This window comes from Bombina bombina, chromosome 7 (genome assembly GCF_027579735.1).
Source record: "Bombina bombina isolate aBomBom1 chromosome 7, aBomBom1.pri, whole genome shotgun sequence".
Taxonomy (NCBI): Eukaryota; Metazoa; Chordata; class Amphibia; order Anura; family Bombinatoridae; genus Bombina; species Bombina bombina.
In genome coordinates, this window is record NC_069505.1 from 481,776,461 (window position 1) to 481,848,549 (window position 72,089).

General features: G+C 41.9%; 1 long non-coding RNA gene across 1 annotated transcript; it reads left to right on the top strand.

Moving 5' to 3' along the window:
- The first annotated feature begins 39,733 nt into the window (after positions 1-39,733).
- Positions 39,734-43,330, top strand: LOC128666794 (uncharacterized). Its single transcript, XR_008403273.1, has 2 exons — positions 39,734-40,733; positions 41,522-43,330. It is a non-coding gene; the product is annotated as an uncharacterized LOC128666794 (long non-coding RNA).
- Positions 43,331-72,089: the final 28,759 nt, after the last annotated feature.

Consider the following 72,089-nt stretch of genomic DNA (forward strand, 5'->3'; position numbering starts at 1 on the left):
GCTGATTGAATCAGCCAATCAGATTCAAGTTCAATCCGATTGGCTGATTGGATCAGCCAATCAGATTGAGCTTGCATTCTATTGGCTGATCGGAACAGCCAATAGAATGCGAGCTCAATCTGATTGGCTGATTGGATCAGCCAATCCGATTGAACTTGAATCTGATTGGCTGATTCAATCAGCCAATCAGATTTTTCCTACCTTAATTCTGATTGGCTGATAGAATCCTATCAGCCAATCGGAATTCGAGGGACGCCATCTTGGAACCTTCATTCGTCGGGTAGTCGTCGGATAAGGAGGATGTTCCACGCCGGAGGTCTTGAAGATGGAGCCGCTCCTCGTCGGATGGATGAAGATAGAAGATGCCGCTTGGATGAAGATGTCTGCCGGTCCGGATGTCCTCTTCTGCCCGGATAGGATGAAGACTTCTGCCGCTCCGGATGACTTCTTTTGGTCCATCGGTGCCCGGTTGGGTGAAGACGACTCAAGGTAGGGAGATCTTCAGGGGGGTAGTGTTAGGTTTATTTAAGGGGGGTTTGGGTTAGAGTAGGGGTATGTGGGTGGTGGGTTGTAATGTTGGGGGGTGATATTGTGGGGGGTTTTTACAGGCAAAAGAGCTGATTTCTTTGGGGCATGCCCCGCAAAAAGCCCTTTTAAGGGCTGGTAAGGTAATAGAGCTGTTAACTTTTTTAATTTAGAGAATGATTACCCCAAATAACATGCAACGGTCATAATGTAAAACACCACCGTAAACATATAAATCCCCAGTGTCTGATAATGAAAATTGCAGCACATAGCCTCATTATAAACCTTGCCTAAAATGTCAACAGAATAAAATTAAAAAATGAACAGGTTTCAGTAACATCCCTTGCAAATAGGTCTACTGCTTACCCCTTTCCCTAAAAGGGAATACATTTTCAGCCATTTTCTGACATACCAAGTCTCTTCAGAATAAAAAGGCTGCACATACCTCAAATGCTGCAGACAGCATGAAACGGTCTCCACACTGAAGATGTCTCCTGTATTACCTTCAGATCTGTGGTAACCAACATGGATCTTAGTTACAGCTGCTAAGATCATCAACCTCAGGGCAGAATTCTTCTTCCAAACCCTCCTGAGGAAAACAGTACTCACCGGTACCATTAAAAATAAAAAACTTCTTGATTGAAGAAACTAACACTAACACCTCACTTTACCTCTTCCTAGTATAACACAGGCAAAGAGAATGACTGGGGGCGAAGGGGAAGGGAGGAGCTATATATACAGCTCTGCTGTGGTGCTCTTTGCCACTTCCTGTTAGCAGTAGGATAATATCCCACAAGTAAGGATGAAATCCGTGGACTCGTCGTATCTTGTAGAAGAAAATAATACATTTAATAACACATAAAAGTGGACACAAATATGTAGCATGTATCTGCACTATCTAAAACAATATATGTTGATCAGGCGTAAGTGAAATGAGATAAGTGCAGTATAAAAGCATAGCCATAAAACACTGCTAGACAGTAAATACAATAAAAACTATTCAGATATAATTGCACTGATCCGATGACGACAGATACTTGGTAAAAAAAAAAGGATTTTACGCTGATGCTACTGGAAACGAACACCCAGGTAGCTGAAATATAGAAATATTCCAATTAATACGACAGAAAAAGAACCAAACGTAAGGTGTACACTTTTACTTACACCGAAAAGGTTCTCAGTAGTAGATGTGGATCAACCCCTCTCATCGGCAATTCCTCCGTGCTGACTTTGCTACAGGTTGGACAACTTCCAGGTATTTGCAACAATGTGTGCTGGCGTGTCAGTCAACTAGCAGATCCTCAGATAACGGAATCCGTACAGGGGAAAACTTAGAACAACGCGTTTCAGCCCATCCAGGGCCTTTGTCAAGCTCCGATGGTGTACGAAAAGGTTTAAATACAACCTGTAATTTCATTGGTTCTTTGCGCAAAACAAGGTACTATGCATAATTAGAAACAGATATAGCAATGTTTATGACTTAGAACTTGATACGTGATACGAATTAAAAAAACATATTTTTGTAAGTGCAACAATCATTAAAAACACACACATATATATATATAAATAAAAACAGTAGTCTAATTAGGTAACAATCTTAATAGAAAAAAATCGATTGGATTTAAAAATTAAAAAATATAGAAAAAAATTATATAAAAATTTTATTCATATAAAAAATTGGTATAATTTTAACATTCCCCAAAAAAAAAATTATTGTTAAAGATAATTTGTTATATGTTGTGCTTATGCAATTTTTTTAACTCATCGTCCTTTACGTGAGTTCCTCTAACTGCACTAACCATTCGTATTCACTTTCATTTCCGATGCACGCAAATAAAAAGCCAAAAAAAAAACCTAGATATCGATCACATGGAAATGTTAGTGCACCACTCGTAATGTAGTGCAATGTATCTCTTGGTGAGGTAAATTCTAAATAACACCCTCTTCTCATACAACACCAGTGTTCATTTTCACTCCTTCACATGGTTATTTTTAAGTTGTTCAGAACAATTTTATATTTAACTGAAATATTTAGTATCTAAAATTAATTTCCTGATAAGCCATAAGCTTCCAAAAATGCAGACATTATGCTTGAGGTCTAATGATAGTTATGCTAACTCAGTGAGTAATCAGAGTCTTGATTTGATTGCTTTTAGAATGTTTGTTTAAAAATGAAATTTATGAATTTAATCTAATTAATCCTGTGTGTGTGTTTGTGTGTATATGTGTGCCTTTGTGGGTCTGTGAATGTGTGTGTGTGTGTGTAGGTATGTAGGTGTGTATTTGTGTGTGCATGTGTGTGTGTGTGTATGTGTGCCTTTGTGGGTCTGTGAATGTTTGTATATGTGTGTATGTATGTGTGTATTTGTGTGTGCATGTGTGTGTGCATGTGTGTGTGTGTGTGAGTAATCAGCATCTTCATTTGATTGCTTTTGGAATATTTGTGTAATAATGCCATTTAAGAATTGAATCTAATTAATCATCTGTGTATGTGTGTGTGTGTGTGTGTGTGAGTAATCAGCATCTTGATTTGATTGCTTTTGGAATATTTGTGTAATAATGAAATTTAAGAATTTAATCTAATTAATCCTCTGTGTGTGCGTGTATGTGGGCCTTTGTGAGTCTGTGTGTGTGTGTATGTTTATGTATGTATATGTGTGTGTGTGTAGGTGTGTGAGTGTGTATATGTGTGTGTATGTTTGTGTATGTATAGGTGTGTACGTGTGTGTGTCTGTGTGCAAGTATGTTTGTGTGTGTATATTTGTGTATGTATATGTGTGTGTATGTATGTATGTGTGTGTATGTATATGTGTGTGTATGTATGTGTGTGTGTATGTATGTATGTGTGTGTGTGTATGTGTGTGTATGTTTGTGTGTGTGTTCGTGTGTGCATTTGTGTGTGTGTGTTTGTGTATATGTGTGTAGGTGTGTATATGTGTGTGCATGTGTATGTATATGTGTATGTATGTATGTATGTATGTGTGTGTAGGTGTGTAAGTGTGTATATGTGTGTGCATGTGTATGTATGTGTGTGTATGTATGTGTGTGAGTAGGTGTGTGAGTGTGTATGTATGTGTGTGTGTATGTGTGTGTATGTATGTGTGTGTGTGTTTGTGTGTGCATGTTTGTGTATGTATGTGTGTATGTGTGTAGGTGTGTATATGTGTGTGTGTGTGTGTGTGTGTGTGTAGGTGTGTATATGTGTGTGCATGTGTATGTATGTGTGTGTGTAGGTGTGTATATGTGTGTGCATGTGTGTGTGTGTATGTATGTATGTATGTGTGTGTGTTTGTGTGTGCATGTTTGTGTATGTATGTGTGTGTGTGTGTAGGTGTGTATATGTGTGTGCATATGTATGTATGTGTGTGTGTGTGTGTGTGTGTATATGTGTTTATGTGTGTGCATGTGTATGTATGTGTGTGTGTGTGTGTGTGTGTATGTTTGTGTATGCATGTGTGTGTGTGTGTGTGTGTGTGTAGGTGTGTATATGTGTGTGCATGTGTATGTATGTGTGTGTGTGTGTGTGTGTGAAGGTGTATATATGTGAGTGCATGTGTTTGTATGTATGTATGTGTGTCGGTAGGTGCGTGAGTGTGTATATGTGTGTGTGTGTGCATGTTTGTGAATGTATGTGTGTGTGTGTGTGTGTAGGTGTGTGCATGTGTATGTATGTGTGTGTATGTGTGTATGTATGTATGTGTGTCAGTAGGTGTGTGAGTGTGTATATGTGTGTGTAGGAGTATGTTGATGTGTCTATGTGTCGGTGTTTAGGTGTATGCTAATGCAGTGAAACCATATTTGGAGAGAAAACCAGCTGATAAAACACTGACAGTCATGGACTGGTTTCCACAGAGTCCAGACCTGAATATTATAGAGGCAGTACTAAGGGATCACCTGTACAGAGAAAGAAATAAAAGACAACCTAAATCTAAAGAAGAACTAATTTTGTGTACATATTTCTTGTATTTTCTGTTTGTATCTTAATAAAGAGACTGAAAAATAAATATGTACGGTTATTAAAACTTTGCTAAACAACAAATCTAATGATGGCCTAAGATTTTGTAGTACTCTCTCTCTCTCTCTCTCTGTATATATATATATATATATATATATATATATATATACAGGGGCGTATTTAGGTTTTGTGCTGCCCTAGGCACTCAAAATTCTGCTGCCCCACCCCATCCCAGGTTTAAGGCCTTTTTTTTAGACATAATATTTTTGGGGCAGGATGTAAAAAATAAAAAAAATGTATTTTTAAAAAGATGTTCATTAGGGCTTGCATTCACTCTGGTCAAACACACACACACACTCATATATATATATATATATATATATATATATATATAAAGACTAGGCTGACCATATTGCCGCTTTAAAAGGGACACATATGAAAAATACATATGTCAGGGCTGTTTTCAGGACTGTTTAAAGAAATGGTTTTGTATAAGAACCCTCACATATGTATTTTTCATATGTGTTCCTTCTTAAAGCGGCACTATGGTCAGCCTAATAAAGACATTATTTTGTAAGTCAGATGATTAAAGTGTTTATATCAGAAAAAATATCCTTCACTGTATGATAGTTTGTCAGTAGGTAATTGTTTAACCTTAAACATCCTCTTGATGAGGATTATTTAAGCAAAATATCTGCTTGGATAAATATGTAATGAATATACAAACTGGCCTTTAAAAGTACTTAAAAAATACAACAGTAGTTATGATAGGTTTAGGAATTGTATCCTAGGGGATAAAGTCACATGATACAATCATAATAAAGTATATACTTGTTGTCAGCCGCTCTGGAATCAATCCGGGATGTAACCCAACTGCTAGCGTGAATTGAAAGCACACGCTAGCACACTGAGAAATATCCAGGACGTGACCCACTCAGGAAGCAGATTAGAAGATAACAAAAATGAATATTGTTCCAGAATGCAGGAAAGCCACAAAGGATAAAACGTCCCTTTAAGTAGTACAAAGAACAAAAAGGAAATGCTCTTACTTTGAAGCTTCTGAAAAAGGTCCTCTTTAGCAGGCTTGTAAAACAAAGGAAAAGTTCTCTTTTGCAGCTTGTAAAAGTATAATGTCCCATTAAGCAGGTTTATAACAAACAGAAAGGCAAAGTTCTCTTTTGCAGCTTGTAAAAGTAAATGTCCCTTTTAAGCAGGTGTATAACAAACAGAAAGGCAAAGTTCTCTTTTGCAGCTTGTAAAAGTATAATGTCCCTTTAAGCAGGTTTATAACAAACAGAAAGGCAAAGTTCTCTTTTGCAGCTTGTAAAAGTAAATGTCCCTTTTAAGCAGGTGTATAACAAACAGAAAGGCAAAGTTCTCTTTTGCAGCTTGTAAAAGTAAATGTCCCTTTTAAGCAGGTGTATAACAAACAGAAAGGCAAAGTTCTCTTTTGCAGCTTGTAAAAGTAAAATGTCCCTTTAAGCAGGTCTTGTTTAACAAAGAATAGGTTTAAAGGTAAAGGCCAAAGCAAGGTCAGGCAGGCAGAAGTCGGCATCCAAATATCAGCAAAAGGTATAGGCAAAAGACAGGGTCAGGCAAGCAGAAGTCGGCATCCAAGTGTCAGCAAAAGGGTAATAGCTACAGGCAAGGTCAGGCAGGCAGAAGTCAATGTCCAAATATCAGCAAGTAGGGATTAGGCAAGAGGCTTGGTCAGGCAGGCAGAAGTCGGTACACAGAAGAATAAAACTGATATGGTACTCACAATCCAGGGAAACAAACAAACGGGCCCAGATTCAGATCTCCCGCCGAGATTTAAAGGGCAGGAGCGTAACCGTCATCAGAGGGGTGTGAGAGAAAGCGTCATGTTGCTAAGCAACATGACGTCAGAGACACAGAGGAGTTCCGGGAGCCGCGGCGACACGGCGATGAACGGAAGCGCTCATGACAGCACCCCCTCCTCAAGGGCCCCTCCGGGGGACAGGACCAGGTCTATCAGGATGAGTCTTGTGGAAGGTCTTGACCAATATTGGAGCATTTACTTGATGAGCAGGTTCCCAAGAACGTTCCGTGACTGGATAACCCTTCCAATGAATGAGATAATACAATTTCTTGCCCCGCAATTTGGAATCTAGAATATGGCTGATCTCAAACTCAGGATGTCCATGCACCAATAACGGTGGAGGTTTAGAAAAAGGCTTAGAATACCTGTTAATCATCACAGGTTTTAAAAGAGAAACATGGAATACCGGATGGACTTTGAGAGACTTGGGTAAAGCTACCCGATAAGCAGTGGAACATACCTGACCCATTATTCGGAAAGGACCCACATATCGTGGTCCCAATTTGTTAGAAGGTTGTTTCAGGCGAAGAAATCGAGAGGAAATCCAAACTTTATCACCAGGGCGATATTTGGGAGCCTTTTTCCGTCGAAGATCCGAAAAGAACTTGTAACGTCTAGAAGTTACAGAAAGAATACGATGTATCTTCTGCCAATGTCGAGTTAATCTTCGGGCTGTAAGATCAGAAGCAGGATTCACTGTGGAGGAAGTATGCAAAGGGAACGTCCTAGGCTGATATCCGTAAGCTGCATGAAAAGGAGAAGTCTGAAGGGAGGAATTGTACCGGGCATTATGGGCCAATTCAGCCAAAGGAAGGTAAGAAGTCCAGTTAGAATGATAATGATCCACATAATGTCTAAGATATGTTTCAAGACACTGGTTTACTCTTTCAGTCTGACCATTCGATTGTGGGTGGTGAGAAGTAGAGAGAGATATAGTAGTACCAAAATGTTTACAAAGTGACCTCCAAAATCGAGAAACGAATTGTACCCCTCTATCTGAAACAATATCAAGAGGAAATCCATGGATTCTTACAATATGTAGAATAAAAAGTTCAGAGAGTCTTTTGGCAGATGGTAATCCTGGCAAGGGTACAAAATGAGCCGTCTTAGTGAACCTGTCGACCACCACCCAGATAGTATTGTTCCCAGTGGACAAGGGAAGATCGGTAATAAAGTCCATGGATACATGAGTCCAAGGCTGGTGAGGTATAGGCAATGGTTGGAGTAATCCTGAAGGAAGTTGGCGTGGAGTTTTGTTCATGGCACATTGTGTGCATACTGAGACGTAATCCTTCACATCTTGAGAGAGTGTAGGCCACCAGACATGTTGTTTGAGGTTTCGAGTGGTAATACTGATGCCAGGATGTCCAGAAAGGGGACTATCATGAGCCCAAAATAAAATCTTGGAACGAAGGCGTTCAGGAACAAAGAGTAAACCATTGGGAGGTTTACAGGACAAAGGAAGACGCTCTTGAGCGGACTGTAATTCTTGTAACCAAGAAGTTGTTAACTGGGCAATGACTTCATGAGGTTGGAGAATGGTACCAGACTCAGGAACTGGGGTATCTTGAAATTGTCTGGAAAGTGCGTCTGCTTTAATATTTTTTGAACCAGGTATGTAAGACAAATTATAGTGAAACCGAGAGAAGAATAAGGACCAGCGTGCTTGCCTGGAATTTAGTCGTTTGGCTGTTTGGAGATACAGAAGATTCCTATGATCAGTAAGTATAGTAAATGGCAAAGAAGTACCTTCCAGCCAATGTCTCCATTCATCCAATGCCATCTTGATGGCAAGCAACTCTTTATTCCCTACGTCATAGTTAAATTCGGAAGGAGTGAATTTTTTAGAGAAAAAAGCAACAGGATGAATCCTTCCAGTCTCTGGTATTCGTTGAGACAGAACCGCTCCAGCAGCAACAGAGGAAGCATCCACCTCCAGAATAAATTGAAACTCAGGATTTGGATGACGAAGGATAGGAGCTGAGGAAAAAGCTTCTTTGAGAGATTCAAAAGCTTCTATAGCCTCAGACGGCCATACTTTACAGTTTTGTCCTTTTCTTGTGAGAGAAGTAAGAGGAGAAGTAATAGTAGCAAAATTCTTGATGAACTTTCTGTAATAATTGGCGAAGCCTAGGAAACGTTGTAAAGCCTTCAAAGAATCAGGTCTAGGCCAATCCAAAATGGCAGAAAGTTTAGTAGGGTCCATTTCGAATCCAGATGCCGATATTACATAACCCAGAAAGGGTATGATTTTTTGATGGAAAGAACATTTCTCCAGTTTAGCAAACAGATGGAATTCTCTTAGACGTTGAAGTACTTTCTTGACGTGGTGCACATGATCTTGGTGGTTCTGAGAAAAAATTAAGATGTCGTCCAGGTATATGATAACAAAAATATTCAAAAAATCACGAAAGATCTCATTTACAAAATGCTGGAAAACCGCCGGAGCATTGCATAGCCCAAAGGGCATGACCAAATATTCATAATGCCCAAATCGAGTGTTAAAGGCAGTCTTCCACTCATCTCCTTTGCGTATACGGATCAAGTTGTATGCACCACGTAGGTCGAGTTTGGTGAAAATGGTGGCTCCCTGAAGATAAGTAAAAAGTTCAGGAATAAGGGGCAGAGGATAACTGTTCTTGATGGTAATCTGATTCAATCCACGATAATCAATACAGGGTCTTAATCCGCCATCCTTTTTTCCCACAAAAAAGAAACCAGCCCCTACAGGGGAAGAGGAGGGTCGAATAAATCCTCTAGCCAGATTGTCTTTTATATATTCTTCCAGAGCCATGTTTTCTGGTTTAGAAAGTGGATATGTTTTGCCTCGAGGATAGGCAGCCCCAGGAAGGAGGTCAATGGGACAATCAAAAGGGCGATGAGGAGGAAGACGTTCCGCTTCTTTTTTGGAGAAGACATCCACAAAGTCATGGTAATGCATAGGTAAGGATTCCGGAGTTTCAACTGTGAGAGCAATAGTGAGTGGTAACTTAGTAATCTCTTGAAGACATTTAGTCTGGCATGTAGATCCCCAGGAAGTGAGTTCACCGAAAGTCCAAGAAAAAATGGGATTGTGAATCTGGAGCCAGGGTAATCCCAAGATAATGGGAAATTGCGGAGTGGGAATGACATCGAAACAAATTGTCTCAGAATGAAGTATTCCTACGGTGAGGATTAAGGGTTGAGTAGAAAACTGAATGTATCCAGAACCCAAAGGATCTCCACTGACCGTAGAGACTGAAATGGAATACTCCTTCTTTAGTAAGGGTATAGAATGAGTAGAAACAAATGTAGAGTCAATGAACACACCTCCAGCACCAGAATCAATTAGGGCTTGGGTATAGATCTTCTTTTGTCCAATTAGAAGAGTTACTGGAACAAAGAGTTTCTTGTATAGGGAATGACCACTATTTTGGCTTAACTCAGTTCCCTGGACTAGAGTTAAGCCCTGGCTTTTACTGGCCTAGTAGGACAATCCCTTAATAAATGTCCTTTAAGGCCACAGTACAGACATAAGCCAAGAGTCCGTCTTCTTAAGCGTTCAGTCTCAGTTAATTTTATACTTCCTACTTCCATGGGTTCAGCCTGATCAGTAGTAGGAGAGGCTGGAGTGACTGGACTAGAAAAACGAGGAGCTAAACGAAAAGGAGTTCGAGTGGCAGTCCTCTGTGTTCTATCCTTTTCTTGTTGGCGTTCACGAAACCTGGCGTCGAGACAGATACAGAGATTTATTAAGGCTTCTAAGGACTCTGGAAGTTCACGATACACCAATTCATCCTTGAGACGCTCAGAAAGTCCTTTACGGAAAGCGGCTCTGAGTGCTCCCTGATTCCAAGTGGTTTCAGAGGCAAGGGTGCGGAACTCAATTGCATATTGAGAGACTGGTTGATTTCCTTGACGTAAATCCAGGAGAGTTGCTTCAGCAGCGGATGACCTTCCAGGTTTATCGAATACGTTTGAGAATGTAGATAGAAATGTATCAACATCCAACAGTATAGGATCATTCTTTTCTAGCAAAGGTGACACCCAAGCCAAGGCTTTTCCTTTCATTAAGGAAATAAGAAACGTGATTCTAGAAGAGGCAGTAGCAAAGAGAGTAGGGCTATTTCGGAAATGAAGACGGCATTGATTCAAAAAGCCTCTACATTCTTCAGGATTCCCATCATATTTATCCGGAAGAGGAATCCTGGGACTTAGTTGTACCTGAGACTGATTGTTAGGAATCGGAGGAGGTAATGCCTCAATCGGATTTGGATTGGGATTAGGATTGGGAGGTGCGGTAGCAACCAAATTTTGTAATAGAGCAGTAATTTGATCAAGTTTAGTGTCCAGAGACTGCAAGTGAGTGGCATGAGAACCCAAGAGCTGTCCCTGGTGAGCCACGGCCATAGATAATTCAGTGGGGTCCATTTTTATGGCCCGTTTGTAATGTCAGCCGCTCTGGAATCAATCCGGGATGTAACCCAACTGCTAGCGTGAATTGAAAGCACACGCTAGCACACTGAGAAATATCCAGGACGTGACCCACTCAGGAAGCAGATTAGAAGATAACAAAAATGAATATTGTTCCAGAATGCAGGAAAGCCACAAAGGATAAAACGTCCCTTTAAGTAGTACAAAGAACAAAAAGGAAATGCTCTTACTTTGAAGCTTCTGAAAAAGGTCCTCTTTAGCAGGCTTGTAAAACAAAGGAAAAGTTCTCTTTTGCAGCTTGTAAAAGTATAATGTCCCATTAAGCAGGTTTATAACAAACAGAAAGGCAAAGTTCTCTTTTGCAGCTTGTAAAAGTAAATGTCCCTTTTAAGCAGGTGTATAACAAACAGAAAGGCAAAGTTCTCTTTTGCAGCTTGTAAAAGTATAATGTCCCTTTAAGCAGGTTTATAACAAACAGAAAGGCAAAGTTCTCTTTTGCAGCTTGTAAAAGTAAATGTCCCTTTTAAGCAGGTGTATAACAAACAGAAAGGCAAAGTTCTCTTTTGCAGCTTGTAAAAGTAAATGTCCCTTTTAAGCAGGTGTATAACAAACAGAAAGGCAAAGTTCTCTTTTGCAGCTTGTAAAAGTAAAATGTCCCTTTAAGCAGGTCTTGTTTAACAAAGAATAGGTTTAAAGGTAAAGGCCAAAGCAAGGTCAGGCAGGCAGAAGTCGGCATCCAAATATCAGCAAAAGGTATAGGCAAAAGACAGGGTCAGGCAAGCAGAAGTCGGCATCCAAGTGTCAGCAAAAGGGTAATAGCTACAGGCAAGGTCAGGCAGGCAGAAGTCAATGTCCAAATATCAGCAAGTAGGGATTAGGCAAGAGGCTTGGTCAGGCAGGCAGAAGTCGGTACACAGAAGAATAAAACTGATATGGTACTCACAATCCAGGGAAACAAACAAACGGGCCCAGATTCAGATCTCCCGCCGAGATTTAAAGGGCAGGAGCGTAACCGTCATCAGAGGGGTGTGAGAGAAAGCGTCATGTTGCTAAGCAACATGACGTCAGAGACACAGAGGAGTTCCGGGAGCCGCGGCGACACGGCGATGAACGGAAGCGCTCATGACACTTGTATTGTTTCTGAATGTATTAAATGCATACAATATATTTTCAGTTGTGTTTTAAGTCACATAGTTGTATAGATTCAGCAATAAATACTTATTCTTTGCATGTATGACAGATAGACAAACCGTAAATGCCTAATGAAGATGTATTGAAGGGAGAAAGGCATATGCTGTTCACAGTGGTCACGTTGTAGTGCACACTGCACTGTGTAGTCTGTGTGAGTCTTAATCACGCGGTGGAGCCAGGAAGAATACAGCATTCCCTCTCAGTCCAGGCCAGGCTGCGCAAGTGAGCTCCGCCTCCACTGTCGCCACGTCATGCGCATCCACATACAATCCCATAGGATAGCAATAGCCGGGCCAGCCATTTAAGTCATTAGTAATTGGTTGATTTAGCCATCCGGCCCTGAGTTCGGTAGAGTGGCCCTAGGGACTCAAAATTCTGCTGCCCCTTAAAAATCTGCTGCCCTAGGCACCGGCCTTGTTGGCCTATGCCTTAATACACCCCTGTATATATATATATATATATATATATATATATATATATATATACAGTATATATAAACATATACATCTTAAGAAATAAATATGCATGTATGTCCTATGTTAAATCCCTTTGCCTGACTTTTTTCTCTAACACTTGAGATTATTTAGGGGCCCTGCCAGCTTTGGATCTAATTAGGGTTATGCTCGCTGACATTAGGTGGTTTCATGCGTGTTTGTTAAGTTAGTGTGGTCTAATTTGATCTCTAGATTACACTGGCCTCTTATGGTCTGCCATAAAGCTGCTTTTGGTATATGAAAAAAAAGATGAACAGAGAGGTCATCTTTCTTCGTGAAAGATGAGGTTTTGTGGTTAGGCACGATAACATCTCGGCTGGAAATAAATCGCTATAGACCTGATGGAGTTCACCTCACAGACGTGGAGTTGGATCTGTTTCTATCTTATATTATATGTGCTTTATGTTTCGTAGTTTAGTTATTGGGTTGACGGCAAGGGGCCGATTTAACAAGGGCCGAATGGCGCCTGTTTCCACACGAGGCTCGCCAGGAGTTAAGAAGCAGTGGCCACAAATCTGCAGGGGGCGGCATTGCACAAGCTGTTTACCAGCGTATGCTGTTGGCAATCAACGATGTCGGACGGACATGATCGCTGCAGCATATCATGTCTGTCCGACAGATGGTAAATCGGCCACTCTTGTCCACTCTTGTTTGTGTGTCTCTTGTGGTGGCAGTCTTGGCCCAGGCTGCAGGGGAGGAGTGACACTCATTGCGGGGGGGGGGGGAGCGATATTCTCAGGTGTGCGCCTGAGGGTGTTTCCCCTGGGCTTGCGGCAGACCAAACAGTTCAAGTTATTTTTTCTGTCTGATATGGCGTCGTACCTGGGCTCTGCACAATGCCAGCTTGCCTGGGCCTGCAACTTGCTTCGTTAGGTTGAGGTAACGACTCAGTTGCCGCCATCTTAATGTAAATAATTGAAAGAGTAAATTGCCTTGATGTTTATATATTATTATTAACTTAAGTCCAATGCCTTTAATAAATTACCTACACTGTCTTACCTCCATTTTGTGTCTGTGTGGTTATTCAATTAGGCTAGCTATGTCTATTTGTTATGGTTATAGGTTTTATTCACACCACAATGTTAGGTCATGTAATCCCGTAATGGAGAATGTCTTAAATCTAGGCTTGCTTGGGTGTCCTGGGGACAGAAGCTTTGAAATGCAGAAACAGTATATACCCATGCCACATGTTTATTATAGAGTGTAACAGAAATATTAGGTCATTGTTGACCTCATTATCTCAATATCATTTGTCAGATTGTTGGTGATATCTCCATCTTTGCACTACCAGTGGATGAGAAAAATGTGTCCATTACTAATTACTAGTCTAATCTCCATGTTGGGATTTTTTTTTCTCTTTGGACTTCCATTTAAGAAGGTTGCTGGAAGTAATTATGCTCTTTTTGTCTTGATTTCAGTCTGCTGGAGAATTCTGCTAAGGTCAGAATAGTTTTCATATTTTACCATATCACTGTCCATTTATCTGTTAACGTGAGAATTGTGCAAAGAAAAAATATTTTTTAAGACAAATTATTTATCACCAAAAAACAAACAAAAACACTTTTGTTTTGTCCAATATTCATTAAGGGGGCCATTCCGAATTTTTTTAGTAATTAAAATCCATTTACCCTATATAAGGCAAATACGCAATAAAGACAGAGATCAAGAATTGGGTTATAAAGGCCCCAGCTCAACTTTATTTATAACATTTCAAATATATAACCATAAATAAATAAATAGTTAAATAACCTAAAACAGACAAAACCCAAAATCCCTCAGTGGTGCTTGCCCATCAATCTTAAATTAACTAACCAGGCTACAGATCGATGATGCGTGATGTCCCACGAGAGCTACGTCAACAGAGGCATTCGGAGCAGTGGAAGAAAACCTAACCGTCAAGGAAAAAGACAGATTCAACGGTAGGTTAATAGCTTTTGAGAAAGTCTGTTTGGTATTGTATCGCAGCAATGGGATTTGCGGCCAGTTAGGTGCAATTATAGGAGTTAAGGAAGTCCGACTTTGAGAAGCCGTTAGAGGAGGTGCCGACTGAAACAGCTGCAGCTTAGTAAGCTGAATCTCTCGGCGAAACTCGGAGTCACTTGAGTAGCGGAGTTGATAAAAAGGAAATTCTATGTCCGCAAAGTTTCCAACTTCAAATCTTCTTCCGAAGGATTTAGCCAGGTAGTCAATACAGTCTTACTAACAAAATACAAAGCATCGAGGTAAGGGGGAGGTGGCCTTATTAAGGTGAAATGCAGGGTAAAAAAAACCCCACAGGTTTAAAGGGGCAGGAATGTTTAAATAGCTGGAGAATATGACACCCCCCCAACCACTGTTCCCTCTAAGGCCAGTTTTGTGTGTGGCCCAGCAATGAAACAGTTAATAATGGAACCACACCTTGAGGTCTACATTGCACAGTGTTTGCTAATTGCTCTAATTAACTGTTTCACTGCTGGGCCGCACACAAAACTGGCTTTAGAGGGAACACTGCCCCCAACCAAAGAGCGCTGACAAAAGAAACATATAACAAAACGGGGAGGGGTGGAAGGAAGCTACTTCTCACACGTTGTCTCTGGTTAACAAGAGGCCCACTTCCTGCTGAACATGCCTAAAGTACCCCTCCTGAATCTCCACCCTCCTACACAAAAACTCCATCCTGCTAGATGCCATAATGAGGGTCAAAAGCCCTCCCCATGTAGTCCACATGTCCCAGGCTACCTTTCCTAATGAAAACAGCAGCAGAGCAGCAGCTGGACAGCAGCCTAATCTTTAAAAAGGTAAAGTAGTAGTAAGTACTACTGCTACAAGCAGCACACAAAAAAAAATTGACTGGCCAAGCACAAAAGTGTAGCTTAGATATTTACTGGCTGATACCATTATTAATCAAATGACAACCACATTACTCAATTTTTGTTTGTGCTTTTGGTTAGTTTTAGAAAATGAATAAATACTGACGAAATTCGTCAGTATTCATTTGTTTCCTTTAAATTACCTTATGGGTTAAAAATACTTACCTCTAGAGCACTGAAGAGCCACGCTTACCCCAACCGAAGCTTTAAATTAAAACGAATACCGAATAGCATGGCAAACGAATATTCAGAAAACAAACATTTCACAATATTCGTTCCAAAAGACGAACTAAATTTTTCCCCCGTGTACACCTCTATTATTTACTAATCCCATTTGTATTTTTTTTTTTCTGCTCAGGGACATACTTGTAAGCTAGATATTCATTAACACAATGTTTCAACAAGGTTAGAAAATGTGATGAAGGGGCAGAAACCTTTTTGCGCAGCATTAATGCAAACTAATTACTGTGATTCCCAAAACTGCAAAGGTTTTTCTTTCTGACTGAATCCTTCCATCATCTAGAGGGTCACCAGACTGCAAATACAGCACAACATAACGCTGCAATACAGTTATAAATGAGGCACAGACTCAGAGACAAATAACAACCATCTGTGAGATATCATACAAACCCTAGTTAGTCCTATTTTTTGAATCCATTACTCTGTATGAGCTCCGTCTCTGTTGAAGGGATAACAAACCATTTCATATTTACAAACAGAAAGAAAATTAATGACACCAGACCTCAGGAACCGCAGCTCACAAATTTGGAACTATATTGAATTATTATAAAAGTCCGGTTGCCATAGAAACTTATTGCAGGTTTATACAATGTATTAAGCTCAATTTCTGATATAGATGAAATTAGGTTATTTGGTACAGCTCACCTAATAGGAATTGAACTATTCATAGAAGTGCTATTAGACTCAAACAAAACAGCAGAATAATAAGCGATCCCAGTGCTGACTGTAAATCAGTTTCTATTTATTACAACATAAATAAATAATTTTATTACTCAGAAAGCAGAAAAAAAGATGAAGACCTGAGGTTGAGACATTTGGTGTACATGCTTGGCTAAAGAGCCAATGAAGACAAGCTACCATCTGTGGGACTATAACTGACTGCCTCTAAGTCCAAATCCCCCTAAACGTGATGATACTGTTGTGCCACAGAGACTTGGTTGGCCTTAGGTAGCCATCATCACCCCCATGGGCAATGGGCAGAGCCGCCCGCCTCGTGTCAGGAACACAGACAGAAGGTCTCGACCTCTCTGTGAGTCCCTTCACTGGCACCGCTTTCACAGCAGAATTAAATTTAAAATTCTCACCCTGACCCACAAAGCCCTTGCCAACGCTGTCCCCCCTACCTGTCCTCACTCATCAACAAACATACTCCAGCCCGCCCCCTAAGATCCAACAATGACCTGCTCCTTGCATCTTCTACCATAACCTACTCTCATGCTAGACTACAGAACTTCTCTCGTGCGGCACCAACCCTCTGGAACGCACTTCCTCGAACTGTCAGACTTTCCCCTAACCTCTCCTCCTTTAAACACTCCCTAAAGACCTTTTTGTTCAGGGAAGCCTATCACCCAACTCAATAACAAATGAATTCCACTTGCCTAATAGTTGCCCTCATTTAACTCTGCACTAACATCATTATCACCTTTGCAGTCTCCACCTCCTGTTTTTCATCCTCCTACCCATCTAGATTGTAAGTTCCCACAGGAATAGGGCCCTTAATTCCCTCTGTATTTGTTTGTTAAATTTTGTCCGGTGTCTTATATTGTATTGTATTGTATTGTATTGTATCACTGTTGTACTTTTATCTTTGTACCCATGGAATCTGTTGGTGCTTTATAAATAAAGAATAAAAATAATAATAAAAAGGTGCCTGAGTCTTTACCAAAGTGTACCGCATGTTCGCTGGAAACCTAGTGCTGAATCATTCATAGACTACCTGATTCTGGTTTTTGCATATAGCAGAGCAGCTACCTTATTGCAAACCTATTGAAAGTCATCCCTCGAGCCAAGCTTTTGAAGAAAAAAAAATTGAAGACCTCAGGCCGTATTATCAAGCTCCGAATGGAGCTTGATGCCCCTGTTTCCGCGTGAGCCTTCATAACAGTAGTTATGAATCAGCAGTCTAAAGACTGCTGCTCCATAACTTGTCCGTCTGCTCTGAGGCTGTGTACATCATTCTGCCCGATCCTATACAAACGGGCTGATTGACACCCCCTGCTAGCGGCCATGGATCTACAGGGGGCGGAATTGCACGAGCAGTATCGATGTGCAGCGGACATAATACACCAGGGCCGGACTGGGACCAAAAATAGGCCCAGGGCATTTTAAGGCAAAGTGGCCCTCCCATACACACACACACTCATATGCAGACACACACCACAGATTTACTCCGATGTACGCATACTACATGTACACACACCATACATACACGCACACCACAGATACACCATATACACACATTCATATGCATGCACACCACACACACACTCATATGTACGCACACTACACATACACTGCATTAACACCCTCATATGCACGCACACTACACATACACTACATTCACACCCTCATATGCACGCACACTACACATACACCATATACACACATTCATATGCATGCACACCACACACACTCATATGTACGCACACTACACATACACTACATTAACACCCTCATATGCACGCACACTACACATACACTACATTCACACCCTCATATGCACGCACACTACACATACACTGCATTAACACCCTCATAAGCACGCAGACTACACATACACTGCATTAACACCCTCATATGCACGCACACTACACATACACTACATTCACACCCTCATATGCACGCACACTACACATACACTACATTCACACCCTCATATGCACGTACACTACACATACAACATATACACACCCTCATATGCACGCACACTACACATACACTACATTCACACCCTCATATGCATGCACACCACACACACACTCATATGCAAGCAAACCACACACACTCATATGTACGCACACTACACATACATCATATACACACATTCATATGCATGCACACCACACACACTCATATGCACGCACACTACACATACACTACATTCACACCCTCATATGCACGCACACTACACATACACCATATACACACATTCATATGCATGCACACCGCACACACACTCATATGCAAGCAAACCACACACACTCATATGTACGCACACTACACATACACATATGCATGCACACTACACATACACTGCATTAACACCCTCATATGCACGCACACTACATTATTCACACCCTCATATGCACGCACACTACACATACACTACATTATTCCCACCCTCATATGCACGCACACAACACATACACTACATTATTCACACTCTCATATGCACGCACACTACATCATTCACACACTCATATGCACGTACACTACACATACACTACATTATTCACACCCTCATATGCACGCACACTACACAATACACATATATACTACATTCACACCCTTATATGCACGCACACTACATTATTCACACACTCATATGCACGCACACTACACAATACACATACACTACATTCACACCCTTATATGCACGCACACTACATTATTCACACACTCATATGCACGCACACTACATTATTCACACCCTCATATGCACGCACACTACATTATTCACACCCTCATATGCATGCACACTACATTATTCACACTCTCATATGCACGCACACTACATCATTCACACACTCATATGCACGTACACTACACATACACTACATTATTCACACACTCATATGCACGCACACTACACAATACACATACACTACATTCACACCCTTATATGCACGCACACTACATTATTCACACACTCATATGCACGCACACTACATTATTCACACCCTCATATGCACGCACACTACATAAGAGATAAACATTGTATTACGTCTTATGTATCCTAGATTTATTAACCAATGAACACACAACACAGGTTTTGGGCTAAAGACCGGTCACGGTCACGTTTATTATATAACAATAAACTTCTTAAATTTGTATATTTAAATATGCCATCTTAACACTGGTGGCGGCAAATAAACAGCTAGTCTAATCCCTACTGACAGACGGCCAGGGTCCACATGGTGTTTGCAGCGTGGCACGGATTGCATGTGCCCAATTGGCGGAGAGAGAAAGCTGTAAGCTTGTAGAGTTGTTTGGCCTACGATTCGTAGGGGGGAGTAACCCCTAGGTCGGCACCTAGTGGGAGTCACCTCCCCTATCCTAGGGCATCACTCTTTTTTCTCCCCGACCGCTCTCTGGGCCCTGACCGACCGCCACAAGAGTCAACCGCCTCTTGCCGCCACCTAACTGACAAACTCCTGAACAATCATAACAATTTTAACAAGTCCAGATTCCCAAAATTGTTTTTTTTATTAACAGAAATAAGGGCTTTGCGAATATCCCTGAGGAAAATATCGAGTCCCACATCAGTGAGATGAACACCATCAGGGCAATAAACAGTTTTGTTGTCAGCTGTTAAAGTATCGTGCCTAATGACAAAACCCCCTAACTCCGTGACCGCTCTCCCCATCTCCCTGTTCAACTTCTTCCGCACATTATACGCGGCCCTCTGGGTAACAATATACCTCCAATGCAGCCGTGCAACCATGTTAGACCATCCAATCCTCACATCTTTGACAGCACTGTAAGATGAGACCGGCACAGGGCAATGCCTTCCTAGGCTTTGGTGCAAATTGGTCAAGCTGGCGACCTCCAGCTCCACAATATCAAACAAACAAAACTGTCCACAGCACCAATGTAATAAAAGGAATCTTCTTTATTGAATGTTTAAAAGCATACAAGACAGGTATGCGACGTTTCGAGACCGCAGTCTCTTAATCATGCATACACAGTAATGCACCTGTCTCTTAATTTAAAGGCAGTGTCAACCAATCACATTCAGGATCCAAAGTAACACACCTTGTGCTTGGATTAACCTTTTCATCTCTTATTTATACATATATATATAATTGTGATTTAAGTATGTAGATTCTGCCATCCAGAGACACAAAAAAATATAAAAACAATATATTTCTTAATCAGACCCGCCTTAACCCACTCATCTGGCCAAGGAGCCGCGCTCCATTCGCCGTTTGGATATGCTCTATACCCAAATCCCCCCGCTGCGTCCGTGAAAAGGTGCAGCATTTCGAGACAGGTGCTTTCTGCCATATGCAGACGCCATTGAAGTTCCTCAAGAAGTCTTCCCATACCTTGAGATTCTCTTTCATCTCAGTGGACACCCTGGTCCTAGATCTATGCCCCCTAGGACCCTGCAGCTGTCTCTCCAGCCGTCTATTAAATATTCTACCCATCGGGATAGCCCTTCCTGCAAAATTAAGTAGCCCAGCAAGGACTGCAGTTCCTTGATGGAAATAGATTCAGTGCTAGCCATGCATGAAACCACCTGCAACAGATGGTCGACCTTGTCCTTAGGAAGCCTGCACTCTGCCGCCCGAGTATCTATCTCAATCCCCAGAAACCTCAAGCAAGTACAGGGGCCTTCTGTCTATTCACTTGCCAACGGAACCCCAAATCTCCCCATCATATCCTGCATGATAGCCATCAAGCGTGAGCATTCATCCGAATCAGCTGCTCCTACCAGCAGAAAGTCATCCTGGTAATGGGCTATGGCCCCACCCCCTGGACGCCTTTTGTACTACCCAGTGCAAGAACGAGCTGAAGCTTTCGAAAAGCGCGCATGATAGTGAACACCCCATGGGAAGACATTTATCCACATAGAATACCCCATCCATCTTCATGCCCATGAGCCTGAATGCGGACAGGTGCAGTGGCAGAAGTCGAACGGCAGACTCTATGTCTAGCTTCGCCATCAGCGCCCCCTTCCCCTTGCCCCTGACGATCGCCAACGCGTCGTCAAAAGACTGATAATGTACTGAGCTCATTACTGGGTCAATGGCATCATTTACTGATACCCCTCTAGGAAAGGACAGGTGGTGTATAAGCCTATACTTGCCAGTATCCTTCTTAGGCACTACGCCCAATGGTGACACCACCAAATCGGGCAATGGAAGGTCCCAAAAGGGGCCCACCACCCTACCCAATTCCACCTCCTTTCCCAACTTGTCCCTTACTACCCCCGGGTATTCGTAGGCCGACTTAAGGTTACGGTGGACAGTGGACCCAACCACCTGTCCACCTACTGGAATTCTAAATCCCTCCTTCAACCCCACCCCGATCAGGCAAGCCACCTTCTGATCGGGGTAATTCGCCAGCCACGGTCCCATGGCTGACGGATTAAGAGGCGTTGGAGCCCTTGTTGCCAAGGCCCCCTTTTGAGGCTGGCTTCTCCGTGCCAGGCTCCCTCCGCTGACTGCATTCAACCCCAGGGTGTGGGCCGCTGCAGAATTTGCAGATGTGACGAAAGGAGCAGCTTGCCCCCTGTCACATTGCTTGTCCTGGAATTTCCAGCAATCCCTATCCCGTTTTTTCTGCCGTGGGGGAGGGCGGCTAACTCCCTGGCGTGATGCCTATGGGATGCTTGACGTGCCCTCCAGCCCCAATTTAGACCACAGGTAGAGACCCTGAGTCCTAAAATGTAGGAGAGGGTTCCCCACCATCTTCCTACGGAAGGCCATGTCATACTCACTCCATGCCCCTTCCTTGAACCGTGAGTGAATATCATATATGGTATCCTCGTATTTAAACAGGTTATGACCCTGAGACGGCCACTTGTCCACATAACAAGTTGCCAGCACATGAAAGCAGCACTGTTACTCTTTGTAAGTTTCAGGCCTTTGCACCTTCTTAGGGCCGGTACATCCGCTGCCCTTTCCCTAGCCCTACATTCCTCTGGAGAGAGTTCAAAGATGTTAACATAACGCCCATCTTGAATTTTTTTCACCACTTTAGCTTTTAGATGTCCGTACAAGGAGTGAACCAAACATGGGTAGGTGTCCCCATGCAAGACCACTTTCCTCGACACCGTCATGGACGCCGAGCCAGCTAAGCCGACGCCCTGCGTGAACGGAACCACCTCCATACCCATAGATGAAGGCACTTTACCCTTAACCTGCGCCGCAACCATTATTTTAATCATTTTAAACATCTCCTTTTGCCCCTTCCCTACTAAACCCAAATCACCCTCACTCTCTGAGCCTGACTCACTAGTAGATGCGCCCTACTCTGCGTCTGGTGCTGTATGAAGTAGGTACTCACCGCTGGGGGCCAGTGGTGGAGCAGCTCCTGCTGGCGATGATAGCGATACTGAGGCAGCCACGGTGGGCTGCACTGAATCTGTTGCTACGGTATCCTGACGAGATGTCGATGCCATATAGGCAGCTGGATCCACTGAAACGTCCTGTGGGGACAAAAAAGAATGGGGAGAACTCTGTGCAGCTGAACGGACCCCGCGGGGGCCCCTGCTGACCTCTCATGATCCCCCACCCCACACATCCCCAATACAGACGCCACCACCCTGCGAATCACCTCCTCAGTCACACAATGTCCACCAATCACACCCACAGCTGGCCCAATTGCCTCAGCAGCCCTTACATCATGCAACCTAGCACCCACATTGCCTGGCACCCTTGAAACTTCTGAGACAAACACCCTCTGCTTGTGCGCATTTATTCCCATGCGACTTGCTATGCCCTGATTGTTAATAACAACATTGCCATTCCCTAAACATGCTTCCCTTACGAGCAATCCCTCTTGTTCTACCGCATTTATACCCATGCGGTTACCCCCCCCAGGATTGCCCACTTGCAGCACCTCATCCGCCACAGTGGCCCTCCTCCCCCAGGGAGTCTTTTGTGTGGCCTTCTTCCCCAGCCCTCTGCCTCTGCCTCTCCCTCCCCTCCCCGCAGGAGTCCGGTCACCAGAGCAGAGCCTCTCTGACTTACCTGGGAGAGCCCTCTGTGCTGACCGGCTCCTGCTGCATGCATTGTTGCTTCTGGCACGCTCCTCCCCACTGGATATCACATCCAGGGAGGAAGTGCGCATGCAGCGACCGGAAGGGGCGGGCCTAAGTCTGGAGCAGGCCTGGAGGCACCGGAGGCCCCTGGGCCCATGCTTTCCCCCAAACCTGCCCCCAGAGCCCAAGCACTGGACAGGCCTGCCGGAGACAGGGTCCCCATGAGTGCCTGGGCCAGTGCTAGGACCAAGCTACACACCTCAGGGGGCATGGCCTGCAGCTGCTGCCATGCGGTGAAACTGGCAGCAGCTGCAGAAGGTAACATTTCAGTGGGCCTAGAAGAGGCCAAAGGGGGGCTAATACGGTGATGTGGGAAGCCAGAGACACTGGGGGCATGCTCAGACCCAGCCGCAATTGCCAAGACCGCATTGTCCCCAGCCGTCCGGCTAGTGAGGCCTGTGTCATCTGCCAGATGGGGGGGCTGTCTGGGGCCTAGCCGTGGGAGTAGGGGGTACCACATCCTCATTGTCTGATGTTCCACTTCTCCTCGCAGATCCGTGCATGCCCGGCACCTCCTGCATGCTCTCCTGATACCGCTTAGGTGGTACAGATTTCCTTCTTGAACGCTGCATCACTGGATCACGAACACACAGGAAAGCTCCTTTGAAGTCTGGAACCAGGAACAAAAGAGGGCCGGATCCACTGTAACAAGGACCTATAAAGGTAAGCAGAATTACCCGCCCCCACATTTGCAACAATGTAGCTGACCTAGTACCCTCCAGACTTCAACTCAGTTATCCCTTAATTTTGCTACAGGCCCACTAGAGGGCCCTCCACTTCCACATACACTACATTCACACACTCATATGCACGCACACTACACATACACTACATTATTCACACCCTCATATGCATGCACACTACACATACACTACATTATTCACACCCTCGTATGCATGCACACTACATTATTCACACACTCATATGCACACACAATACACATACACTACATTATTCACACAATCATATACATGCACACTACACATACACTATATTATTCACACACTCATATGCACACACACTACACATACACTACATTATTCACACCCTCATATGCATGCACACTACACATACACTACATTATTCACACTCTCATATGCACGCACACTACACATACACTGCATTCACACACTCATATGCATGCACACTACACATACACTGCATTCACACACTCATATGCACGCACACTACACTTACACTGCATTCACACACTCATATGCACGCACACTACACATACACTGCATTCACACACTCATATGCACGCACACTACACTTACACTGCATTCACACATTCATATGCACGCACACTACACATACACTGCATTCACACACTCATATGCATGCACACTACACATACACTATATATATATATATATATATAATTTTTGAGGGATTTAAATAAAGATATACAAAGTATATAAAGAAAAAAAATTTAAAGAAAGTTCAGAACATACTAAGAGGCCCATTTAACAAGCTACGAATGGAGCTTGAGGGCCCGTTACCGCTGCTCCATAACCCTGTCCGCCTGCTCTGAGCAGGCGGACAGAGATCGCCACAATTCAACCCAATCGAGTACGATCGGGTTGATTGACAGCCCCATGCAGGGGGCGGCGTTGCACCTGCAGCTCACAAGAGATTTAATGCTGAATACAGAGATCGTATTGCTCTCCGCATTCAGCGAGGTCTGTCTGACCTGATACGCACTGTCGGATCAAGTCCGACAGACCTTTAATAAATAGGCCTCTAAGTCTAACCTAAAAAAAAAAAAAGTCATCCCTTGCCGGCACATACTCAAAAATATATATATTAAAGGTATAGGAAAAAGAAGAGACACTCCCTCAAGATGAAGAGCTAAAAAGTGTATATTAAACATATTACTGATTTTCACAAAATGACATAATTAGCTTATACATACAAGATCCATTTTTATGTAGCAAGGGTATACAAATAGCTCACATGTAGATTGGACCTATAACAAATTAACAAATAGTGTCCCCCCTTGTGCACAAGGAGCTTCCTAGAGAGCTCTCAAGTAAATATTATTAGCTGCATCTCGGTAAAGGAATACTCCAATATTGTTGGCAATCAATTTTCAGTTTAACCCAATATACTTTTGTCATAACTATGTGTAATCTCTATATATGGCCGCAGCAGAGAAGTACATGGGCAGTTTTCCTGGAGGCCTACTAGGCTAGTATTACTTTATTTTGTGACTGAGGTCCAAAACAGAAAAGGCCCTTTCTCTCTGAGACCAGACCTCACCTACCTGGCCACCTGCTGAGTCGCTGCCTTATTGTCACACAGCACTACTCACTACTCACTGAATCAACCCGGCCCGGCGGCAGCATCTTTCTGGCCTCCATCTGAAAGACACACAAGCACTAGTATGTCTAACAGTGTCTCTGTATAGCACGTAGACCAGGTACGCGACATCAGTGTAGTGCAGCCGCATGCTGGGCGTGTCGTCACTCACAGTGTGCTCAGTCTCCTCAGACCAGTCACGAGTCAGTAGGTAACATAATTAACCGCCGGAAACAGTGCGCCTGTGCGGCCATTTTGGGAATGGACAGGCTGGGGAAGGGCTATGACTCCGAATGATGTAAGTGTACCGTAAACAAACCAACTAAGTAGAAGATCATCACCAGGAATGGAATGTGATTCTGTGCATTAATTAGTAATAATACACTAGTATACAGATACTTTAATAAACATTAACATTTAAATAAATATACATTAAAAAAAAATCAGTTGTCAAAAAAAAATGTTTTGTATGAGGCCGGTCGCAGTGGGCACGGCTTCAGGTGCAGTGGGCGGGGCTAAACTACCTCGCGGGCCTACCGGGCGTTTGCCCAGTATGCCCGACGTCCAGTCTGGGCCTGTAATACGTTACATTGTATCATGTCCATCCGCACTTTAATAAATCTGCCCCCTCATCTTTAGTAGGAGAAAACCCAAACCAAAATCCAGTCTTTTCTTAGGGATTCTTTTGATGGATAATTTGGTACAACACACAAATCTTAACCAATTTTCAACTGGTTTTCTAATATGTTCGTAGTATGTTAACTCATGAAATGCTTAGCACAATTGGGGAATAAAAATTATGAAATTTCAAAAAACAAAACTGATATGGGGCCATTTAAGAAAGTAAAACAGGTATTTTTTTGCAGCACCTAAGCAGGGGTGTTTAATATATTTGGCTTCTATACCTTTAATACAGATTTTTTAATATACGTAATAGGAATTCACAAGCACCAGTGTTGTATCATTTTTTAGATGTTGGACATCACATTTCCCAATTAAGGTTTCAAGTCATTCATATTGAAAGCTGCAAAGAGAAGAAACAGATGCAGCCCGACTCAAGTGAAGATAATTTAATACAGAGTGAGCTCCCACAGAAAAATGGATACTCACTAGCATTTAAATAAACAATCAGCAAATATGATTAAAAGCAATCCCTCAGGTACAGTCCGTGTGCATTTTCCCCAACACTCCTGCCAACTCGGTCGATAGGAACCAAGTCTGGAATGAAGACGCCAAGGGTTGCTGAGAACGGATCCGGAATGGTTAGAACAAATGTATCTACGTACGTTTCCCCGGAGAACGCTCAGTCTTTTTCAAGAGATAGTAGTATGTGATGTAGAAGCTCATACCGGCTTTTCAGTCATATTGAAATACTTTGGACCCGATGATCAAAAACTCACTGTAATGGCAAAAAATCACACAAAATCTTTAGACCTTATATTGTAATATAGGAATCTCTCCTTCACATACAGTACCCTGCATAGTCAAAGAAACATCTCTTAAGGAAACTTTTGAGTTTCTAAAATTCTTTGAGGGACCTCACCATACTAACAAGACTCTCTTAGATCATCTGACCTGAGAGGAGAACTTTAGACCCCTAGAAAGGGGGAGGGAGTGGAAGATTAAATTATTAAAATGTAGGGAGACCTATTGGATCTATAAGTTAAAGGGACACTAAACCCACATTTTTTCTTTCATGATTCAGATAGAGCATGCAATTTTAAGCCACTTTCTAATTTACTCCTATTATCAATGTTTCTTCGTTCTCTTGCTATCTTTATTTAAAAAGCTGAAATGTGATGCATAGGAGCCGGCCCATTTTTGGTTGAGAACCTGGGTTATGCTTGCTTATTGGTGGGTAAATATCAGCCTCCAATAAGCAAGTACTATCCATGGTGCTGAACCTAAAATAGGCTGGCTGCTAAGATTTACATTACTGCTTTTAAAATAAAGGTAGCAAGAGAACAAAGAAAAATTGATAATAGGAGTAAAGTAGAAAGTTGCGTAAAATTTCATGCTCTATCTAAATCATGAAAGAAAAAAATTGGGTTCAGTGTCCCTTTAAATACTCAGATATTGAGGGCGGAGTTAACTGCCGAACTGAACAGCAGCATTTACCAGAAGCTCCTGACAAAGTGCCCAATTTTAGCTGTAAAAACCACACTAAAGTGGTCAAAAACATTCTGACCTACCATCAAGAGTGAGTCTACTAGTAACCCAACCACCCGGTCATACATTTGGATAGAATTTAGACTGTACCGGTAAATTGGTGAGAACAACCGCCATCAATTGATCACCGCCGACAACATACACACAGCGGGTCTACCCGGCATCTGCCGACTCACTCCAGACCACCTAGCAGACCATTGTCCATAGCGGTGGGAGAGACCTGTGACCCCGGAGGGTCGGGACCCCGCTCCGGGGCTGCTGCGGCTGAAGCCGTGGTAACGACAAGAGCGAGAGACAGGACAGCGGCAAATCCGACCCGGGGTGAGATAAAGAGTGAGGGGGTAAGACTACCTGAAAACACATACACCTACCCGCAATTAACAGGTGAGCCGAACCGGAGGTCTGAGGGAGGTGTACCGGCCTAGCTGACTGGGTTCTGCAGGGAGGAAGCTAGTGGCGCGAAAATACGCCATCTTGGCTGGAGATACATAATTCCTATAACACCACAAAGTGACTGTTAAACAGACAAGAGAGGGAGAATAAGAAGCCAGTGTAAGAGTGTCCAACACCGGAGGCCCCCTAGCACATATTAAAGGGATATATTATAGGCCAACATATATATACACGGCACAACTTGTGAGAAGTGAACTTTTTACCGCAACTACAAACATAGATGTGCCTTACATGGGTTGTTACCTCTGCATAATTTATTAGTTTGTACACAAACTTTTCCTATCAACATTCAACGCATATCTTTGCTCCTTTGCAGAGAAACCACTTCTCACAGCCCTGAAATACACTTGGGAAATATAAACATAACCATCTCTAAAAAAATAAGCAACTGAAAGCTGATAAGGCGTTCATACTACTAGGCTGAAATAGGAACTTTGCACAGCTGTGGTACTTATTTCCTTCTTCACATAACAAGGATATTATTTACTGTGAAACACACACAACCAGACTCTGCAACTCAGTTTAACAACACCCAGACAACAGAAACTTTTAGTACCTTCTCCCCTCCCTTTTCCTGTAACTCCTTAGAGGGGACAGGTCATACCCCCTATACCCTTTCCCGTGATCGTCCTGTGAGGACAACTGCCCCGAGGAGAAGGACAATACCAAACAGCTAAGCCCTCTGGGGGGTGAAAGAGGGAGCAAAAGGAATACCGGTTGCAGAACCCTAGTTTGGTTGTCATCCTAATCCTACAAGTGCAGGAAGCTACAAGGCAGTCCTTAGATATGTAAGCTATATGACAGTTCCGGGAGGGAGCACCCATCTAGATGAATAATGCACAAGGAAGGCTGAGCCTTGCCGAACCCATGGAATATTAACATCCATACGTCCTCCACAAAATCGCAACAACGCCACATGTAAAGACCCAGATAACTAAGAATCTAACTACGATCTCTCACAGATAGAACCCTACTATACAACATAATACAAAGGCACACACCTCTCAACAACATAATGTCTTCAAGGAGAGTAGTGAAAGGTGATAAATCAACTAATAAACCCTCTTCAGTGTCCTCTTTCTTCAAATCCTCGCAATCTACCAAATCCAATAAAGACATGGAGGAGGGTGATGATTCGGACCTTGACTCCATACAACAATTGGAGAATGACTCCCCACTAACTTAAGCTGACCTACAGACCCTGGTCTCAAAAAAAGACATTGCCGACAACTTTGAGAAACTTTGGGAGAAAATTGACTCCATCCATTCATCAGTTACCAACAGTCTTTCAGAGATTAAATCTGACTTAACAGACATGGGAAACAGGATAGATACACTCGAAGACCAAAAGGATGCCATGGTGGAGAATGTGGATGAAATATCTCAGATGGTCTCAACACAACAACAATTAATGGAGTTCCAGGACAAATTAGATGACCTGGAGAACAGAAGCAGAAGAAACAACCTTAGGCTGAAAGGGGTTCCAGAGGAAATAACAGGGACAGAACTTCCGGATTATCTAACACAGCTTTTTACCCAGATCACAAACTCACCCCCAGACTACACCTTCCATGTTGAAAGAGCTCACAGAGCGCTAAAAGCCAGACCAAAGGTGGGCCTCCCTCCAAGAGATGTCGTGATCAAAATGACTTTTTTCCCAGACAAAGAGAAGATTCTCCAGGCAGCTAGAAAGCAACCCACCTTCAAATTTCTAGGCAACGTGATCCAATTTTATCAGGACTTGAGTCTTCGGACTCTGCAGAGGTGAAGTGCTCTACGTCCCCTTACCTCTCTGCTGAGACAAAAGCAGATACAATACAGATGGGGCTTCCCTTTCGCATTAATCATAACAAAGGACACTAAAATCATAACGATTAAGGAACCTGAAGACATCCCCGAAGTGTGTGAGGCATTAGGCCTCGATACTCCCTCGCTACCTGAGAGGGAACCAACCTCAGCACCTCGACCATTTAACATACGCACAGAAGATCAATCTAAGTGGCACACATCAAGAAATAAGAAAAGGAGGACAAAGGAACTTAGAGATAAAGAACTTTAATCAGAATCCCTTCCATCAGTCTTTTGAGACTGGGGACTCTAGAGCAAGGCAAAAAGAACATAACCAAAAGAAAAATCGACTTCCTCTGGAGGTCTCCAATACCAAGATACCCATGGAGTGGAAGGAGATGGAGAGGGACACAGCTGTATATGGCTTCTAATTGACATTTCAACATTGCAGACAAAGTTTCATACAGTAATGTGGCCTACTAGAGGTGTGGTTTTAGGCTTACATTAATGTTTTATATATCTAATGTCTTGCAATGCCTTCTATCTCTTTTCTTTTATTTGATTATTAATACATATGCTGATATATCTAGATGGGCCCTCCCAGCCCTCCCTTTTCATAAAGGGATAAATGAGGAACAAGCAACTGTTTACAGGTTATTTTTTTGTGTTTTTTCAAATGTTCAATCCCATTGCTGGAGATAGCGTTACAGTTTCATCTCTTAATAATGGGACATGTTTCCCCCCCCCCCAATTGTTTTTTCTCCTCCTAGTGACATCTCTGCGGCACGCCCCTGTGGAACCCTAACTCCGAAGTTTAACATTATGTCGAAAAGGACACCCTATCTGAAGGTAATAAATGATGAGCACCACACATCCAGAACATAGACCAGAACTAGAAAAAAACACAATGTCTGGCAACATACATGTTGTATCACACAACGTCAGAGGGCTCAACATCGATCCCAAAAGAAGGATAGCTATGTCCCAATATACACACCTAAACGCCAATATCCTGTTTCTCCAGGAAACACATTTCCGTAAAAATAATATCCCAAAATGCTGGACAAAACATTTTCGCACACATTACCATGCCACCGCAGACACAAAAAAGAGAGGAGTTTCAATTCTTATACATTCCTCTGTCGACTTTACTCTTGAAAGCACTTTAGCAGACCCGGAAGGTAGATACCTGATAGTCAGAGGAAAAATGTTAGATACTGAGGTGACCCTATGCAACATTTATGCCCCCAACGGCAATCAACATGATTTCTTCAGACACATATCCCTTCTATTAACCCAATGGTCCCAAACCAAAATTATACTGGCAGGAGATTTCAATATAACTATGGCCCCGCAAGCAGCGACTAAACATATTTCCTTATCCAATAAACAACACAGACATAACAGAGTAGTTAAGTCGATACAGGAATCCCTATCACCACACTCCCTGTTGGATTCCGGCATTCATTATATGGTGCTACAAACGACACCACGTTTTACTCCATGGCTCATAAAACCTACACGCGATTGGACTACATGTATGTTAGCCAGGCACTTCTCCCGTTGCTGCAGAACTCAAATATACACGCATGTGTGTGGTCAGACCACTCTATTTTGCTATTAGAGTTGAGTGGGGTGCAAGATACCAAAAGGAAAAGATCATGGACCTTTGATCCAAATCTTATGAAAAACCCACAAAGACATGATAAGATTCTGCAGTCGCTGGTGGAGTACTGGGGGATAAATATAGACACCACAACTAACCCTATAAACACATGGGCAGCACATAAGGCGGTGGTTAGGGGACAATTGATACAGGAAAGTGCCAGATTAAAGCGCAAAATAGACAATTACTGGAACAGTTACACAAAGAGATAGAAACGCTTGAGGGACGACATAAGGTAACGGGGAAAGAGACGATACTACAGACCCTCCAAACCAAGAAAATCATGTTGGCGAAAATCTTAAACTCTCAGGCAGCAAGGGCAATCCAAAAATTAAAGGCACACTATTTCATTTATGCCAATAAACCAGATAAATTTATGGCACACAAGATTAGGGAGAGGGGCAAGGCCTCATTCATCCCTAAGATAGAAACAGAACAAGGGACAATGACTTCGGACCCACAAGAGATTGTAGACACATTCGCCACTTTCTATAGCAAACTTTATGATGGAGAAAAAGTCCTTTACAACACAGAAACAGATAAAAATACCGAAGAATTCCTCTCCACTTGCCCATTAAAAGCTCTCACCGTAGAACAAAGAGATAGTCTAAATGCCCCAATCACCACCCTAGAAGTAGTGAAAGCAATTAAAGACCTTAAACCGGGTAAAGCAGCAGGCCCCGACGGCTTCACAGGAGAATATTATAAATTGTTTTGTGGCACATTAATACCACATCTGACTAAATTCTGTAATTATATCTTAGAAGGGAATTCTCTCCCGAGTGAGTTACAATTAGCAAAAATAGTGGTGATCCCCAAACCCGATAGAGACCATAAAAGATGTAAAAACTATCGCCCTATCTCATTAATAAATCAGGATTTGAAACTATTTACGAAGGTATTAGCAAATCGGCTTAAGGAAATTCTCCCTAGCCTAGTTCACCCAGATCAAGTGGGATTCATTAAGGACAGGGAAGCCCCAGACAACATTCGCAGAATTACTAACATTATCTATCATCTAGAAAGACAGGGGACGCCTTCTCTGCTGCTATCGCTGGATGCGGAGAAGGCGTTCGACAGAATTGACTGCAATTACATGACCAAGGTGTTGGGTAGAATGGGATTTGAGGGCACCTTCATGACAGCTATTCGTGTAATATATTCGAAACCCCAGGCCCAGGTGACCGCGGGAGGATATAGATCTGCCATCTTCCCCATACTTAATGGCACAAGACAAGGGTGTCCCTTGTCGCCCTTACTATTTGCGCTCTGCATTGAACCTCTAGCAACCAGAATAAGAACGCACCCAGACATAGAGGGAGTTAAAACGACAAATTCAGAATACAAACTGACTCTGTTCGCAGATGATATTCTATTGTCTATCACAAAGCCTCTTATCTCCTTACCCAATTTATATGCAGTGCTAGCATCCTTTTCGGCCATCTCAGGCTATAAAATCAACTCGGATAAATGCGAGGTTCTCCCTATAGCTATCCCTCACCAGACTAAGAAACTCCTAGAGTTAAACTTCGATTTTCGGTGGGTCAAACACACACTTAAATACTTAGGGATCAATCTCTCGCAACAAACACAGCACCTATATAAATACAACTACACACCTCTGTTTCAAAGAATTAGACAAGATATCGCAAAATGGCGCAAATATAATTTCTCGTGGATGGGCAGATTAGCTGCAGTCAAAATGACCATTCTACCCCGACTACTCTACCTATTCAGAGCACTACCGATAAAGATTGTCACTGCAGATATCGAAAGGATACAGACAGATCTCTCAGCTTTCATTAGAGGCTCTAAAATGACAAGGATCTCTAAACACTTAGTACATAGACATAGATCACTGGGAGGGATTGGGGGACCGAACTTAATGGACTATTATGGAGCAGCCAGAACAGCACAGGATGCAATGATACTGAAGAGAGAGGGAGAAGCGGTCTGGATTACCTTAGAGGCGGAATTATAGGGGAGGACCTACACAGACTCCATTTTGTGGGCCACACAACAGAACAAAGATGTTGACAGCTGCCCGAAAACACACACAAGAGCTCTCACTGTTCAGCTATGGTCAAAAGTTAGAAAAAGAGAAGACATCTTCCCTAAAAACTCCTTACTGATGCCAATCAGATATCTTTTACAGGGGGACACACATAAACACATACAGAAGTGGGAAAATAAGGGTCTTTATAGAGTAGCAGACATAGTAGAGAAGGGAGCAATGTTGCCTTTCTCCCACCTTCAAGAGAAGATTGCACCACTAAAGCTACACTGGTTCATATACTTACAGTTACAATCTTCCCTTCGAGAATTCCTTAAAAATGCACCTAGGAAGATGACTACGACATTAGAAATCTCCAGCATCAGCTCACATAGACTCAAACACTCAATCTCCAAACTATATGTAACCCTCCAATCCCCCCCAATGGAACCAAAAACACAAATAATGCTAGCATGGGAGAAGGAACTAGGAATAGTGAAAGATAAACAGGAGTGGGAATTACTACTCCAATCGGGAGATAAAGGCTTATTAAGCGTTGATCTAAAAGAGAACACACTGAAAACAGCCTTTAGGTGGTACCTGACCCCAGTCAGGTATGCACACATTAAACCACAGGGGAGCAACCTATGTTATAGAGGATGCGGACGGAGGGGCACATACAAACACATGTGGTGGGATTGTATAGCTGTACAGGAAATATGGAGAAAGCTATCTTCGTTTATAGGCCAGCTGATAGATGAAGAGGTTACTCTCACCATACAACAGGCGCTACTACATGAACCCTTAGAAATCTATCACAGACACCTGAACACTTTCATTAGAATTTTGTGCACGGTCACAAGGATATGTATCGCGAGATACTGGAAAATAAGTACACCCACGTGGACGGAGATATACAATAAAATTCAGTTCACCTACACCATGTATGAGGAATCAGCAGGAATCCTAAATAATAGAGAGACACTACAAAAGGTATGGTTCTACTGGATAGGTAGACAAGCACAAGCATACGAGATCTGAAATCCACATAAACAGATGCGGAGTTGGCAGGGGTGCGCCGCAGGAAGAGGTGTCTCTATTTCTCAGGTACAGTACTACTCTCAGAGAGAGACACTGTTTCATATGAACATAGGAGGAAAATTTGGTTTAATTATAGTTATTGTTTTGTTTATCAACCTTAATATGATTGAAGTGATTACTACTCATCCCACCACTATGCAGCCCGCTTATCTAGAGGTACAAGTGGGGTTAAGGGGAAAAAAAAAAAGATATGCTAGGGAATGTTCAACCCACTTGGCAGTAATTGCTCTGACAGAGGGGAGGGTTTGAATGCGGGTGGATGGATTATTGATATGTCTTAAATATATATATTCCAATTGCGATGAGAATGTAATAATCAAAGTACTTTTTTTTCTGTTTTACGTATGTATAATGCAAAAATTTTCAATAAAAAAGCACTTTACAATAAACACTCAGATATTAATAGAAAAAAAGATTGGTATCCGTATTATTTACTGCTCTGTGTATTAGCATTATACCGGTAGTTTATATTGTTGAGAAGGTGTTTGTAGTTAGGGGTTTAATACCCATTATGGACTGTTCTTTGTGCACACTAGAGGGTACTATACATAGTGAATAGATAACTTTTGAGACGTTAAAAAGGATTAAAGGGACAGTTTACACCTTAGTCATCTTAAAGTCTTACCTTAGATTAAGCTGCAAATAGCCTCCTGCACCTTTTTTTTTATTATGCAGCAGGAATAGTAAAAAACGTTATTTTAAAATGAATAGTGTTTCTGGCCACTTTAAAATGGCTGCCAAGCTCAGCCCACAGATGACATCATAATCTGGGCTGCATATGGCATCCAATTACAAAAGGCTCAGTAGTTGGATTCAACAGACTATAAATGCTATTCAACAGAGTGCCTAGATGCAGCCCAGATCATGATGTCATCAGTGGGTGGAGTTTGGCAGCTATTTCAAAGTGACCAGAAACAATAGTTATTTTAAAATAACTTTTTTACCATTCATGCTGCATGATATATGAAAACGGTGCAGGAAGCTTAATCTAAAATAAGATTTTAAGATGACTAAGGAGTAGACTGTCCCTTTAATAACCTGTATGTTGGTGACACCACCCATGTTGGATTTAAAGTTATAGTCAAAATTAATTCAAAATTAAACTTGCATGATTCAGAAAGAGCAGGCCATTTTAAGAAACTTTTAAATTTACTTGTATTTTCATATGTTCTTTGTTCTCTTGGTATTCCTTGTGGAAAAAGAAAATGCACATATCCTACACTAGTGGGAGATTGAGTAAGGCTGATTAGATCAAAACATAAATGCAGTGTAGGGCTTAGTATAAGCCTGGAGCAGTCTAAGGGTTAAGGCTGTAGGAGAGTGGGTTAGAAGAGAGAGGGAAGGTGCTGGGTGCAACATTGTTGCAATTTAGGGTAGGCCCCTCCTTACCAGTAGATAAGCCAAGTTCTCCCTTGCAACTTCCTCTTCTTCTCCGGATCCTGGCTGAAGCAGTTTTTCTTAGCAGTTCTGTCATCACCAGTGCAGCTATGCATCGTTCCAGGCGTTCTACTCTGCCTCCCAGACGTTACCAGTCGGAACAGGAACCTCCTGCACCTGCAAAAGAAAAAATAAAGATAAGTTTTCAATCTATTTCTGAGGATGATTTAGATATCATTCCCCCAACTCAATATACTACTGTTGTGTCAGCCCAGGTTCATAATGTGGAAGAGCAGGGACCTATTGATATTGAGTTAGCTCAGGAATCCCCCAGACCTCAAGCATTGCAGACCCAGCAGGCTAATTTACCTCTTGATAGTGTACAGGCCTCATTTTTAAGTGCTGTACCCCCTGCTGCTATGTCAGCAGTTTCTGACCTATTGAAAAACATAATATCCGCTATGGCTGCAGCCTCCCCAGGGCCCAGTGTCACACCAGCTGTTTTCCCTCCTGATCCTTCTAGTCAGGATCCGGATCCTGCTTTAACTACCCCCAGCAGGCATCGCCCTTTCACACCTCTCATTGAGGCACCACACGTGGCAACACGCGGTCCCCAGCCCGGCCGGAACATGGCCCCTCAGCCCTCAACACCCGGACTTGCCCCTGGTCGCACCATACCCGAGGCCCATGCCATCTCAGGGCCTATGCTGCTCCCCCCGGGGCCTAGCGATCTCCTTCGCCAGCCGCGTGGTCCGGGTCCGACTTCCGGTGTCAACGCCATGTTAGTGACGTCACCGGAAGCGGACATCGGCACTTCCGGCTTGGCAGATTCCCGCGCGGTCACAAGGACATCGGCTCCCGGGGCAACGCCACTTGCAGGTGAGCACCGAGAGCCGTCCTTGGCCGTTGGCGGGTTATCAGTGGGGGGTCGGAGGGGCATTAGCAGCGCAAGCAAACTGCGCAAGCGAACGGCACATTTGAATGTTAATCCTCAGGGGCATCAAAGGGGTCGCTCCATCATAAGAGGTAGTACCAGGCAGATAGCCAGTGATAGGGGTAGGGGGACACGCAGAGTTAACCCTTCCAGGGCAATGAGGCCATTACAGTTTATACAAATGGGAGATAACGCAAATGCCGTTCAGCAGGCCGCTCCCGATATTATTAACCCACACAGGGCTGATAGTGGTTTAGTGCAAGCGGCCGCTCAGCCGCATGATATTGTGTCTAATAATAGCCTGCATGTGAATCAAGGCAATGTTCAAAGTATGCATGTTAATCAAAACATTGAGCATCATTTACCATCTCATCATTTACCATCCCCCATTGGTGTGAATGCGGCTTTGAATGGTGTGAACGTACAAGCAGCTCCTCAGGGATATAATACACCCCTGGTTGGCATACATAATGCGAATGTGCAATCTTTAAGCCAGCTACAACATCCCATTACTTTAGGCATACAAGGAGTACAACCCCTTGATCAGGGTATCCACTCCCCCATGGCAGCCACGCAGGGCGCTCATGCACACTCATTAAACCATGCACAATCAATAAGCCAGGCATGCCATAACCCTATTGTAGACCAGCAGGGTGTGAATGCTCAGACATCTGCGAATGCACAGTCAGTGAGTCAGGGATTTCATACACCACTTCATATAGCTCATCCACCCCTTGCTACTGATAATCCAGATACATCCATTGGGCAAAGTGCTCGCCAAATTCTTTCTCTTTTGCAGGGGGCAATTGGATCACAAAGTGCAGCAAAAACACGGACCAACACTGCCACAGTCATGAGTGGGGCGGATGCAGGAGTACCAGGCAGCATTACAGCAGGAGCAGCAGCCACCACTTCCACTGCACAGCAAGGGTCTTCAGGACTCGCCCTCCAAAACCAGCCAGCAGGCCAGCCCGTTTCCAGCATGGGTCAGGGACCTCCTGCCATTAGTCACGGTGAGAATGCTTTATTTACACACAATGACCTTTCTTCCTCTGACTCATCCTCTTCTGACTCAGGGTCTGAGACTGACTCTTCCTTGGGTTTACAAGGGGCAGGTCAGAAGAAAATGTTTAGAATGATTAAGAAAATTTTAAAGAGGGGGGTCAAGCCAGATACTAAGCAGGATAGCGCCAGTAACCCCGCCCCGCAAAACCCATCTACAGAGGTGCCAGCTGAACCTCTCCCTACCAGGGCCATCTCCGAAAGGCGAGCAGCCCTTTACGGGGACGCAAGCCCAGGAAAAATATACTCATTGCATAGACACCTGCGCAAAAAGGTGGTCAGTAGAATCCACCGTGGAAAATATGTTAATATATTTGACCTTTCGGTGGAGGCGTATAGGCAGAGAGAGAAGAGCGCTGAGGGAACAGGGCCTAAAAAATTTAAACGCCCAGACACTTTTGATGAGTGGCTCCAGTGCTTCAGGGTTTTTTCCTCCTGTTATATCGAAAAGTACCCCTCCCAGAGTTTGCCTATCCTAAAATACACGGACACTATTCACTGGATTCAGCGTAATCACAGTGAAGGTGTGTGGAGGGAATATGATGCTGAGTTCAGGAGGAAAATGGCAGGAAATCCTTCCCTGACATTTGACTCTACTGATAACCAGTTGTGGCAGCGAATGGACCCAAAAGGGGGTGCACCCGCTGCTGCAACTTCAACTCAGCAATCAGCGCAGCAGTCCTTTCGCAATACCAGAAGCAGGAAACGGGGGGGAACCTGCTGGCCCTTCCAGGACAAAAAATGCGACAAGGGTAGCGCATGCACCTTCAGACATGTCTGCAGGTACTGCTCGGGTCCACACCCTGGCAGTGACTGCATCAAGCGAAGGGACCAGGCCAATAAGCCCCCTTCAGCAAACTTGGGCCAGAAAGGCGGAAACGCCAATTAATGTACATGCCATGGCACCATGGTTGTGGGCTTACCCAGACCAGGCGGCGGCACGTATGTTATGGGAGGGTTTTTCATTTGGTTTTCATATCCCCACATTTAGGCAAATCAAGGGTAAGAGATTTAATAGGAACCTTATTTCAGCATACCAACACCCCCAAGTAGTGAGGGATAAAATTAATAAAGAAGTGACTTTAGGGCGAATGGCGGGCCCCTTTGCTGCCCCACCTTTACCTGATTTGGTCATTTCCCCGTTGGGGGTGGTTCCCAAGAAAGAGCCAGGGAAGTTTCGCCTCATTCAGCACCTGTCGTACCCAAAAGGTAGCTCAGTCAATGATGCCATTGACCCCCAACTCAGCTCGGTGCGCTATCAATCCTTTGATAGCGCACTAGACCTGGTCAGGAGGGCGGGTCATGGTGCTCTATTGGCGAAACTAGACATTGAGTCGGCATTTAGGCTTCTTCCACTCCACCCCTCAGTTTTCCATCTAATGGGTTGTAAGTTTGCAGGTGTGTACTACGTGGATCGCTGCCTGCCCATGGGCTGCTCTTTGTCATGCGCCTTGTTTGAAGCGTTCAGTAGTTTCCTTCATTGGGTCGTAGCTTCAGAAGTGGGCAGCGATCCCATAGCACACTACCTGGACGATTTTCTCATTGTAGGGAGGGCAGGCTCCGATGATTGTTCATCCACAATGAACATCATGCGCAGCGTCATGAGACATTTCGGGGTGCCCCTAGCAGAGGACAAAACGCAAGGCCCCGCGTCCTGTTTAGTCTTCCTGGGAATCGAAATCGACACCCAGGCTCGGCTCTGTAGGTTGCCACCTGATAAAGTTCAGGGCATGCTTGAGGCGGTCAGAGCGGCAGTCTCTAATGCAGTTATTTCCCTGAAACAGTTACAATCCCTGTTAGGTTTGCTTAATTTCGCTTGCAGAGTTATCCCCATGGGTCGGGTTTTTAACCGTAGACTGGAAAGACAGCTTAGTGGTAGGTCAAACCCGAAATCAAAGATAACCCTAGGGAGTGAATTGCTGGCTGACCTGGTAGTCTGGGAACAGTTTCTCACGCGATTTAACGGGATTCGGGTCTGGCGTACCCCTCCCATGTCTAGCCAGTTACTGCACCTTTTCACTGACGCAGCTGGATCGCACGGTTACGGGGCCTATTTCCAGGGAGAGTGGAGCGCGGAGCCCTGGCCGGAGTCCTGGGCCCCGGCGGGCCTTACTCGAAACCTGACTCTCCTGGAGCTATTCCCCGTGGTCTTGGCGGTCGAGCTGTGGGGTGGGAAGTTGTCGAACGGGACTGTTGTGTTCTGGACAGACAACATCAGTGTGGTCTTTGCGATCAATAACTTGTCAGCCACCTCAGCAAAGGTCATTACCTTGCTGCGCCACCTGGTGTTGCGCTGTCTGGACCTTAACATCCAGTTCCAGGCCCGTCATGTCCCGGGCGTCGACAATGTTGTAGCTGACGCCCTGTCACGATTCGAATGGGCGACATTTCGCAAGTTAGCCCCCACAGCTGCAGCCGTGGGCTTACGCTGTCCTGATTTCCTTTGGCAGCTCGTCCTTCCTGGATAGCCTTACTGCCGTTGGTCCGCTCCTCCTTAGCACCATCCACTTGGCACGCCTATGCCCGCATGTGGTCTGAATGGGACAATTTCTGTGCGTCCAGGGGAGCCGACGCTGCTCAGGGGTCTAGGGACAACTTACATGATTGGCTGGTGAGTTTGCATGCCTCTGGGGCCCGTCAGGGGGCAATACAATCCAAATTGGCCGCCCTCTCATTTTTCTATAGGGCATTAGCCATTCCTGACCCAACCAATTCCTTTTTTATTAGGCAGGTGATCAAGGGTTGGGGCAGATCGCAGCAGCGGAAAATAGACACGCGCGAACCCATCACCCGCGACCGCCTGGAGCGTTTGCTCTTGGCGCTCGACGTGGTCTGTAGATCAGATTTTGAAGCCCTACTCTTCAAAACTGCGTTTAATCTGGCCTTTGCCGCCGCTCTTAGAGTTAGTGAGGTAGTAGCACCCTCCAAGCAGGCGTCTGGGGCAGGTATACAATTGCAACATGTTAGAGCTGCCCCTGATTCCTTACTTCTTTTTCTGCCGCGATCAAAGACAGATCAGGAAGGTAAGGGAACCTGGATCCCCGTTCACCCTCAGGTGAACAGCGCATGCTGCCCGGTTAACTGCGTTAATCTTTACCTGGCTCAAAGGCCGCCTGGCCCGGGGCAATTCCTGGTCCATGCGGACGGCAGATCCCTTTCCAAATTTCAGTTCGGTAGGGTCCTAAAATTGGCGGCAGTCCAGGCGGGGCTGGACGCTAGCAGACTGGCCCCGCACTCTTTTCGCATAGGGGCCGCGACTAACGCTGCGCAAGCGGGCTCCTCGTGCGAGGACATAAAACGTATTGGGCGTTGGCGGTCCAATTGTTTCAGAACCTATGTCCGTCCAATTGTTTAATGTTTAGATGTTAATTCAGGATACTAAAATGTTTGTCTCCACAGGCACTACCCCCGGGGTGAAGCGAATCTGGATTGTGGGCCACTCCTTTGTCCACTGGGCCTCCCTACGCTGTGCGTCCCTCCCATTTGGCCAATCCCTAGGTCTCCCTTCCAACAAGGCATCCGTTAGGTGGTTGGGTGATAGGGGGATGTGCTGGCCCCAATTAGCAGGAACCATATCTGAGGCCCTGGTACGCTGGGGGAAGCCTCACATTATTATTCTTCACCTAGGGGGTAACGATGTGGGGGCCATACCAGTTTTACAGTTGATTAAGGTTATGCAGGCAGACATTGGGTGGCTAAGAGTACGCATCCCGGGGGTCATGATAGGGTGGTCCCATATAATACCCCGTCTCCACTGGAGGCATATGTCGGCCCATACGGCGGCATACCGGGTTAGGAAGAAGATCAATGCGTCTGTAGCGAAAACCGTCACTGGGTCAGGTGGCTTCGTGGTACGGCACGAAGCCATTTCGGCTGATAGAACCGAGCTATATAGAAGGGATAAAGTTCACCTTTCTGATGTGGGGCTGGATTTATTCATAGGGGACATTCAGAGAGCTCTGTTACCCCTCCTGTAAATCGGGTTGTGCGTTGGCGGCAAGGGTACCATTAAAATGCTTCCTTGTGGCGGGAGATCCTCGGTCCGGTTGCGCAGGAGAAGGTCGCTAGGGGTGAGTGATGGCCAGACTTCCGGGGAGGAGGGTAGGCCCTCACGTGCACGTGACGGTAACCCTCCTTCCTCCCTTTTGAGGGATGGTCACGTGATCTCTGCAACCCCTCAGCGTCATCTCCTTAGGGCAGAGACTCCTCTGCTGCTGTTCCCGTTGGGCCGGTGATCTCCTGCTGTTCTGGGTAGCTGATCTCTATGCCGCCATATATATTTTCAGTTCTATCAGTTCTATCTAGTTTGTTAGGTTAATAAAATTTTATGGCCTGTGACGGTCACAAAATTTTTCCCATAAAAAGTTTGTCTGTGGTTATTTCGCACTACATTCTCATGTACATAGTTATTTAATTAAGTTATGTTAAATCCTCTCCTCTGTGAAGAAGGATCCGGTAAGCATTTAATCCCTTAATGCAGTGTAGGGCTTAGTATAAGCCTGGAGCAGTCTAAGGGTTAAGGCTGTAGGAGAGTGGGTTAGAAGAGAGAGGGAAGGTGCTGGGTGCAACATTGTTGCAATTTAGGGTAGGCCCCTCCTTACCAGTAGATAAGCCAAGTTCTCCCTTGCAACTTCCTCTTCTTCTCCGGATCCTGGCTGAAGCAGTTTTTTCCCTCCCTCCCTTCCCCTTTTGTAATGTTTTAATGATGTTGTATTTTCGACGGCACCTTAATGGCAGGGCTATGGCTACTCACCCTAGGCCCAATAAGCCATTACTGTAGGATATGGATCTCCTCTCCCTGTTATGCGGTTTACACGGCTTGGTAACAGGGAATCCTTATCTAGGTGGAAGATCTTCTTTCACCCTGGCGGCGGGAGATCCTCGGTCCGGTTGCGCAGGAGAAGGTCGCTAGGGGTGAGTGATGGCCAGACTTCCGGGGAGGAGGGTAGGCCCTCACGTGCACGTGACGGTAACCCTCCTTCCTCCCTTTTGAGGGATGGTCACGTGATCTCTGCAACCCCTCAGCGTCATCTCCTTAGGGCAGAGACTCCTCTGCTGCTGTTCCCGTTGGGCCGGTGATCTCCTGCTGTTCTGGGTAGCTGATCTCTATGCCGCCATATATATTTTCAGTTCTATCAGTTCTATCTAGTTTGTTAGGTTAATAAAATTTTATGGCCTGTGACGGTCACAAAATTTTTCCCATAAAAAGTTTGTCTGTGGTTATTTCGCACTACATTCTCATGTACATAGTTATTTAATTAAGTTATGTTAAATCCTCTCCTCTGTGAAGAAGGATCCGGTAAGCATTTAATCCCTTATTGTTTTTGTCTTATGCTGTTAAGCTATGTGGTGTGTGCAGAGCCCTGCAGCTTGCACTGGTTGATAGACGGTTGATGCTGGGACAATTGTTAAATCATTTGTGGAGACACCACTGCATCGGTGCTCAGCAGTGAGAATCAAGAACAGCCTTAAAGGGACACTCAAATTAAAATTAAACTTTCATGATTCAGATAGAGCAGCAATTTTAAACTACTTTCCAATTTAATTCCATCAACAAAATGTGCACAGTCTTTTGATATTTAAATTTGAGGGTCGCCAGCTCCTACTGAGCATGTGCAAGAATTCACAGAATGAAACATGTATGCATTTGTTATTGGATGATGGCTGTCACATGGTACGTTAAATGTTTTGGGTCTCCAGCTCCTACTGAGCATGTGCAAGAATTCACAGAATAAGACGTGTATGCATTTGTTATTGGATGATGGCTGTCACATGGTACATGTATGCATTTGTGATTGGCTGGTGGCTGTCACATGGTCCAGGGGGAGTGGAAATATACATCACTTAAAATTATCAGAAAAAAATCTACTATTCATTTGAAGTTCAGGCTAAGTGCTATTGCATTGTCTTGTTATCTTGCATTTGTTGATTATGCAAATCTACTGTGTTGACTGGTCCTTTAAGCAGGACACACTGATTGTTGAAGCCAGTTCTGCTGCTAAACATTTGCAGATCTAAGTGGGGGATTCAAAAAGTACAAGATTATGAAACAATTACCTGATTTGATGACTTTGCTGAAGTATCTCAGTCTTATCTTGCCTAAGACGGTCAGTCCAGCCCTGAAATACCAGGCAATGGGGCCTATTTATCAAAGGTCTTGCGGAACCTGATCCGACAGAGCGGATCAGGTCCGCAAGACCTCGCTGAATGCGGAGAGCAATACGCTCTCCGTATTCAGCATTGCACCAGCAGCTCACAAGAGCTGCTGGTACAACGCCGCCCCCTACAGGCTCGCGGCCAATCGGCCGCCAGCAGGGGGGTATCAATCAACCCGATCGTACTTGATAAGGTTGATTTCCGGCGATTCCTGTCCGCCTCATCACAGCAGGCGGACAGGGTTATGGAGCAGCGGTCTTTAGACGTTCAGAGCTTGATAAATGGGCCCCAATGTCCTTTGTTCAGAGGAGCCATAAATTGTAAAATAGGATAAAACCAAATGGTGTAAGGCAAAGATTGCCGAGCAAGTCTTTAAGAAAGGCAATAGAAAATGTTAAAACCATAGGATTGCTAGCAACATTAAAAGAATATTAAAAAACACTTGATGTTCATATAATTATAATTAACGTAGAAATCTGAGGTGCGTAAAAAAGGGGCAATTGGCTGTCTAAGAATTGAGTCAGTTATGGATCCATATTTGCGTGTGTACTGTGGTGAATTGTGGGTGGTGCGTGCAACAATTGAAGAGTATCCCTATTCCAGAGTAGACCTGGGTGTGGATGCTTGAAAGCTCCCAGAGGACAAATACAATGTGGTTAATTACAACACAGTCAAAATGATAACAAGTGGAATGCAACACAGTGGTGAAGATGATAAAACTGGATATAAAATCAACAAAAAAGTGCACATAAAATAATGTCAAAAGGAAACTAGGACTCCGACACAAAAACAGAAGGAATCCAAGTCCAAAAGAATGGTGAGGTATCCTAAAAAAACAGATGAGGTAGCGCTTAAAGTCAAATATAAAGTCAATGAAAAATAAAATAAAATAAAAAAACCAAAAAATTGGTGTTCAACAAAGGAGGCTGGAGAACAAACTACAGAGATAGAGAACACTACGGTCAAGCGAATTATCCAGCATGGAACTACAGAAGAGGCCCAAGACGCCACTATAGAGATGATAGGGGAAACTATCCCCAAAACTATTATGAAGTCCAAAAACATGGAGGAGATCAAAATAATGACTACATCACTAGTTCGAGGCATGAAAATTGGGCAAACTCTGACATGCCAAGAAGAGATGGAACACACGGAGAATATGAAAAAAGCTCTTATAAATCACATGATATGACGAACTATAGAAAACCCGATATGTCTGGCAGACAGAACGAAAATTCTAACAGAAGTTTGTCGAATGCCGACATAAACTCAGGGACAACTTTAAACCAAATCGCCTCATCTTCACATTTTTTAAAAATGAATCAACCAGCAGTAAAGGACAAGAGAAAAAATTAGGGGAGGAGACCCCTGAACCACCAATGAGACAAAAAAAGAAAACAAGAGGTAAACGTGGGGGAAATAAATTAAAGAGAAACAAGACCCCAAAAACAAACGAGAGGGGAACTGATAATATGGATCTTACACAAGAACCTACATCATCTCGTGGATCAGATAAGAGGGCCACTGGAGATGGAATCTTCAATCTTAGTTCATATGAAATAAAAAAAGAAGAGAAGGAAGTCCTGAAGTATGGCCTCTCTTTTGCTCCGGCAAGAAGCATGGATAAATTCCAAACATTTATGAGCACTAAGGATTTTATAAGGAAATTAACCTTAAAAAGGTACTTCCTAAAAACTGCTCTTGATACAACAATACCCAGAAGTTACACCTCAGCTGATGCCGAAGATCCATATATCCACACGGGACTTAAACCAAAGTCCAGCTTCTATCCCACCTATGCCAAAGGAAATGCTATTGACGCATTTGAAATCATGGTCACCAAAGATATTAGAGATGTCAAACAAAAGAGTTTGAAAAGGATCAAACACAACCTAACCAAACAACATATAGAGACCATCAGGAAACTTGAGGCGAACAACCAACTAACGATTAAGCCAGCCGATAAAGGCGGGGGCATCGTTATTCTCGACAGGGAGAAATACAATGCAGAGAACCAACGTCTCCTCGGAGACCAACAAACATATCTAAAGCTTAGGAATAATCCTGTGAAACAATATCAAGAAGAACTCAAGGAACTTCTCAAAACAGCCAAAAATTCCGGCATTTTGAACGAAAAAGAGCATAGATATCTAGACATAAAACATCCGATGACACCTATAATATACCATTTACCCAAGATACACAAAACTCTGATAGACCCTCCCGGACGTCCGATAATTTCTGGAATCGGGTCACTCACAAGTAACTTGTCCGAATACGTCGATCAACATCTTCAGAAGTACGTAAAGGCTCTTCCATCATACTTGAAAGATTCCACACAAGTTCTAAACATCCTGGAAGAGATCCCGTGGGAAGAAGGCTACATCATGGCTACCTGTGATGTAGCCGCCTTATATACCAGCATACCCCACAAAGAGGGACTTGAAGCAATAAAATGGTTCTTGGATAAAGACCCCCTGATGTTGGAAGATCAGGCTAAGTTTATATTGAACAGTATCCAACACATTTTACAGCACAATTACTTCTGTAATGAAGGACTATACTACCAACAAATCTGCGGTACAGCTATGGGGACCAGGTTCGCGCCCAGCTATGCCAACTTATTTATGGGCAAATGGGAGAGTATATTCTGGGACTCCTGCCCAGCGAGCGCGGACCTGGTCCTCTATCGCAGATATATCGATGATATTCTCATCATCTGGAAAGGTACAATACAAGACCTTATATATACTATTGAGATTATGAACAAAAACGTTCTAAATCTAAAGTTCACCCACATTTGGAGCCTAAAAGAAATAGTCTTCTTGGACTTAAAAATAGAAGTCCACAATAGCAAATGGGAAACGTCCACGCACTTCAAAACAGTTGATAGTAACAACTATGTGCATCACAATAGTTGCCATCATGAAAAATGGATAAACAACATCCCCAAAAGCCAATTTTTAAGAGTTCGAAAAAACTGCTCGAACATCCAGACATGGGAGAAACAAGTGACCCGTCTAAAAGAAAAGTTTGTAGAACGAGGCTATAAGGAAGAAGATCTAAACCTCAAGATAGAGGAAGTAAGAAAGGTGGAAAGGAAAGATCTAACAAAATACAAAGAAAAGAAAGGATACGGGACAGAAGGAAGACTCAATATACCAATGATCACAGAGTACAGCAGTAACAGATATATTATGGAAAAAATCTTTAAAAAACACTGGCATCTGCTGAAGGACGATGAGATCATTGGGAACTCACTCCCTGATCGACCCAGTTTTGTATATAAAAAAACAAGTAACCTTAAAAACGTATTAGCTCCAAGCTTGCTCCGAAAGAAAAAAACGAAAACATACGACTTACAGGGAAAACCACTGAAAGGATATTTCCCATGCCACTCTTGTAAAGCTTGCAAGAGAGGGATTAAGACCAAACAATTCCATTCATTCCAAACTGGAGAAGAATTTGCGATTAAGGACCTTATCAGATGCAAAGACACAGGGGTCATCTATCTCATCGAGTGTTCCTGTGGCCTCCAGTATGTTGGCCAGACTTCGAGAAGCCTCAGAGATAGGCTGAGAGAGCACATATTACTGATCGAAAAACAAAATAAGGACACCATACTATATAAACATTTTGCAGATAAACATAATGGCAGAATACAGGAGATGAGGTTCATGGGCATACAAAAAATAATGAAAAACTGGAGGGGAGGGGACTTTGAAAAAATCCTTCTCAGGGCAGAATCGAAATGGATTTTTCTATTGGACTGCCTACACCCAAAAGGTCTAAACAATAGAGAGGACCTGGCCCACCTCTTCAACTAGTAACGAGAACCCACTCCTATGCCCACTTATGACTCAAATTAACTGTTAGGTCTTACCAGCTTCCTTCCCCCACACATGAAAAAATCTAATTGAAACCTATCTGAATCTTAGATAGTCAGTTAGAAATAAAGACTAATAGAAATCCTTTCTCAATTAAAAGAATTACTACACGCACTCTTAGATACAAAAGGACATATGGTATAATACCTTACGATCATATAATAGAACACCTTTTACATAAATGCTATTTACACAAATAGCCTTGTCGGGTCCAATGCATATTCAATAGGTTCATCAATCCCTGATCATATACATTCACCAGTTTTCCTTATATGCAGGTGACATCTGATATCATGCTCGACTTCCAAATGCCAATCAACCAACCTCTCATTCAAGTAACAACTAAGTATAGGATAAATCCAATTTTGACCTTAAAAGTCTAGTCCACTCCTATTTTTCTAAGAAATTGCCTCTTGATTGATAATTTATCGTAACAAAAAGTCCAAAAGGGCTAAGATATACCTATAGTTAACCAAACATTAAAAATAATATATATTTGAGGAGTACCCACATTAGGATAATATTGCCAACCCTGTCTGCTATCTTTCAAATTAATACGATATCACATCCAATAGATTTTGTCTTGTAGCGAAAAACATTTCCCTAATGCTACCAACTCAAGCAATCTGATCATAGGCACTACCTATCTATCGGTCTCCATACCACACAGAGACTATAGCAATACCACTGCCTGGTACTAGTTCACGATACCCAAAAATACGTGGATAACAAAAGGAACTGTGATTTGACCATGATAAAGATTGTTAAATATACCCTGTTTAATAAGAAATGGGTCATGATGTTATGATAATGTCATATATTATACACACTTATGAATACATATCAAGATCCCTTGAGTCTAAAACAGGGACCTCAGAACTTCGAATATATAGAGGCGGTCCAAATAGTGACCATGCTCTCTATTATATTTTATTTTTATTTTTAGTCATTTTTTGATTATCATAAGTGTTGTAAAACATATATAAGAGATACATATAACATCTCTAACTGCCAATTTTGTTTCTCATGGAAAATACCCAAAGGCAGAGGGTCTGAAATGATCGCCGCTAATTGGTTTGCATATTGCAACATTTGTTTCTATTTAGATGCACTGAATGTCAAATGAGGATATAGAGGTAAGCTAATCTGATCCGTAAACCGGAAATGAAGTCACGACTTACGTTTCCTACTTTTTGATACATCTAAATATAAACAGTAGTATTGCCATGAGCACGTTCACTGCAATTACCCCCTATATGACATCAAATATGTCCACAAATAAACTCTACATTTGACAATTAAAGTTACTTTTTTACAAATGCCAAGCGGAACCGGAAGTGGAATGTTTTGTAAGCCACATCCGGGTACTCCAGCAAACCCCTATTTAAAGATGCTTTGCTTACCACTGGATCAGTCTTGAAAAAGGTCTTTTGAGGACCGAAACGCGTAGACCCTTTGGTAAGCATCTTTTCAACCCGATTACCTATATTTTTTACTGTATTACGCTATGTTGTTATTTTGGGTTACAGGAATCTACTGGGGACGACAATATTGAGCCGTTGATTGCCTAAAGTTCATTGGGATCCCTGGAATTTACCTTGTCTCACCCAATACATATATTCTTCTACCTTCATCTTATTGTTTGACACTATATATTTTTTCAACTTTTTTTCAATTCTTCCACTTTGCTTAGTTGTGGTTAGACTTTGATTTTTTCCACCACTGTGATATATCTGGATCACCTATTGGCCATATTTGGATTACAAATGGTTTAACTTTTTATGCTTGTCTTTTTCTGATTTTTTCGCACCGATTTTTGCACCCACTTTGTTCTCCAGCCTCCTTTGTTGAACACCAATTTTTTGGTTTTTTTATTTTATTTTATTTTTCATTGACTTTATATTTGACTTTAAGCGCTACCTCATCTGTTTTTTTAGGATACCTCACCATTCTTTTGGACTTGGATTCCTTCTGTTTTTGTGTCGGAGTCCTAGTTTCCTTTTGACATTATTTTATGTGCACTTTTTTGTTGATTTTATATCCAGTTTTATCATCTTCACCACTGTGTTGCATTCCACTTGTTATCATTTTGACTGTGTTGTAATTAACCACATTGTATTTGTCCTCTGGGAGCTTTCAAGCATCCACACCCAGGTCTACTCTGGAATAGGGATACTCTTCAATTGTTGCACGCACCACCCACAATTCACCACAGTACACACGCAAATATGGATCCATAACTGACTCAATTCTTAGACAGCCAATTGCCCCTTTTTTACGCACCTCAGATTTCTACGTTAATTATAATTATATGAACATCAAGTGTTTTTTAATATTCTTTTAATGTTGCTAGCAATCCTATGGTTTTAACATTTTCTATTGCCTTTCTTAAAGACTTGCTCGGCAATCTTTGCCTTACACCATTTGGTTTTATCCTATTTTACAATTTATGACGTGTATTGTTTTATCTGATTGTAATAAATCCTCATTTTAAACGTATCGGCAGTTTTGTATATTTGCCCCTTGGCCTTTTTGGCGCTGTACCAATCCCTGTGTTTCAGTATTACTTTTTTCTGGGGGAGGTTAGACCCCATTTTTTTGGTTACAGCTTAGGGCATTCTTAGCGCTTGAATACCACTACTATTATCTATTGATTCCCTTTTTCTAACCGGTATCCTAGCAGCTTTGAATATACTCACTGCCAATACTATGGATACTTTATTGTCAATTAGACAAGAAATTGATTTTGACACATCTTATCTAGAAAAAGGAGAAGATGACTGTCTAGATGTCCAGACTATTTTTAAGAATCTAGAGAAATTATTAGTATCAGAGGTGAAGTATAAGGCAGACATATCATTCTTACGAAAATGCATTGAACTCAAAATCATACCCAAAGGTTTAATGGTTACTAAAGATTGTGCCTTCCCAATACACAAACCCAAATATTCCTCTAGATGGACAGAGGCTTTAGCCACTGCCTCAGTCACCCTAATGAATATCATCATAGACTATAGGGACGAACTATTACATGACACTGACATTGAAATCAAGGAGGATGAGCAGATACTAATGAACTTAGAAAGCTCCGGCATTGACATTTCAGAAAAGAAATTAAACTTAGTTAAAAAAGTAACTAAAATTAGAGAGGATGTAATCACAAAGAAGACCAAAAAACTAAAGAGAGAACTAGACGAAAAAAGAGCTAGTGGTAATGAACCAATCGAAACCACAGATCAAACACAAAATAGTGACCATATGGTAGGGAGTACATCGGTAAGACCTGATGATAACAGGGCATACAACAGACAACCAGAAGTTATGAATCAGAATATACAGCAACCGGGGCAAAATAGGTTTCGGCCACAGAAAACACATGTGAACAGATTTCAGAAAGATAGGTTACATTCAGAATATAGCCCCAACAGACCCGAATGGAATAGAACAAACCATAGAGATAATTCTAATTATAGAAAGGAGGAACAGATGTACTGGGGATCACAACATTACAGATCCGAACCCTACTATGGACACTATGAGAGCCCCCGAAGGTCATGGGAAAGGGCTCCCTATCAGAATGCCTTTAGACACAACTACAGAGATAGAGAACACTACGGTCAAGCGAATTATCCAGCATGGAACTACAGAAGAGGCCCAAGACGCCACTATAGAGATGATAGGGGAAACTATCCCCAAAACTATTATGAAGTCCAAAAACATGGAGGAGATCAAAATAATGACTACATCACTAGTTCGAGGCATGAAAATTGGGCAAACTCTGACATGCCAAGAAGAGATGGAACACACGGAGAATATGAAAAAAGCTCTTATAAATCACATGATATGACGAACTATAGAAAACCCGATATGTCTGGCAGACAGAACGAAAATTCTAACAGAAGTTTGTCGAATGCCGACATAAACTCAGGGACAACTTTAAACCAAATCGCCTCATCTTCACATTTTTTAAAAATGAATCAACCAGCAGTAAAGGACAAGAGAAAAAATTAGGGGAGGAGACCCCTGAACCACCAATGAGACAAAAAAAGAAAACAAGAGGTAAACGTGGGGGAAATAAATTAAAGAGAAACAAGACCCCAAAAACAAACGAGAGGGGAACTGATAATATGGATCTTACACAAGAACCTACATCATCTCGTGGATCAGATAAGAGGGCCACTGGAGATGGAATCTTCAATCTTAGTTCATATGAAATAAAAAAAGAAGAGAAGGAAGTCCTGAAGTATGGCCTCTCTTTTGCTCCGGCAAGAAGCATGGATAAATTCCAAACATTTATGAGCACTAAGGATTTTATAAGGAAATTAACCTTAAAAAGGTACTTCCTAAAAACTGCCCTTGATACAACAATACCCAGAAGTTACACCTCAGCTGATGCCGAAGATCCATATATCCACACGGGACTTAAACCAAAGTCCAGCTTCTATCCCACCTATGCCAAAGGAAATGCTATTGACGCATTTGAAATCATGGTCACCAAAGATATTAGAGATGTCAAACAAAAGAGTTTGAAAAGGATCAAACACAACCTAACCAAACAACATATAGAGACCATCAGGAAACTTGAGGCGAACAACCAACTAACGATTAAGCCAGCCGATAAAGGCGGGGGCATCGTTATTCTCGACAGGGAGAAATACAATGCAGAGAACCAACGTCTCCTCGGAGACCAACAAACATATCTAAAGCTTAGGAATAATCCTGTGAAACAATATCAAGAAGAACTCAAGGAACTTCTCAAAACAGCCAAAAATTCCGGCATTTTGAACGAAAAAGAGCATAGATATCTAGACATAAAACATCCGATGACACCTATAATATACCATTTACCCAAGATACACAAAACTCTGATAGACCCTCCCGGACGTCCGATAATTTCTGGAATCGGGTCACTCACAAGTAACTTGTCCGAATACGTCGATCAACATCTTCAGAAGTACGTAAAGGCTCTTCCATCATACTTGAAAGATTCCACACAAGTTCTAAACATCCTGGAAGAGATCCCGTGGGAAGAAGGCTACATCATGGCTACCTGTGATGTAGCCGCCTTATATACCAGCATACCCCACAAAGAGGGACTTGAAGCAATAAAATGGTTCTTGGATAAAGACCCCCTGATGTTGGAAGATCAGGCTAAGTTTATATTGAACAGTATCCAACACATTTTACAGCACAATTACTTCTGTAATGAAGGACTATACTACCAACAAATCTGCGGTACAGCTATGGGGACCAGGTTCGCGCCCAGCTATGCCAACTTATTTATGGGCAAATGGGAGAGTATATTCTGGGACTCCTGCCCAGCGAGCGCGGACCTGGTCCTCTATCGCAGATATATCGATGATATTCTCATCATCTGGAAAGGTACAATACAAGACCTTATATATACTATTGAGATTATGAACAAAAACGTTCTAAATCTAAAGTTCACCCACATTTGGAGCCTAAAAGAAATAGTCTTCTTGGACTTAAAAATAGAAGTCCACAATAGCAAATGGGAAACGTCCACGCACTTCAAAACAGTTGATAGTAACAACTATGTGCATCACAATAGTTGCCATCATGAAAAATGGATAAACAACATCCCCAAAAGCCAATTTTTAAGAGTTCGAAAAAACTGCTCGAACATCCAGACATGGGAGAAACAAGTGACCCGTCTAAAAGAAAAGTTTGTAGAACGAGGCTATAAGGAAGAAGATCTAAACCTCAAGATAGAGGAAGTAAGAAAGGTGGAAAGGAAAGATCTAACAAAATACAAAGAAAAGAAAGGATACGGGACAGAAGGAAGACTCAATATACCAATGATCACAGAGTACAGCAGTAACAGATATATTATGGAAAAAATCTTTAAAAAACACTGGCATCTGCTGAAGGACGATGAGATCATTGGGAACTCACTCCCTGATCGACCCAGTTTTGTATATAAAAAAACAAGTAACCTTAAAAACGTATTAGCTCCAAGCTTGCTCCGAAAGAAAAAAACGAAAACATACGACTTACAGGGAAAACCACTGAAAGGATATTTCCCATGCCACTCTTGTAAAGCTTGCAAGAGAGGGATTAAGACCAAACAATTCCATTCATTCCAAACTGGAGAAGAATTTGCGATTAAGGACCTTATCAGATGCAAAGACACAGGGGTCATCTATCTCATCGAGTGTTCCTGTGGCCTCCAGTATGTTGGCCAGACTTCGAGAAGCCTCAGAGATAGGCTGAGAGAGCACATATTACTGATCGAAAAACAAAATAAGGACACCATACTATATAAACATTTTGCAGATAAACATAATGGCAGAATACAGGAGATGAGGTTCATGGGCATACAAAAAATAATGAAAAACTGGAGGGGAGGGGACTTTGAAAAAATCCTTCTCAGGGCAGAATCGAAATGGATTTTTCTATTGGACTGCCTACACCCAAAAGGTCTAAACAATAGAGAGGACCTGGCCCACCTCTTCAACTAGTAACGAGAACCCACTCCTATGCCCACTTATGACTCAAATTAACTGTTAGGTCTTACCAGCTTCCTTCCCCCACACATGAAAAAATCTAATTGAAACCTATCTGAATCTTAGATAGTCAGTTAGAAATAAAGACTAATAGAAATCCTTTCTCAATTAAAAGAATTACTACACGCACTCTTAGATACAAAAGGACATATGGTATAATACCTTACGATCATATAATAGAACACCTTTTACATAAATGCTATTTACACAAATAGCCTTGTCGGGTCCAATGCATATTCAATAGGTTCATCAATCCCTGATCATATACATTCACCAGTTTTCCTTATATGCAGGTGACATCTGATATCATGCTCGACTTCCAAATGCCAATCAACCAACCTCTCATTCAAGTAACAACTAAGTATAGGATAAATCCAATTTTGACCTTAAAAGTCTAGTCCACTCCTATTTTTCTAAGAAATTGCCTCTTGATTGATAATTTATCGTAACAAAAAGTCCAAAAGGGCTAAGATATACCTATAGTTAACCAAACATTAAAAATAATATATATTTGAGGAGTACCCACATTAGGATAATATTGCCAACCCTGTCTGCTATCTTTCAAATTAATACGATATCACATCCAATAGATTTTGTCTTGTAGCGAAAAACATTTCCCTAATGCTACCAACTCAAGCAATCTGATCATAGGCACTACCTATCTATCGGTCTCCATACCACACAGAGACTATAGCAATACCACTGCCTGGTACTAGTTCACGATACCCAAAAAAACGTGGATAACAAAAGGAACTGTGATTTGACCATGATAAAGATTGTTAAATATACCCTGTTTAATAAGAAATGGGTCATGATGTTATGATAATGTCATATATTATACACACTTATGAATACATATCAAGATCCCTTGAGTCTAAAACAGGGACCTCAGAACTTCGAATATATAGAGGCGGTCCAAATAGTGACCATGCTCTCTATTATATTTTATTTTTATTTTTAGTCATTTTTTGATTATCATAAGTGTTGTAAAACATATATAAGAGATACATATAACATCTCTAACTGCCAATTTTGTTTCTCATGGAAAATACCCAAAGGCAGAGGGTCTGAAATGATCGCCGCTAATTGGTTTGCATATTGCAACATTTGTTTCTATTTAGATGCACTGAATGTCAAATGAGGATATAGAGGTAAGCTAATCTGATCCGTAAACCGGAAATGAAGTCACGACTTACGTTTCCTACTTTTTGATACATCTAAATATAAACAGTAGTATTGCCATGAGCACGTTCACTGCAATTACCCCCTATATGACATCAAATATGTCCACAAATAAACTCTACATTTGACAATTAAAGTTACTTTTTTACAAATGCCAAGCGGAACCGGAAGTGGAATGTTTTGTAAGCCACATCCGGGTACTCCAGCAAACCCCTATTTAAAGATGCTTTGCTTACCACTGGATCAGTCTTGAAAAAGGTCTTTTGAGGACCGAAACGCGTAGACCCTTTGGTAAGCATCTTTTCAACCCGATTACCTATATTTTTTACTGTATTACGCTATGTTGTTATTTTGGGTTACAGGAATCTACTGGGGACGACAATATTGAGCCGTTGATTGCCTAAAGTTCATTGGGATCCCTGGAATTTACCTTGTCTCACCCAATACATATATTCTTCTACCTTCATCTTATTGTTTGACACTATATATTTTTTCAACTTTTTTTCAATTCTTCCACTTTGCTTAGTTGTGGTTAGACTTTGATTTTTTCCACCACTGTGATATATCTGGATCACCTATTGGCCATATTTGGATTACAAATGGTTTAACTTTTTATGCTTGTCTTTTTCTGATTTTTTCGCACCGATTTTTGCACCCACTTTGTTCTCCAGCCTCCTTTGTTGAACACCAATTTTTTGGTTTTTTTATTTTATTTTATTTTTCATTGACTTTATATTTGACTTTAAGCGCTACCTCATCTGTTTTTTTAGGATACCTCACCATTCTTTTGGACTTGGATTCCTTCTGTTTTTGTGTCGGAGTCCTAGTTTCCTTTTGACATTATTTTATGTGCACTTTTTTGTTGATTTTATATCCAGTTTTATCATCTTCACCACTGTGTTGCATTCCACTTGTTATCATTTTGACTGTGTTGTAATTAACCACATTGTATTTGTCCTCTGGGAGCTTTCAAGCATCCACACCCAGGTCTACTCTGGAATAGGGATACTCTTCAATTGTTGCACGCACCACCCACAATTCACCACAGTACACACGCAAATATGGATCCATAACTGACTCAATTCTTAGACAGCCAATTGCCCCTTTTTTACGCACCTCAGATTTCTACGTTAATTATAATTATATGAACATCAAGTGTTTTTTAATATTCTTTTAATGTTGCTAGCAATCCTATGGTTTTAACATTTTCTATTGCCTTTCTTAAAGACTTGCTCGGCAATCTTTGCCTTACACCATTTGGTTTTATCCTATTTTACAATTTATGACGTGTATTGTTTTATCTGATTGTAATAAATCCTCATTTTAAACGTATCGGCAGTTTTGTATATTTGCCCCTTGGCCTTTTTGGCGCTGTACCAATCCCTGTGTTTCAGTATTACTTTTTTCTGGGGGAGGTTAGACCCCATTTTTTTGGTTACAGCTTAGGGCATTCTTAGCGCTTGAATACCACTACTATTATCTATTGATTCCCTTTTTCTAACCGGTATCCTAGCAGCTTTGAATATACTCACTGCCAATACTATGGATACTTTATTGTCAATTAGACAAGAAATTGATTTTGACACATCTTATCTAGAAAAAGGAGAAGATGACTGTCTAGATGTCCAGACTATTTTTAAGAATCTAGAGAAATTATTAGTATCAGAGGTGAAGTATAAGGCAGACATATCATTCTTACGAAAATGCATTGAACTCAAAATCATACCCAAAGGTTTAATGGTTACTAAAGATTGTGCCTTCCCAATACACAAACCCAAATATTCCTCTAGATGGACAGAGGCTTTAGCCACTGCCTCAGTCACCCTAATGAATATCATCATAGACTATAGGGACGAACTATTACATGACACTGACATTGAAATCAAGGAGGATGAGCAGATACTAATGAACTTAGAAAGCTCCGGCATTGACATTTCAGAAAAGAAATTAAACTTAGTTAAAAAAGTAACTAAAATTAGAGAGGATGTAATCACAAAGAAGACCAAAAAACTAAAGAGAGAACTAGACGAAAAAAGAGCTAGTGGTAATGAACCAATCGAAACCACAGATCAAACACAAAATAGTGACCATATGGTAGGGAGTACATCGGTAAGACCTGATGATAACAGGGCATACAACAGACAACCAGAAGTTATGAATCAGAATATACAGCAACCGGGGCAAAATAGGTTTCGGCCACAGAAAACACATGTGAACAGATTTCAGAAAGATAGGTTACATTCAGAATATAGCCCCAACAGACCCGAATGGAATAGAACAAACCATAGAGATAATTCTAATTATAGAAAGGAGGAACAGATGTACTGGGGATCACAACATTACAGATCCGAACCCTACTATGGACACTATGAGAGCCCCCGAAGGTCATGGGAAAGGGCTCCCTATCAGAATGCCTTTAGACACAACTACAGAGATAGAGAACACTACGGTCAAGCGAATTATCCAGCATGGAACTACAGAAGAGGCCCAAGACGCCACTATAGAGATGATAGGGGAAACTATCCCCAAAACTATTATGAAGTCCAAAAACATGGAGGAGATCAAAATAATGACTACATCACTAGTTCGAGGCATGAAAATTGGGCAAACTCTGACATGCCAAGAAGAGATGGAACACACGGAGAATATGAAAAAAGCTCTTATAAATCACATGATATGACGAACTATAGAAAACCCGATATGTCTGGCAGACAGAACGAAAATTCTAACAGAAGTTTGTCGAATGCCGACATAAACTCAGGGACAACTTTAAACCAAATCGCCTCATCTTCACATTTTTTAAAAATGAATCAACCAGCAGTAAAGGACAAGAGAAAAAATTAGGGGAGGAGACCCCTGAACCACCAATGAGACAAAAAAAGAAAACAAGAGGTAAACGTGGGGGAAATAAATTAAAGAGAAACAAGACCCCAAAAACAAACGAGAGGGGAACTGATAATATGGATCTTACACAAGAACCTACATCATCTCGTGGATCAGATAAGAGGGCCACTGGAGATGGAATCTTCAATCTTAGTTCATATGAAATAAAAAAAGAAGAGAAGGAAGTCCTGAAGTATGGCCTCTCTTTTGCTCCGGCAAGAAGCATGGATAAATTCCAAACATTTATGAGCACTAAGGATTTTATAAGGAAATTAACCTTAAAAAGGTACTTCCTAAAAACTGCCCTTGATACAACAATACCCAGAAGTTACACCTCAGCTGATGCCGAAGATCCATATATCCACACGGGACTTAAACCAAAGTCCAGCTTCTATCCCACCTATGCCAAAGGAAATGCTATTGACGCATTTGAAATCATGGTCACCAAAGATATTAGAGATGTCAAACAAAAGAGTTTGAAAAGGATCAAACACAACCTAACCAAACAACATATAGAGACCATCAGGAAACTTGAGGCGAACAACCAACTAACGATTAAGCCAGCCGATAAAGGCGGGGGCATCGTTATTCTCGACAGGGAGAAATACAATGCAGAGAACCAACGTCTCCTCGGAGACCAACAAACATATCTAAAGCTTAGGAATAATCCTGTGAAACAATATCAAGAAGAACTCAAGGAACTTCTCAAAACAGCCAAAAATTCCGGCATTTTGAACGAAAAAGAGCATAGATATCTAGACATAAAACATCCGATGACACCTATAATATACCATTTACCCAAGATACACAAAACTCTGATAGACCCTCCCGGACGTCCGATAATTTCTGGAATCGGGTCACTCACAAGTAACTTGTCCGAATACGTCGATCAACATCTTCAGAAGTACGTAAAGGCTCTTCCATCATACTTGAAAGATTCCACACAAGTTCTAAACATCCTGGAAGAGATCCCGTGGGAAGAAGGCTACATCATGGCTACCTGTGATGTAGCCGCCTTATATACCAGCATACCCCACAAAGAGGGACTTGAAGCAATAAAATGGTTCTTGGATAAAGACCCCCTGATGTTGGAAGATCAGGCTAAGTTTATATTGAACAGTATCCAACACATTTTACAGCACAATTACTTCTGTAATGAAGGACTATACTACCAACAAATCTGCGGTACAGCTATGGGGACCAGGTTCGCGCCCAGCTATGCCAACTTATTTATGGGCAAATGGGAGAGTATATTCTGGGACTCCTGCCCAGCGAGCGCGGACCTGGTCCTCTATCGCAGATATATTGATGATATTCTCATCATCTGGAAAGGTACAATACAAGACCTTATATATACTATTGAGATTATGAACAAAAACGTTCTAAATCTAAAGTTCACCCACATTTGGAGCCTAAAAGAAATAGTCTTCTTGGACTTAAAAATAGAAGTCCACAATAGCAAATGGGAAACGTCCACGCACTTCAAAACAGTTGATAGTAACAACTATGTGCATCACAATAGTTGCCATCATGAAAAATGGATAAACAACATCCCCAAAAGCCAATTTTTAAGAGTTCGAAAAAACTGCTCGAACATCCAGACATGGGAGAAACAAGTGACCCGTCTAAAAGAAAAGTTTGTAGAACGAGGCTATAAGGAAGAAGATCTAAACCTCAAGATAGAGGAAGTAAGAAAGGTGGAAAGGAAAGATCTAACAAAATACAAAGAAAAGAAAGGATACGGGACAGAAGGAAGACTCAATATACCAATGATCACAGAGTACAGCAGTAACAGATATATTATGGAAAAAATCTTTAAAAAACACTGGCATCTGCTGAAGGACGATGAGATCATTGGGAACTCACTCCCTGATCGACCCAGTTTTGTATATAAAAAAACAAGTAACCTTAAAAACGTATTAGCTCCAAGCTTGCTCCGAAAGAAAAAAACGAAAACATACGACTTACAGGGAAAACCACTGAAAGGATATTTCCCATGCCACTCTTGTAAAGCTTGCAAGAGAGGGATTAAGACCAAACAATTCCATTCATTCCAAACTGGAGAAGAATTTGCGATTAAGGACCTTATCAGATGCAAAGACACAGGGGTCATCTATCTCATTGAGTGTTCCTGTGGCCTCCAGTATGTTGGCCAGACTTCGAGAAGCCTCAGAGATAGGCTGAGAGAGCACATATTACTGATCGAAAAACAAAATAAGGACACCATACTATATAAACATTTTGCAGATAAACATAATGGCAGAATACAGGAGATGAGGTTCATGGGCATACAAAAAATAATGAAAAACTGGAGGGGAGGGGACTTTGAAAAAATCCTTCTCAGGGCAGAATCGAAATGGATTTTTCTATTGGACTGCCTACACCCAAAAGGTCTAAACAATAGAGAGGACCTGGCCCACCTCTTCAACTAGTAACGAGAACCCACTCCTATGCCCACTTATGACTCAAATTAACTGTTAGGTCTTACCAGCTTCCTTCCCCCACACATGAAAAAATCTAATTGAAACCTATCTGAATCTTAGATAGTCAGTTAGAAATAAAGACTAATAGAAATCCTTTCTCAATTAAAAGAATTACTACACGCACTCTTAGATACAAAAGGACATATGGTATAATACCTTACGATCATATAATAGAACACCTTTTACATAAATGCTATTTACACAAATAGCCTTGTCGGGTCCAATGCATATTCAATAGGTTCATCAATCCCTGATCATATACATTCACCAGTTTTCCTTATATGCAGGTGACATCTGATATCATGCTCGACTTCCAAATGCCAATCAACCAACCTCTCATTCAAGTAACAACTAAGTATAGGATAAATCCAATTTTGACCTTAAAAGTCTAGTCCACTCCTATTTTTCTAAGAAATTGCCTCTTGATTGATAATTTATCGTAACAAAAAGTCCAAAAGGGCTAAGATATACCTATAGTTAACCAAACATTAAAAATAATATATATTTGAGGAGTACCCACATTAGGATAATATTGCCAACCCTGTCTGCTATCTTTCAAATTAATACGATATCACATCCAATAGATTTTGTCTTGTAGCGAAAAACATTTCCCTAATGCTACCAACTCAAGCAATCTGATCATAGGCACTACCTATCTATCGGTCTCCATACCACACAGAGACTATAGCAATACCACTGCCTGGTACTAGTTCACAATACCCAAAAAAACGTGGATAACAAAAGGAACTGTGATTTGACCATGATAAAGATTGTTAAATATACCCTGTTTAATAAGAAATGGGTCATGATGTTATGATAATGTCATATATTATACACACTTATGAATACATATCAAGATCCCTTGAGTCTAAAACAGGGACCTCAGAACTTCGAATATATAGAGGCGGTCCAAATAGTGACCATGCTCTCTATTATATTTTATTTTTATTTTTAGTCATTTTTTGATTATCATAAGTGTTGTAAAACATATATAAGAGATACATATAACATCTCTAACTGCCAATTTTGTTTCTCATGGAAAATACCCAAAGGCAGAGGGTCTGAAATGATCGCCGCTAATTGGTTTGCATATTGCAACATTTGTTTCTATTTAGATGCACTGAATGTCAAATGAGGATATAGAGGTAAGCTAATCTGATCCGTAAACCGGAAATGAAGTCACGACTTACGTTTCCTACTTTTTGATACATCTAAATATAAACAGTAGTATTGCCATGAGCACGTTCACTGCAATTACCCCCTATATGACATCAAATATGTCCACAAATAAACTCTACATTTGACAATTAAAGTTACTTTTTTACAAATGCCAAGCGGAACCGGAAGTGGAATGTTTTGTAAGCCACATCCGGGTACTCCAGCAAACCCCTATTTAAAGATGCTTTGCTTACCACTGGATCAGTCTTGAAAAAGGTCTTTTGAGGACCGAAACGCGTAGACCCTTTGGTAAGCATCTTTTCAACCCGATTACCTATATTTTTTACTGTATTACGCTATGTTGTTATTTTGGGTTACAGGAATCTACTGGGGACGACAATATTGAGCCGTTGATTGCCTAAAGTTCATTGGGATCCCTGGAATTTACCTTGTCTCACCCAATACATATATTCTTCTACCTTCATCTTATTGTTTGACACTATATATTTTTTCAACTTTTTTTCAATTCTTCCACTTTGCTTAGTTGTGGTTAGACTTTGATTTTTTCCACCACTGTGATATATCTGGATCACCTATTGGCCATATTTGGATTACAAATGGTTTAACTTTTTATGCTTGTCTTTTTCTGATTTTTTCGCACCGATTTTGCACCCACTTTGTTCTCCAGCCTCCTTTGTTGAACATCAATTTTTTGGTTTTTTTATTTTATTTTATTTTTCATTGACTTTATATTTGACTTTAAGCGCTACCTCATCTGTTTTTTTAGGATACCTCACCATTCTTTTGGACTTGGATTCCTTCTGTTTTTGTGTCGGAGTCCTAGTTTCCTTTTGACATTATTTTATGTGCACTTTTTTGTTGATTTTATATCCAGTTTTATCATCTTCACCACTGTGTTGCATTCCACTTGTTATCATTTTGACTGTGTTGTAATTAACCACATTGTATTTGTCCTCTGGGAGCTTTCAAGCATCCACACCCAGGTCTACTCTGGAATAGGGATACTCTTCAATTGTTGCACGCACCACCCACAATTCACCACAGTACACACGCAAATATGGATCCATAACTGACTCAATTCTTAGACAGCCAATTGCCCCTTTTTTACGCACCTCAGATTTCTACGTTAATTATAATTATATGAACATCAAGTGTTTTTTAATATTCTTTTAATGTTGCTAGCAATCCTATGGTTTTAACATTTTCTATTGCCTTTCTTAAAGACTTGCTCGGCAATCTTTGCCTTACACCATTTGGTTTTATCCTATTTTACAATTTATGACGTGTATTGTTTTATCTGATTGTAATAAATCCTCATTTTAAACGTATCGGCAGTTTTGTATATTTGTCCCTTGGCCTTTTTGGCGCTGTACCAATCCCTGTGTTTCAGTATTACTTTTTTCTGGGGGAGGTTAGACCCCATTTTTTTGGTTACAGCTTAGGGCATTCTTAGCGCTTGAATACCACTACTATTATCCTTTGTTCAGAGGAGAATTGCCTGGTATTTCTGGGCTGGACTAACGGGATCAGACTGATATACTTCACGAAAGTTTTTCTCTTTGATAAGCACAAAAAGAGGCTGCTCCTGGGTGGTAACTCGTCATAGAACACGCTACTGAGCTGTTGTTTGTTCCTGGTAGAGCACTTATCTTTCTGTTTGTATGAACTTTATTTATATCCTTGTGGAGATACAGCCTTCAGAACTGTATGCAATACTCTTGACAGTGTTAGTATTAGTATAAAAGACAATGCAAAGGAACTTAGTAATTACAAATGAGTAGTAGATTTTTCTCCGATAAATTTCACAATTTTCCGTCCACCTGTATCATGTGACAGCCATCAGCCAATCACAAAATGCATATACCTATATTCTGTGAATCTTGCATATGCTCAGTAGGAACGGGTGCCTCAGAATGTGTGCATATAAAAAATATTGTCACATTTTGATTATGGAAGTACATAGGAATCATAATCTAAATCATAAAAGTTTAATTTTGACTTTGTCAGGTTTCTCCAGAACATCATCATTATCAGGGAAGGAAAAGTATGGTACTGTAGGCAAATAGCAGGTGTAAAGTGGTTATTCCAGTACATCCCACAAGCTCTTTGCTAGTCAAAGGAATCCATGCATTAAAGGGTCCTTCATTCATTTTAATACAACACTTAAATTTCCTAAATTACTTCAGTACAGCAAAACATTTAAAACATTTATGTATCATGCATGCATATTTTAAATTACACTAAGGGGCCGATTTATCATGTTTGGGCGGACATGATCCACTGTAACGGATCATGTCCGCCCTACATCGATAAATACCGACAGCATACGCTGTGAAATACTTGTGCAATGCCGCCCCCTGCAGATTTGCAGCTAGCAAGGGGTGTCAATCAACCCGATCGTATCTGATCGGGCTAATTGCTGTCCACCACCTCAGAGGTGACGGACGAGTTATAGAGCAGCGGTCTTATGACCACTGCTTCTTAACTTATATTTCCGACAAGCCGGAAAGTACGGGGGTAGATCGAAGCATCCACTGCTTTGTAAATTTACCCCTTAATCTGTACTTAGAGCCTCTGGACTGCCTCTAATTGTGCTGCTTTTTCTATAAAAACAAAATAGGCTGCGGTTGCTAAGCCAATCAAAAGCCACATTGTTTATGCTAATATTACCCATGTCAGCATACTTAAATATCCCTTTAACCTAAATAAACATATTAGGTGAATACTGGGTATTCTCAAATATTCCACAATGTTATTTGCTGCTTCACAGTTAAGTAGTAGTTTGATACAATATTTATGCTACTTTGATATAAATAAGAGATGATGTAAGCAGATTTTGTGCAAAAACAAAAAACAAATAAAACTATTGAGTGTATTAAAAGGTCATTATTGTAAAAAAACAAACATGCTCTTATCTGTTAGAGAAAGTAATTTTAAGACTAATAACCCTGTATTATTGTGTGTTTAACCCCCACAAAGGGGCTAAGCACACAGTAGATATACTGATCAGGACTCACAGAGCATTGCTGATCCAATCCACATTTGAGTCATGTGGCTAGGGCTGCTGATTGGATGGGCTGCATTTTCCCCTCTTTTTTGTCTCAATTAGTTATCAACATACTTGGGATACATACAGAGGATATCTCCAGCTACCTTCTAAGTAATGTAAATATTTAATTGTTATACAAATAATTATTTTATATTATACTTTACCTTTTCTTTCTTGGGTACAAATTAGAAATAACTAAACTTCATATTAAACTTTTTTTTTTACAGAGCCTATTTTAATGCGTCTCTTAGGATGGATGTGCAGTCATAATTATATTCTGTGTAATAAATTCATACCACATGGATGACATTTCTTTGTTCTTGATCCCCACAAACTCATCAGTCCATTAAATAAATCTCCCATTCCCCTCCTATGCTATGCAGGAGATTAGCATGTCTCATAATCCCTTATCTACTCTATGAACATAATTGTGTCCCCACAATATCTCTCAATATATCTATATCTAGCTATCTATCTATCTATTTATCTATCTGTCACTTCATTGCTCTCTCTTGCCCAAAAATTATGTCCGAAAGATTTGTTACACATTTTTCTCAACCTTCCGCTCATTCATGTGAGCATTCGTTTCAACCAAATATTGGATTCAAATTTGTTAAAGTTATTTCCAATGCGAACAGAAAATATATACATCTAATTTTAACAAAAATATTACATTATAGAATTACAATTAAAAGAACCAATCGTTCAATGCCAACAGAACATACAACTCGCTGATTGATTTTGGTTTAATGTCTAACTCACAGAGGCACAGAAGTCACAAAACTGTACATTCCAATAGTTCTAGTCAAATTAATTGAAAATGTCTGAGCTTCCCCTAGTTTCCCACCTCCCTATGCTAGGTGATGGTTGATTGACAAGCTTGTACTGCAACAATTTAATGCCTGACTTGCTGTCCCTAACATCAATTATTAGTAATATTATGGCAATATTGGACAGGGGATGATGGACAAATGAATGGTCAGACCCCCTGTTATTAGTAGAAACCAAGGAGCTGATTAGCCAAATAATATAGTTTCTTTCCCCTTTCCTGCACCTTTTCTTCGCACCAAATGGCACAAATGAATTAACGCGTGGATTTGGTCAAGTTAACATTCGTTATTCACCAGTTTTGTCTAATAATGTATTTGGCTGTTTGTTTATTGAACAATTTAGTTGCAGAATCAGCATAAATTCAGACAAATTTGTATTTTTCCAAATCTGAACGCACATCTCAAATATCTATACCCTTTAGTTTCCCGCTCTCATCATACAGGATATAGCTATACCCCTTCATTCCCCTCTCGTCATGCAGGATATATCTGCACCCTCTCATTCCCCTCAATAAACATGAAGGACATATATAGACACCTCATCCATCACCAATCCCATACAGTATCTATCAAACCCTACTCCATCCAGCCTTCTCTAGTTCATATATATAGTCCCCAGCTACACTTCATCACCATGTAATCATTGAATTTATTGTCTTGTACAGCTCTACACTCTAAGCTTAATATGCTTTGATGCTTCTTAAAATCCAACGTGGTTGTGTGAAGTCCTTTCCAGGCAGCCATGTTAAACTGTTATCTACAAAACCGTGAAATATGCTTTGAGACCTTAATCCTTAAATCTATGCTAAGAGCAGAAAATTAGTTTCTAAATCCAGAATTGTTTACTTTGAATGAAAAAAAAATTAAACTCCGGGGTCATTAAGAATATATAACTACTCATCCATTATCTAAAAACAATTTTGTTCTTGACAAAAAGCTAAAGAGTTGCATTAGGCATAAACGGACATTCTAATGAGCTTTTATAATTTTCGCATTACTAGACTTCAAGTTGAGCGCAGTTGATTACACACTGTGCGTTATTTTGTGCTGAGCCTCATTCAATCAATAGCAAACTTGTATTAAGAGTTTTTGATTAAATTGTAAAACCAAAGCATTTTAACGTGCCCTATACTTTCAATGGCATGTGCAAACCAGTAGTAATGCACTCATTTTGTCTGTATTACAAGCCGTCAGTTTTGCAGTGGCGTGAAATATGAAATACCAGTTTTCTTGCTATTCTTTTGAAAAACAGCATAGATATGTGAATGTGATAAATTATTTGAACTGCATTTTTTTTTTTAAGTTTTTGTTTGCAAATGATTAATGAATATCGCTTATTAATTAATTAACTAATTAACAAATCAACAAAGGTATTTGATTAACCTGTTCATTCACTGAAAGCGTAATCAAATATAAAAAAGACACTATTTTTATATTTGATTATATTTGTTTATTTGAGCAATCAAAAACTGTTATATTAATACACTTTTTACCTTTGTAATTACCTTGTAACTAAGCTTCTGCAGACTGCCTCCTTATCTCAGATCTTTTGACAGACTTGCATTTCAGGCAATTACTGCTGACTCTTAAATAACTTCACGTGCTTGAGCACAATGTTATTTATATGAAGCACATGAACTAACACCCTCTAGCTGTGAAAAACTGTCAAATGCATTCAGATAAGAAGAGGCGGCATTCAAGGACTTAGAAATTAGCATATGAGCCTACCTATGCATTTTAAGGAGGACTAGCTGACGTTTATTGTAAACACTTTTACATAAATCAGGACTGTGTCTACTCTTTATTTATATGAACTTTTCTATGAACTCTTTTTATATGCTGCTAATATTAATGTGATTTTTTCATTTTTTTTTTTTTTTTTTTAAATATATTTTTATTTGAGGCAATAACGAAGTCAGGTTTACAAACATTGCAATAAATACAGTGTCATAGGTAATAATACAAGTCATTAACTTCCCAGAATTACAAACATTCTCTGACTGACGATGAGGTCGGGGAGTTGACCCTAATGCTGCCCCATTTAGAACTTTAATAAACAAAACATACAGATGTCAACGATATCAAATAGATCCACTCATGGGATCTGTAGTCTGATTCCTGCGGGAGACTTAGTTTTCACAGTCATAGATGCTCATTGGGAATCACATAGAATAGAAAGTGGTTATTATGCGTATAGAGCCGTCTAAGATATGTTGGGGTTGAGTTTATGAACTACTGAGTGTAAACCACCCAATGGACACAGCTTGGGAATGGGGGAAAATTAGGTGGCCCGAAGAACTATTGGCAGAGAGGAGTATGAGAGAGGGGTAAAAGAAAGGAAGAGGGAAAAAAAAAAAAAAAGGGGGGAGGGGGACAGGGGAATGAAGGGGGGAGACTCAGCCGCCTCGGCGGAGCGGCCAAATCACCAGTAATTAAGTTTCACCACAAACTACTCTCCAAACTGGTGGTTAACTTACTCATTAGGGTCTTTTGTCCTCCTGTATTCTTCCCAAGGGAGCCAGATTGAGCAGTAAAGGTCATAACGACCTTCAACTCTCAGCGCATACTCTTCCATTTTCTGGATGTAGTCTAGAGACTCCAGGACTGGGTTTAGTAGGACCGGGGTGTGTTTCGCCCACTGTCTAGCGATGGTGAGTTTCGCCGCCAAGAGGATTGTAACTCCAAGAAGGCGGGATGGTTTTGGGAGGTTCTGAAGTCCAAGGTGGAAAAGCGCAGTTTCGCTAGTGAGAGTATCAAGAAGGTCCAGCTTCTGTAGCAGAGCTGTCACCTGGGCCCAGAAGCGCCCTAATTTGGGACATTCCCACCAGATGTGCAGATGGGTGCCACGTCGCTCGCAACCCCTCCAGCAGTCTAATGACCGAGTGGGGTACATTTTGTGTAACCTGGTCGGGACCCAATGCCACCGAAGCAGAAGTTTGAGGTAGAGTTCAAACAAATTAGAGCATCGAACTGCTGCAATAACATCTTGGAGGGCTCGTTGCCATCTTCCATCTGGGGTTACCGCCCCCAAGTCCCTCTCCCAAGCCACCACCGACTGAGTTTTCGTGAAATGAGGTGTGTTAAGGAGAGTTCTATAGTGGAACGACAGGGTGCCCCGTAGGGATTTACCCCCCAACCATCTCCTTTCCCATTTGGTGAGGGTTCTCAAGTTTGACCTCCGGAATCCCCAGGACAGGAGAAGTGATATCAGACGAAGGTATTCGAAGCGTAATTCCCGAGGAAAATCTTCCAACGGGTAAGTGTGAGGAGGGATAGCTAGTACATCTCCTCGGTATAGATCTGAGAGTAATCTGATCTCCAAGACCTCCCATCTCCCGGGGTGGGAATCCGGGAGGCAGTGTAAAAGGGCTCGGATAGAATGTATTGGGGAGGGATGCGGAGCAACCTGTTCAGAGGACCTCAGCTCTCTCCAGAGTTTCAGACAGGTCTTAATTATGCAGTTATGGATTGCACTCAACACTTCGGCATGATCCGGTATCCAGATAAGTTCGGCTAGGGCCACGCCCACTGGTAATGATCCTTGCTCTAGCTGAAACCACCCTGAGGAGCATTCTTTGACTCCCCAGGCCGTGATATGCGAGAGCATGGCAGCTTTGTAATATAGAGAAACATTGGGGACTGACATGCCCCCACATCTCTTAGGTTTTTGTAGCTGAGCCAATGGGAGTCTCACATGACCTCCTTTCCATATGTACTTTGTAAAAATGGACTGGAAATTATTAAGCAGGTATGCTGGGACGAGAACCGGAAGACACCTGAAAAAGTAGATCAGTTTGGGTAACGGGAGCATTTTCACTGCCGCGACCCTACCCATCCAGGAAACCTCCGCAACCCTCCAACCCGTGATCGTCTGTTGGAATTCTATGAGGAGAGACCCATAATTATCGGTTACAATTCTTTTGGGGTTATGGGAGAGGACAACCCCCAGGTGTTTCAGACTATCCCTAGACCACCTGAACGGGTATGCCCCTTTCAGAGTGTCAAATGTAAAGTCAGATAAGCCAAGGGCGTAAGCCTCAGTTTTAGTATAATTAAGTTTGTAATATGTCAGGTTGGCAAACTGTGACAGAATTTTAAATAGTTCAGGTAGTGATTCTTCCGGCTCGGTCAAAAAGACCGTCAAATCATCCGCAAACAATGCCAGGACTTGCGGAATGTCATGCAACACCAGGGGATGAATAGCAGAGGTCGCCCGAAGTTTGGCGGCCAGAGGCTCCATCATCAGAGTGAATAGAAGTGGGGACAGGGGACACCCCTGTCTCGTACCATTCTTAATCGCAAGAGATCTAGATACGAATCCCAGTCCTCTCACCCTAGCAGATGGGTCTGAGTAGAGAGCCATGACCCCCTTAGTGAAGGCGTGGGGGAAACCGAAGGATCGCAGGACCTCCACCATGTACTCCCACCGGACCCTGTCGAATGCTTTTTCAGCATCGAGCGACAGGGTAACCAGTGGGATCTGGAGAGCAGCAGACTCAAAGAAAATGTTCAATAGATGCCTGGTGTTGTCCGAGCCCTGACGACCCGGGGTGAACCCCACCTGATCTGGGTGTACCAGAACCGGGAGGATTTTGTTTAATCTGGATGCCAAGATTTTCGCGTATAGTTTCACATCTCCATTGATGAGAGATATTGGGCGATAACTCTCGCAGAACTCAGGATTCTTTCCTGGTTTGGGGATGGTTATAATTGACGCCTCTAAAAAATCTTGAGGAAACTTGCCTGCAGCCATTGCTTCCCCAAATACCCGGGTAAGAAGAGGACCGAGCTGGCCCACAAATTTTTTGTAAAACATGGCATCAAACCCATCAGGCCCTGGAGATTTATGAGGCTTAAGATTCTTTATCGTCGTTGCAATCTCCTCCACTGTAATGGGAGTGGTTAGGGATTCTATCGTGTCCTCAGGGACCTTCGGCAGCTGAAGTTCACGAAGGAACTCTGAAATGGCCAACACCGGTGCGAAATTAGCAGAGGGGTCATTGGAGATCTGATAAAGTTCTCTGTAGTAGTCAGCGAAGGCTTCTCCAATGTCATTGGGAGAGAAGAATTTTCTATTGTTTCTCGTGATGTATGCTATTTTACTCAGTAAAGTTTTTTGTCGGAGTTTATGGGCCAGGAGCTTGTCCGCCCTGTCTCCTTTGTGGTAGTACCTCTGCTTCAGATAGTAGAGCCCTCTCTGAACCCTTTCCAGTTCCGGGGTCTCTATCTGTTTTTTAAGAGCCTGAACTTTCCTTACCAAGGAGTCCGATCTGTGACCTCTGAGCCGATCTCTGGAGAGAGTGTAATCATGATAGTGGTGAGCCAAGCTGGCTCCTCTGAGCCGTTTGGATTCCGACGCCCTTTGGATGAAGAGTCCGCGGAGGTAGGCCTTAAGCGTCGCCCACAAAGTTAGTGCTGATATGGATCCAGTGTCATTTGCACAGAGGAACTCCTCAATTTCCCGCTGCCAGAGAGGAATCTGTGGATCCGCGAGAAGATATTCCGGGAGACGCCAGGAGCATCCGCCGCTCCCGGAGGAAGATAAAGTGATGCTCACAACCACTGCGTCGTGATCTGACCATGCGCAAGGCACGATCCTCGCCTCCGCCACTGTATGTAGCGTCCTTGAATGGCAAAAGACATAATCGAGCCTCGAGAAAGACCGGAAAGGGACTGAATAGTAAGTATAATCATCCACGTCAGGATGTAAAGCTCTCCAGACGTCATGATACGAATATTGAGTTACGGCATTTCTAAAGAGGTTAGAGTAGTGTCCCTCTCCCCGCTGTGG